Source organism: Eucyclogobius newberryi, unplaced genomic scaffold (assembly GCF_026437365.1).
Source record: "Eucyclogobius newberryi isolate DKJ021-1_F unplaced genomic scaffold, fEucNew1.0.hap1 SCAF_20, whole genome shotgun sequence".
Taxonomy (NCBI): Eukaryota; Metazoa; Chordata; class Actinopteri; order Gobiiformes; family Gobiidae; genus Eucyclogobius; species Eucyclogobius newberryi.
Genome location: NW_027315835.1, coordinates 6,563,317 through 6,628,361, shown reverse-complemented (window position 1 = coordinate 6,628,361; position 65,045 = coordinate 6,563,317). Strand labels below are relative to the sequence as shown.

The following is a 65,045-nucleotide window of genomic DNA, read 5'->3' as shown; positions in this document are numbered from 1 at the left end:
GTTAACTATGTGAGTGAATGGTGCTAACAAACTGTTCAGCACAGACTTTAGAAATCTGGTGGGTAACACATCAAGGCAGCATGTAGATGAAATCAGACTGGTGATGATCTCATGGACAGTTTTGTCAGTTACAGGTGCAAAGTGAGTTAGCTCTAAGTGTCTTGGTGGTTTTATAGTAATTTTTTGCATTGTGGGATTTATAGCATTTTTAATGCCCTGAACTTTGTCATTAAAGAATAATGCAAACTCATTACACTTGGATGTGGAAATGAGTTCTAACGGCAGCTGAGCTGGAGGGTTTGTTAATCTGTTTACTGTGTTGAACAGGACACGCGAGTTGTTACTGCAGCTTCCAATTATTTCAGAAAAATATCTTTCCCTAGTTCTACATAAGATTAGGTTGTACATGTTCAGCTTTTCTTTGTAAATCTCTTTTTGAACCTGGAGCTTTGACTTGCGCCATTTCCGTTCGGCCCTGCGGCACTCCCTTTTCTGTGCCCTGACCGAATCATCATTTCTCCACGGCGCCTTCTGCTTATTTTTAACCATTTTAGCCTTTATAGGGGCGATGGTGTCCAGAACATTCAAAACACTAGATGTAACAGAGTTCAACAAATCATTTACATTAGAACATGAGACATTTTCAAAGTGTATCATTTCCATAAACAGTGCACCTGTGCCATCACTTATGTGTCTCCTCTGAACAACTGCAGGACCAACCGGAGGTTGGGGAGAAACAGACAGGTCAAAGAAGACACAGAAATGATCAGACAGAGCAACATCGATCACATTAACATTTGAAATATTTACCCCCTTTGTAATTATGAGATCTAGAGTGTGTCCTTTGCTGTGGGTGGGGCCTCTCACATGCTGAGTAAGACTGAAGGTTTCAAGGACAGCATCAAGCTCTTTAGCGTTTCTGTCACAAATATTATCAACATGCACGTTGAAATCACCTGTAATGACCAAACCATCAAAGTCTGTGCATATGACTGAAAGCATCTCAGTAAAATCATCAATAAAACTTTGGCAGTGCTGGGGAGGCTTGTATAAAACAATGAAGAGAATGGATGGAGACCGTTTTAGCTCCATTTTAAAGGATACATACTCAAATGATGAAAACACCCCAAAAGACAACCTGCGGGTAATTATTTCATCTCTAAAGACAGCACAGACTCCACCCCCTTTTTTGTTTTCTCGTGTTTCAGATTCAAACTTAAAGTTGGGTGGAGCAGATTCTATCAGAACTACATTTCCTGTGTTTTTGTCAAGCCATGTTTCAGTTAAAAACATAAAATCAAGATTATAAGAAGAAATAAAATTATTAATTAAGAGAGATTTGTTACATAAGGATCTGACATTTAGCACAGCAAGTTTCAGACTAGTTTCAGTGGGACTGGGCTTTATCTTTTCACAGGGAATATGAATCACATTTCTCAGATTGGGCCTGGCTCACATTTTGTTTTTCCATCTGTGTGATGATGTGACTACAGAAATAGCACTAGGGGGGGCTCTTTTTACATAGGGCCCCGGGTTGGTTTGATTTTTAATGTGACAATAAGTCCCGGCAACGCTGAGACCCAGTGCATCCTAGCTATGGGAGATACCAGGTGAAAGGCGAGGTTGGATGGGTGGTGGGGCTTTTGTAGCCAAGGAGAGTTTGGGACCAGGTGAGAGGCGAGGGGGGATGGATGGTGGGGCTTTTGTTGGTGTAGTCGGCTTGTGCAGGGAAGAGTTGATAAGTCTTGACGTAGCCCTTGCTATATTGGGCGTGAGTGGAGCCATCTTAATGCCTGATTTGATCAGACTTTCAAAATGGCTGGGAAGGCCCATGGGTGAGAGTGGAGATGAGAAGGAGAATGATGAATCTTTAGTGGGAGTAATTGTTGCAGGGGGAACCCAGGGCTGGTGTGAAGGCAGGGGCGATGACAGGGATGTTGTTGGGCTTGTCACAGATGGGTCCAAGGCCTTTGAAGATTGTTCCTTTGCTGGAGGCGGTGGAGGTGAATGTGGAGCAGCTGGAGCTGAATCCTTTGCTGGTGGTGGTGGAGCAGCTGCTGATGAATCCTTTAGTGGAGGCTGAGGTTGTGGTGCTTTTGATGTTCAAATCAAATCAAATCAATTTATTTTTGTAAGGCCCAAAATCACAACAACAGTTGCCTCTGAGGGCCACAGGGAGAAATGAATCAACAATGTCTGTGGTGGCGATGGAGTCAGACAATGTCTGTGGTGGCGAGGGACGATGTCCCAGGGTCCTCTGTCCTTAGACTCTCCTTCTCGGCCAGGAAAAACTACAAAAAAAACCTCTTTGGGAAAAAAGCGTAGAAACCTGGAGGAGTTCCAGTGAAGGAGAGATCCCACTCTCACAGACGGACAGACGGACACGAGGAGACTGGAGCTGGACCCACTCTTCAGGCAGATGAGGGACCGTCTGAGTCGAGCTGGACCCACTCTTCAGGCAGATGAGGGACCGACTGAGGCGAACTGGACCCACTCTTCAGGCAGATGAGGGACCGACTGAGGCGAGCTGGACCCACTCTTCAGGCAGATGAGGGACCGTCTGAGGCGAGCTGGACCCACTCTTCAGGCAGATGAGGGACCGTCGGGGGCGAGCTGGACCCACTCCTCAGGCAGATGAGGGACCGTCCACACAGGGCAGGGACCACTTCACCAGGGGAGGGGCATCTGGGTCCACAGGTCCTCAGGAGTGAGAGAAAGAAAAGAAGGCGGTGAACAGTTTGCAAGTGGAATCAAAAAATAAATATTGTTTGATAGCATAAGTAGTCAGGAGAAGAAGAGGATAGTGCTCAAGCTGCCATACTTCCCCCAGCATAGTTACTCCTAGGGCAGCGTAGCTAAAGCTGTGGGTTTATGTTTCTGTTCCTAACTAGTCTGACCATAAGCGATTTCGAAGAGGAACGTTTTAAGCCTGGACTTAAATGAAGAGACTGTGTCAGCATATTTAACATGGGTCGGGAGCTGATTCCATAACACAGGGGCTTGGTAGCTAAACGCTCTACCTCCTACAGTACTTTTAGAGACTCTTGGCACCACCAGAAGGCCGGCATTCTGAGAGCGAAGAGCTCTGTTTGGATGATATGGTTCTATAGCATCTTTGAGGTAGGATGGGGCCATGTCATTTATGGCTTTGTAGGTCAAGAGTAGAATTTTGAATTTGATTCTAAACTCGACAGGGAGCCAGTGAAGAGACTTCAGCACCGGCGTAATGTGCTCTCTTCTTTTTGTTCCTGTTAGTAATCTTGCTGCTGCATTTTGAACCAGTTGAAAGCTTTTTATGGAGCTTTTAGGACACGCTGCAAACAGGGAGTTACAGTAGTCTAATCTAGTCGTTACAAATGCATGGATAAGTTTTTCGGCATCACTTTTAGGCAGAATTCTTCTGATTTTGGCTCTTGTTGCGCAAATGGAAATAGGCTGTTTTACAAGCTTGATTTATATGAGCTTTAAATGAGAGCTCCTGGTCAAATAAGACTCCAAGGTTTCTTACAGTAGAACTGGAGGCTACACTGACATTGTCCAGTGTGACTATCTGCTCAGATAGAGCATCTCGTAGATGCTTAGGGCCAAGCACAATGACCTCGGTTTTTTCAGGGTTAAGAAGCAGGTAGTTTAGTGTCATCCAGGTTTTTATCTCCTTCACACAAGCACTAAGTCTGTCTACTTGATCGCTCTGATCAGGTTTCATTGATAAATACAGCTGAGTGTCATCTGCATAGCAGTGGAAGTTAATGTCATGCTTTCTGATAATGTTGCCTAATGGCAGCATATAAAGAGTAAACAGAATTGGACCGAGTACCGAACCGAAGGGTTCGTTGAAACATTGGCTCGGTCTCTGGCTGATGGAGCAGGAATTCTTCTCTCATTCCTCTCTTCTCTAACTATCTGCTCAGGACCCTGTCCAGGCCCAGTCCAATGCCTCAGAGCGTGGAGCAGGTTCTCTGTCAGCACCCTCACTTCACCTCTGCATAGGTGGGGGCCATTTCTCTTAAACAGGTCCTCTCGTTTCCAGAATAGATAGAAGTTCTCAATGTAGTGTAGTCCTCTAGGGGTACACTCTTTGGACAGCCATGTGTTCAGCTGAAGAAGCAGGCTGAACTTGTTTATCCTCCTGTCGATGTTTGGAAGAGGTCCACTTATGAATGTTTTGATTTCCATTTTATCAAGCACGTCGAATAACTTCAAGAAGTCTTTTTTCAAAACTTCAGTCTGTTCCCGCCGCATGTCCACTGCACCCACGTGCACAATCAGCTGTTTAGCTCCTCCATGCTTAGCCATAATATTTGGAAGGAGTGACGTTATCTCAGAAACAGTGGCGCTTGGAAAAGAATGTGTGTTTATCTTTTCATGCGTCACGTGACTTATCGCGCCGTCCCCAACTAAAACAATCTGCCTGACCTTGGCTCCTGGCACAGATCCTCCTCGCTGTATTTTGGCCACGTCATCTTTCCTTTTTTCATTTAATTCCATCTCTGAAAGTGGTAAAATCTGTTGGTGAGCTGTATTTTAGGTGACTTCACGTTATCTTTGTATCGTTTAGGCTTTGCTCCAAGTTTGTTCCAAGAAACAGCCTGGTCTTTCTGGTTTTTAGACAGTTTTGGAAACGACACAGAGTCACTGCGGTTTAGGTTGAAAGTAGCAGTTTTTCTTGTAAAAAGTATGCTCTTCTTACCATCGGTTGACACAGGAATGGTATTGTGAATAACTTTTTCAGATTCCAAAACAAATATCCGTGTTTTCAGCTCATTAATTTCTTGTTGATATTTCCGACAGCGTTCACAGTCTTTCTCCCTTCTTCTCACGGACATGTCGCTGGCGTCAGATATGTCGTTAAAACTGGAAAAAAATTCTTAAAATCCTTGGTTTACTTGAAAAAGTCTAAAGCAAAAATGTTTGGAAGACAAAAACTGATTAAAAAGCAAAATAAATAAGGAAAGCAGCGATAGCAAGCGGAGCGAGCAAAAAAGTGTGTGCACTCTTCAGAAGCAGGAAGTAGGGAGAGAGAGAGGGAGGGAGAGAAAGGGAGAGGGAGAGAGAGAGAGGGAGAGAGAGAGAGGCAGGGAGATTGTAGGATTGTTGACGCATTTCCACTCTGTAGCCCGGGTCATTTTGTAGTCTCACTCCATTTTTGTAGTTCCTCCTCTTTATTTTCCTGCCTCTGGACATGCGGGAAGGCGGTCGCGCGGGAGGCGAGAGCCATCATCGCCGCTGCCGCAGCATCATCAGCATCATCTTCATCATCATCATAATATAACCCCAGGTGACAGACACTTCATACATGTCACACTCGTTAGCCCTAATGCCTTAAACCTCTTCCTCTTACAGCCCCTAGTGGTCACATGTGGACATTCTGATGCTGTGACTCGGTTGTCATGGTGAAAGTTCAGATATTTCAGTGCATTTGCATAAATCTAGGTTTGTCATGAGTCTGTACATGTTCAGTTCCCTTTTCATTCCCCTTAATTCTCCATTAAATCCTTTGTTTACTTATTTTTGGTGGGAAACCGGAGCCGAGGCAGACACGGGGAGAACATGAAAACATAAACCACATACACCACATCCAGACCCATTCTGCCCTCGTTATAAAGGACAGTGACCGTACAGTAAACGCAGTGGTTGTGATAGTTGCAGAAAGTTCCAGAGTGTGCTTCCTTTGCACATGCTTAATACATGAAGCAGGTGAACTCTGCTCGCCGCGAAACGCGACTCGTAAAAACCCGTGTTGGTCGCCGCAGGTCGTGTTCGGTGTTTGGAGACCGAGCGGTGCTGCAGAAACACAAACTCCATTATAAACGTATTGATTTGTGGACATCAGCCTTTCCGCCTGACGGGTTTCTATCTGCAGCTCATAATGAGGCGGGTGAAAGAGTCACAGAATGAGCCGCCGGTCGATTCAGACGTGATGGTGATTCTAAAGTGGGACAAAAGTCGTTTGGAGTCGTGACGATTGTGAGAAGAGATGGCACGATATTACCATTGCTCATGATTATTTTACCATTGCTCATAATTATTATTTTTACAATTGCTCATGATTATTTTTAGCATTGCACATTATTACCATTGCTCATGATTATCTTACCATTGCACATTATTACCATTGCTCATGATTATCTTACCATTACACATTATTACCATTGCTCATTATTATCTTACCATTGCACATATTACAATTGCTCATGATTGTTTTACCATTGCTCATTATCATATTACCACTGCTCATGATTGTTGTGTGAAGCACTTTGAATTGCCTTGTATATGAAATGTGCTCTACAAATAAACTTGCCTTGCCATTACCATTGCTTATAATTATTTTACCATTGCTTATAATTATTTTACCATTGCTTATGATTATTTTACCATTGCTTATGATTATTTTACCATTGCTTATGATTATTACCATTGCTCATGATTATTTTACCTTTGCACATGATTATTACCATTGCTGATGATTATTACCATTGCTCATGATTATTGACACGTGAACATTCAAACTTATCTTCTTCCTCTTCCGATTGGTACAAATTCAAACAAGCCATTTAATGTTGTTTACGGTGCGTCATTACGAAGTTTAAGTCATTGTTTAAGAGCTTTTTCTCAGTTATTCTCAGTTTATGTTGATAATAACCTCTGTAATCTGGACTATTTTTACTCTAACTAACGCATTTCCTTTTTTTTAATGAGGAGCAGGAATTGAACAATAAACAAATTTAACCCTTCAGCGCATGAAAATGAACCTGCCCAAACTGTAATGAATATATTCCACATTATAACTGTAACTGTAATTAACGTATTCCTCAAAACACAAACTTAAAATAAACGACTCTCTTTCCCGTCATCCGTGATATTTCCGTTGCACCATAATATTCTCCTCGACAGATTAATCCGGCGCTAATTCAATTTCACAGGCAAAATCCCCCGTCCGCTCGTCTTTATGGAAATCCTTAATTAAAAACACTAATTAGTCTTTCACCGCAGCAACTTAACGCGGCGGACCAGGATTGGGACAAAAGTCCATTAAATTCGCATCGACTTGACACGAGAAAAAGGAGATAACGTTCCATATTATTAACCCTGTGACTCTTTGGCGTTACTTTGCCCGGAATGTTCCGCAGGACGGCATTAAACATAGCCCTCTAGCAGTTATTAGGTGTTTTTATTTATTTATGTCAGCGTTTGTAAGCGGAACGGCTACGTGCTAAAGGCTGCTACCGCTCTGTACATTAGCGCTAATGCATTTTCAACGGGAGAGTTAGCGTTAGCGTTCAAGCACCGCAAACTATGACTGACGCGAGGAACGCCAGAGCGACCCGTTTTAGACCGGGTTTTGAAGTAAAGTGCCCGGACGACCTTTGAAAACTTGTAGCATAGTTTATCGATAGCGAGCTGCGCCAAAATTAGCATAAACGCTCACTATGCAATGAACGCTTCTTAGCTAACGTTGTGCGGCACAAAATTACACCCGAAAACAGGGTTTGTTTTGTTCCGAGAAGCGCCACAAAACCTACGTCGATTAGAAAACTTTGGCAAATTTAGCTGCAAATTATCGACTTTTAATAATAGTTAACGACAATAACAACGGCCGTTTGTCTTGCGCCGCCTACAAACGTCAAGATTCACGTTTTAATTTGCGCGTTAAAAATAATGGGATAGAAACATTCGAAACACGTCACTCCTGGGCGCGTCTAACAGCGGCTAGCTAGCCCAGTGTTAGCATCAGTACTTCCTGTTCGATCGCCATGGGGTTTTGGCTAAATACGTACTATCAGAGAGTTGTGCTTTATGCTTCTGACGACGTGCTAAAGACTTCACAAAACAGGTGAATACACGCGTGTTTGTAAAAGGGCGTGTTTGTAAAAGGGCGTGTTTGTAAAAGGGCGTGTTTGCGTCGCAATGCTAACGCTAAATACAGCCGTGGCATAGCAAACGCAACAAATTAATGTAACGAACTGAAACGATCTTTACATCAAAACAGCCGGACAAACTTTACGTTAAAATTTAGTCTGTTGTTCATTTCATATTTTACATTCTAATAAAAGTTAGCATTAGCTGTGTTGCAGATCTGACTCGTAAATTAGCCTGGTGGCACTGACTGTTTATCTCCGTGGAAACATATGACATTCTTTATCACCCAATAACAGAAATAAACAATGTATCTCCTCCTCTCCCTCTTCTTCCTCCTCCTCCTGCTCCTCCTCCTTCTTCCTTCTCCTCCTCTTCTTCCTCCTCCACCTGCTCTTCTTCCTCCTCCTCCTTCTTCCTTCTCCTCCTCCTCCTCTTCTTCCTCCTCCACCTGCTCTTCTTCCTCCTCCTACTGCTCCTCCTTCTCCTCTTCCTGATCTTTCTTCTCCTCCTCCTGCTCCTCCTCCTCTTCCTCCTCCTCCTCTTTCTTCTCCTCCTCCTGCTCCTCTTCCTCCTCCTCTTCTTCCTCCTCCTCCTCTTCCTCCTCTTCCTCCTCCTCCTGCTCCTCTTCCTCCTCCTCCTCCTCTTCCTGCTCCTCCTCCTCTTCCTCCGCCTTCTCCTCTTCCTTATCTTTCTTCTCCTCCTCCTGCTCCTCCTCCTCTTCCTCCTCCTCCTGCTCCTCCTCCTCTTCCTCCTCTTTCTTCTCCTCCTCCTGCTCCTCTTCTTCCTCCTCCTCCTCCTCATCTTCCTCCTCTTCCTCCTCCTCTTCTTCCTCCTCTTCTTCCTCCTCCTCTTCCTCCTCCTCTTCCTCCTCCTCTTCCTCCTCCTCCTCCTCCTCCTCCTCCTCTTCCTCCTCCTCCTCCTCTTCCTCTTCCTCCTCCTCCTCCTCCTCCTCCTCTTCCTCCTCCTCTTCCTCCTCTTCCTCCTCCTCCTCCTCCTCCTCCTCCTCACTTCCAGGACTCTTCATCTTTGAATCATCTTCACATTAGCTCGGATCATGTCTCATGTTTTAACAGGTGCGATGCTGCCTTCTGGTGGTCACTTGACGTCACTGCGGTTCCAGACCAGTTCAAAGTCGTGTATTTGCAGTGGTACTGGAAGTAGTACTACAAGTAATACTATATGGTGTCACTCAAATAAAAGTACAGATACAGGAGGCAAACATGTATTCAAGTACAAGTACCTCACATAACTTTCTGGAGGTGGAACGTCACCATGGAAACAAAGTCAAAACCATCCTTCACATAGAGAGATATAATGCCGTACTGTGGAGTATTATAGAGTATTATAGCCAAAGGAAAAACATTCCCATGGAAACAAGGAGGCTCCTCCTGGACAAGTACGAGTCAGGTTTGTGGAGATGCAAGCCCACTCACAGCAGGACAAAGGTTTCTTTAAATACATCTTCAGTGCAATAAAAACATCCAAAATGAAACATATATTTCTGTAAACAAGATATATCAATAAAATGTAAAATAAATAAATAATAATAATAATAATAAACCCTGCTCTCAGATGTTGTGAAGTAAAAGTAGAAAAGTATCCACCGTAAAATACAGAATTATGTTAGTTACTTTCCACTATTGTGTATTTAAACGGTGCGAGAGCTGTCAATCAAGCGCGGGTGAGCTGGTGTTTGGGCGTGGCATTCAAATGTTGACCGGATTACTTTTCAACATAGACCAAGGTTTGTTCAAATCAGATTACAGAGCGTTTTGTATCGAGCAGGAACAAATAGTGATGACAAATACTGGAAACGAGCCCATACTGTCAACAAGAGCCATATCCAGCAGGGGGCAGCGCAGGGCAGTGAAGCGTCTGAACCCAGGGCGGGAGTTAAAGGAGATCCATGTTTCCAGACACAGCTAACACGAGGTAAAAGCAAAGAGTGACATAAAGAGAGGTTCAAACGCGGCGTAGAGGCTTTGAGAGAAGTCAAAGAAATGAGTCAAAACTGTTCCTGTGCACGCTCGCTTTAGCCACGCCCCTCACATGCAGAGAAGTCAAAGAAATGAGTCAAAACTGTTCCTGTGCACGCTCGCTTTAGCCACGCCCCTCACATGCAGAGAAGTCAAAGAAATGAGGCAAAACTGTTCCTGTGCACGCTCGCTTTAGCCACGCCCCTCACATGCAGAGAAGTCAAAGAAATGAGTCAAAACTGTTCCTGTGCACGCTCGCTTTAGCCACGCCCCTCACATGCAGAGAAGTCGAAGAAATGAGGCAAAACTGTTCCTGGGCACGCTCGCTTTAGCCACGCCCCTCACATGCAGAGAAGTCGAAGAAATGAGGCAAAACTGTTCCTGGGCACGCTCGCTTTAGCCACGCCCCTCACATGCAGAGAAGTCGAAGAAATGAGGCAAAACTGTTCCTGGGCACGCTCGCTTTAGCCACGCCCCTCACATGCAGAGAAGTCGAAGAAATTAGGCAAAACTGTTCCTGTGCACGCTCGCTTTAGCCACGCCCCTCACATGCAGAGAAGTCGAAGAAATGAGGCAAAACTGTTCCTGGGCACGCTCGCTTTAGCCACGCCCCTCACATGCAGAGAAGTCGAAGAAATGAGGCAAAACTGTTCCTGTGCACGCTCGCTTTAGCCACGCCCCTCACACACACAAACACTGGAATTACTAGATGTGTTTTTGTGAATTACTGAGATCGAATTCATCATTAAAAAGTATAATTCTGTTGCGGTTTTAGTCAAGTTTTTGTCACTTTTAATCACATTTGTGTTGCTTTTTGTCAATATTAGTCATATTTTTGTAGCTTTTAGTCAAGTTTTTGTCATTTATGGTCACATTTGTAGCTTTTAGTCAGGATTTTGTTGCTTTTAATCACGTTTTTGTCACTTTTTATGACATTTTTGTCGCTATGGGCCAATTTTTTTTGTTTTTTAATCATGTTTTTGTTGCTTTCAAACACATTTTTGCCGTTTGAAGTCACATTGTTGTAGCTTTTAGGCACGTTTTTGTCAATATTAGGTTTGTGAACGTGAATGCGCCTTATGTAACGTGACTTCATTTTTAGTTTGTTTTTGTCTGGATTTGTAATTAAATGTATTGCTAGAAAAATACCTTGAGTAACATGTATTGTCTTTAGCGTGCGTGGGATCGCCTTAATGCCAAACCGTGGAATATTCCAGGCAAAGCGATGACTTTCGCCGGAAAAGGCCACGACGTTGCACATCTAAAACGTACATTATAGTGTCGTTTTTGTCCTTTATATATGTGTCCCATAAATTAATGTATTATGGAATATTATTGTATTTGTTTCTTTCATTATTATTGTTATTATTACATGTAATTCATAACTACAGCACATTTCAGTGGATCTTTATAAAACGTATTGCATGTGTGTTTATGTAATGCTATAACATATATATTCTGACATAAACCGCATCCTTAAACTCAACATTTACCTTTTTTATGATTTGATGATTTCAGACGTCTCACTAAGTCACATTAAACGAGTCCGTGATAATCGCCTGCTCCAGAAGATAATGTTCCACATTCATTACGCAAATTATGCACCATTTTTCTCCAAAACGACGTTTTCAATTTCCCCGTCTCTCGGGTAATCGAGTCTGGCGTTTGGAGAAGCGATGACCCGCCCCGCTTGCCCCGCCCCCCTTGCACCGTGCCCGCCCCGGTCGCCGCCCCGCATGCATGCTTTATATTCAAGTTTAATGCTTCACTATTGAACAAACAAACGATATCTCCATGGAGACCCATAAACCCTGTGGTTCCAGGTCAAACATGAGGGTTCAAAATGTCAACTGTACAAAACACATAATTGATTATGAAGAGGCGGAGCTGATCCCAATGAAGAGGCGGAGCTAATCACTATCAAGAGGCGGGACTTATCAGTTGAACAGGAAGTCAGTCATTGAACCTGTTTCTGAAGCCGTGTTAGATCAATGTTGCCGCTTACGATGAACAACATGTAAAATAATGTTCTGCTCGTGCGAAAGTTTAATTCTACAAACACAAAATTACGACATAATACGCCCATGGTCTGTTAGCTCGTGTTAGCTCGGTCTGTTATAGCTCGATCCGTTAGCTCGGCCCGTTAGCTCGGCCCGTTAGCTCGGCCCGTTAGCTCGGCCCGTTAGCTCGGTCTATTAACTCGGCCTGTTAGCTCGGCCTGTTATAGCTCGGTCCCTTAGCTCGGTCCCTTAGCTTGGTCTGTTAGCTCGTTAGCTCAGTCTGTTAGCTCGGTCCGTTAGCTCGGCCTGTTAGCTCGGCCTGTTAGCTCGGTCTGTTATAGCTCGGTCTGTTAGCTCGGTCCATTAGCTCGTCCTGTTAGCTCGGTCTGATATAGCTGGGTCCCTTAGCTCGGTCCCTTAGCTCGGTCCGTTAGCTCGGTCTGTTAGCTTGGTCTGTTATAGCTCAGTCTGTTAGCTTGGTCTGTTAGCTCGGTCTGTTATAGCTCGGTCTGTTAGCTCGGTCCGTTAGCTCGGTCTGTTAGCTCGTGTTAGCTCGTATTAGCGCTTGACTCCGCGCAGCACATTGGAACGGCGCGTCCCACACCGGCTGTAGTGTTTTGATCTCCCTGAACCTCCGTCAACAGAAGTTGTTTATTTCCTCATAACAGTTACGACTGTTTGTTCGCTCGCTCTTTAGCTCCTCGTCTCCTCGTCTCCTTCCTCGCCTCTTCCTCTCCTCGTCTCCTCTCTCCTCGTCCCTTTCCTAACACTAAAGTGCTCTCGTCGGTGTAATTGTGGGCCACTCGAGTCGGCGCCGCGCTCGGGACGGAGCGGCCCGCGGTAATGGTCCAATTAAACTTTAGCATGTAAATTAGCTCTTCATTCGCGGCAGTAATTATGGAGGCAGAGGAGGGGGTCAAAGGTCAGAGCGGGTTCTGTGTTCAGTTTGGAGGTTTAACTCTGCGGTTCATGTTCAAAGTCCCGTGTTATGCTAATTCACTCTCGTAATAAACAAGTTGTGCTTTTGTTTCATTCACAATCCTGTTTAGACGTGTGCATTTAATCACATTTGAATCGGTTTATTCATCTTTATTGATAAAAGAAGGACAAAACAAATCAAAAGAGCAAAAGAGAAGCAATAAAAGCAAAATAGAAATAAATATATACATAAAGAAATGCAGTTAAAAAAATAAAAACAATCAAATCAAAAGAGCAAAATAATAAAATAGTAATAAATAAATACATGAGTAAATGCAGTTTTAAAAAATCAAAAGAGCTAAATTTGAAAATATGAATAAATGAATACATAAATCAATGCTGTTAAAAAATCAAAAGAGCAAAATAATAAAATTGCAAAAAATAAATTCATAAATAAATGCAGTAAAATTAAAAATTAAAAAACCTGAATCACATAAAAAGGATATTTGGTGAACATTTTCTACAGCTTTATCAGATCAAAACCAAACTGCAGCTGGAGACTCTGTCCTCTGAGGCTAAATTAGGTAAAAATAACAAACTTTTAATGATTAACCGACATCAGATTTTAATACGAAGGATATTTTCTATACATACATATATACTAACAACAAAAAATAAGCAATCATTTTTGAATTTCCATGGTAGAAATGTCAGCTATTTTGCGTGTCTGTGACAAAAAATGGAAAAAGTTGTATTTTTCTAGCCTCAAAACTGCATTTAATCTTCACAAAAAGTATAATTTGTGGTCAAGTCTGTCATATATCTGTGGAAAACATGAACATCCACATTTCTGTCAATATCTGTCCAGTAAAATTTAAAAAAAACTGAATTTTTCTCTCATCAAAAATCTGTCATAATCTCCAAAACCTAAAAAAATCAGGTGAAATACAACATTAAATCGCTTTCACTTTGACTAAACCGCCTGGATTTGTCGTAGTCTGTGACATTCCGAGGTCAAATCCACAGTTTCCACTTCACTTTTTGCCTCTCTTCGTTCACAAACTTTTAAAATCTCCGTCGTCTAAAAACAAACACAACATTCCACACGAGCGCCGCGTTTATTTTCCCAATAAAACCCTGAAAAAGCCTCATAACATTTGCACGTTCCTCCGACGCCGACACCAGATAACCATGATTCGCACAAACTATGCAGAGATATTGCACGCGTCGTATATTACCGCCTTTTGTCGCATCACTCGAGTTTAATAATGGCGCGTTTGAGTCCATTGTTGACGCTTTATTGAGGTCACGCGCGCTATCGCCGCATCTGAACTCAAAGTGGAGGTCACGCCGCAGATATTGGCTTTCATTTGACGGGATTTGGCTATCGACGCCAGATATTAAACCTCTTTTTCTTTTTCCCGCCGTGTCGCGCCGCGCGGATATTGTAGCCGTTCCCCGTGTATTTACCGTCGTGTTAAATATGCGTCGCGGTCTTTTCTAATATCCTCTGCTTTGGGGCGAAAGTCGGCGTTATCTTCGGTTCTCGGATGGTGGTTTTTTTTTGCGCGCGGGCGTCGTGAAAAAGCGTCGTAAACTTGTCGTGTTATTTGACCCGACGCCGCGCGATAAACAGTTCGATGGCGGCGGCGTTTTGTCCTTTCGACCTTTTTAAAACGACGATGTTTTTAAAGGCGCGCGGTGGAACTTTGCGCGGCTCAAACGCCATCACTCGCTCCAGAGTTACGTCCGAACGGGTGTTCCGTCGCGTCAGAAAAAAGCTTCGTGGTCGTTTTCGGCGGACAAAAAGAAGAATTTGTAAACTTGGAGCGTTCTTCGTTGATAAATTGCAACTTTAAATGAAGTGAAACGGTTCAGAGTCACTTGTGATCACGCGCCGCGCGGACATTTACGACATAAGTTGCATTTTCTGGACTCGTCAGCTCGTTAGCGTACATGTAAAAAGCTCGGAGTAGAGCCGATGCTCCTCTGAATCAAGATAAGCTGAGGGACTTTGGCGTCTGCTCTGGAGCCTCGACGACGCCCTGGGGGTTTTCCACTGGGCGTTATCACCAGAGGCAGAAGAAACTAAATAAATACTATATAAACTTTTTTTTCTTACAATCCATGTTGCGTCATTGAAAGAGTGGGACGACGGGGGCTAAAACAAGATGATTAAACTTTTCCCAATCGCTCAAAGTTCACGCTTAAATCATCTTTGAAACATATTTGAACATTTGTCACACATTTGAACCTTAAACCACAGGAGACAGTTTGAGTGATTTAAGGTGACGTTTCGCTCACATTTAGCCTGAGTCTTGGCATAAACACGCGCGCGGGCCAAACGGTTAATATTAGCTTTATTTTCCGGTTTCAAATATCGCCGTGACCCTCACGTGTCGCGGGGCTCGCGCTGTTTTTGTTTTCTCTTACGCAAGGCGACGCACGTGCGTCAGTGAGCGCGCAATGTGACGCAGCAGCCGCGCGCACGTGGGCTGTTGTTTACTTCTCCCAGGAACGAGCCGCAGAAAGAGGAAAGAGCAGAGAAGAGGAAAGAGCAGAGAAGAGGAAAGAGCAGAGAAGAGGGAGAGAAGAGGAAAGAGCAGAGAAGAGGAAAGAGAAGAGAAGAGGGAGAGAAGAGGAAAGAGCAGAGAAGAGGAAAGAGAAGAGAAGAGAGAAGAGGAAAGAGCAGAGAAGAGGAAAGAGAAGAGAAGAGGAAAGAGCAGAGAAGAGGGAGAGAAGAGGAAAGAGCAGAGAAGAGGAAAGAGAAGAGAAGAGGAAAGAGCAGAGAAGAGGGAGAGAAGAGGAAAGAGCAGAGAAGAGGAAAGAGCAGAGAAGAGGAAAGAGCAGAGAAGAGGGAGAGAAGAGGAAAGAGCAGAGAAGAGGAAAGAGAAGAGAAGAGAGAAGAGAAGAGGAAAGAGCAGAGAAGAGGAAAGAGAAGAGAAGAGGAAAGAGCAGAGAAGAGGGAGAGAAGAGGAAAGAGCAGAGAAGAGGAAAGAGAAGAGAAGAGGGAGAGAAGAGGAAAGAGCAGAGAAGAGGAAAGAGCAGAGAAGAGGAAAGAGCAAAGAGGAAAGAGCAGAGAAGAGGAGAGGAAGGAGAAGAAGAGAGGGGGAAAGAGCAAGAGCAAAGCAGAGCAAAGAGGCGCACATGTTGACGTAGAGCGGGGGGTCTGCGCGTTCGGAGTTGTTGTTCGGAGCAAAGTAAGTACAGTTTGTCCTCTTGTCGTGTTTTTCCTCTTTGTTCTCGCTCGTTTCACGTTCACGCGTTAAACCTTCAAACTGCGTGAATGTCCCGCGTTTGTCGCGCGGTCGCGGCGTTTTGAAGCCGCTTAAACTTAAACGTGTTTGTTTGATCAGACGCAATCACGGCTCTGAAAGCGGAAGTGCTTTGTTTTGAACAGGATGTACGCGAAAAGCCTCGTGATCTAGAGTATGGATTTGATTATTTATGAATGATTATAAACCTTTAGTAGTTTTGTCAGTGCCAGTTCCAGGGAGGGCATCTGGTTTTAAAGTGTACGGCTTAATAAACATCAATGTTTCAATAAGGGCAGAAGAAGGAAGAGGATTTATTGTACGCGCCTGGAATTTCAAAACAAAAGCACAGCACGTTTGGATAACATTCTGCATCGTAAGTGACAAAAATCCGATTAAAAGTGACCAAAATGCCACTTAATGAGACTAAAGCATGACTATAAGTGACAAAAACAAGATTAAAGTGACCTAAATGTTACCAAAAGGACTATAGCACAGCCAAATGTGACTAAAGGTGAGCAAAACGCAACTTAATGAGACTAAAACATGCCTATAAGTGACAAAAATGTGACTTAAAGTAACAGATACATGACAAAAAGAGACAAACATGACTTTAAGTGACAAAGACGCAACCAAAAGTTAATATAAGTGACCAAAATTCCACTTAATGAGACTAAAGCATGACTACAAGTGACAAAAACGTGATTTAAAAATTACAAAAATGTGACTAAAAGTAACAAATACATGAAAAAAATAGACAAACATGACTATAAGTGACAAAGATGAGACAAACGGTGACCATAATGTGACCATATGTGACTATAAGTGATGGAAATGCCACTTAATGAGACTAAAACATGACTATAAGTGACTCAAAGCAACAAAAACGCAACCAAAAGTGACTAAACTGACTAAAAGTGACAGACACATGACAAAAGGAGACAAACATGACTATAAGTGACAAAGATGTGACAAAAAGCACAACTAAAAATGCAACTTATTGATACTAACGCATGACTATAAAGGACCAAAATGTGACTAAAAGTAAAATAATGCTGAAAATAATGCGACTGTAGGTGACGGATATGCCCCTTAACATTACTCTAAGTGCCAAAAACACAATTAAAAAGTGATTAAAAGTAACAAACACATGACTAAAGGAGAAAAACATGACTATAAGTGATAAAGATGTGACCAAAAGGACAAAAGCACAACTAAAAGTGAGAAAAACACAACTTAATGAGACTAACACATGACTATAATGGACCAAAATGTGACTAAAAGCAACAAAAACACAACCAAAAGAGACTAAACTGTGGCTAAAGGTGACAAAAACATTCTGAAACACGTGTAATTCTTTTATTAGTCCGTCAGTTCATATTTCAGTCTTTTTTATCAATCCTCCTGCATGAGTGTAAAACATGACCTTTGAACAGAACCCTTTATTTCAAACGGTGCAGCTCCAGTTTCTCTGTTTTGCTTCGTGTTCTTTAAATGGACTGTTTTATTGTGTTTTTACCGGTTCCTTCCGTGTGGTTCCGGCAGACCATGACGTCGGCGCTGCAGTTCGGGAGTCTGTTCGCTCACTTTCCTCTTGGCTTCAGAGCTTCGGACGGTTCCTCCTCCAAAGATGTGAAACGAGAAGAAACGGAGACGCCGGCCGAGTTCATCCAGAGGCTCAGGTTTGTGCCACGAGGAAGACGGAAGACGGAAGACTGAATACTGAATACTGAATACTGAATACTGAATACTGTAGACTGAATACTGAATACTGTGTGGATTTACTTTAACTTTAGACTGGCCAGCACTGTTTTATCCATGTTTTTACTGCCTATTTCTTCACCTTTTTGCCTGTAATTGCTGAATAATCCAACAGCAAGGCCCACAAATGGAGGATTGTACTGTTTACCATATTTTTGGAGTATAAGTCGCACCGGAGTACAAGTCGCACTGGAGTATAAGTCGCACCAGCCAAAAAATGCATAATAGAGAAGAAAAAACATATATAAGTTGCACTGGAGTATGAAATACAGTTGCAAGTGTGAAAATAACAAATAATATCACATATAAGTCGCTCCGGAGTATAAGTATATCAGTATAAATATAAGTATAAGTCGCGCCCCGGCCAAAACTAAGAAAAGGGGTGCGACTTATAGTCCGGAAAATACGGTACTCATTCGAAATGTTGCTGCGCCGATGACAAACTGGGAATGACACATGGACACACAGAGTTTCAGTGATAAAAAACATACATTACCTCAAGAAGCTCGGAACCAATATATTTATAATAGAGAGAAAACAACTGGATATTAAATTATATTAAGGTTAACGTTTGACCAAATAATGACATAAACGTGACTAAAAGGGACAAAAACTTGACTAAAAGTGACAAAAATTTAACTAAAAGTGACAAATACGTAACTAAAAGTGAGAAAAGCATAAAAATAAGTAATTAAAATGCAACATAAAGTGACAAAAAATTTACTAAAAGTGAAAAAAAAGACTAAAAGTGAAAAAATCCTGACTTAAAGTGAAAAAACTTGACTAAAAGTGACAAATATTTACTAAAGGAGCCCAAAGCATAACTGACAGTGACTAAATTGCAACTAAAAGTACAAAAAAAAATCTAAAAGTGACAAAAACATGTCTAAAAGTGACAAAAACATGAGTAAAAGTGACCCAAAAAAATTTGTCTTTATTTTTGTCCATTTTTAATTCGTCATCTGTTTTGTGGCGTCTTTTCCACAGGAGAGTGACGGGTTTGAAGAAAGAGGACGTGTTCTGTGACCTGCGAGTGCCAGAGCAGCTTCAACACGCCAAAGACGACATCAGCGTGGTTCTACTCACAGGTCGTTGCCACGGGAAACCATACATTCTGCATGAACTGCTGTGATGTCACTTCCTGTCATTTTTGTACAGATTTTTCAACATTTTCTCCACAAATACCTGCTCGATTGGTGTAAAACTATAATTTATATGTACAATAGGTACAAATACACCAAATAAAGTCAAAATTAGAACATTGTAAAAACATGTCATGGGCCCTTTAATTTCTTCCGGTAATTTTCAACTTTTTAAGAGGCAAAATGATCACAAATGAATAAGCGATGTCCTGGTTTGACTAAAGATGGCGTCCGCGTCCTCCCTCAGGTCACGGGATCTTCTGCATCGACGTGAAGACCTGGCGAGGAACGCTCTCGGTCCAAAACGCAAACTGGCAGATCCAAGTCAAGGAGGAGGAGTCGAGTTTCACCAACACCCGCATCGAGCAGACGGAGGACGCGCTGCGAGTCGTCACGGTAACAGCCTCCGCCTTTTCACATTTACACGGCCACAAACGGAAACCACACCGCAGAGTTTGAATTGTTTAAAGTGCCCCCTACAGGTCGGACGACTCATTGAACTAAAATTAATATATTTCTTTTATAAAACGGATTAAAAAATGATCTCAGAATAGCACATTTTTTAGGTTTATAATTTCACTTCCTGTTTGTAATTTATGACATCAAGCGGCCCCTACAGGTTGGACAACTCATTAAATTAAAAATCAGTTAAGATAAATTTTTAAAATGCAGTTACGAGAAATTAGTTTAAATTTTGCAAAAAAATTACAAAAATGTTATATCATCAATAGCTCATTTTTTTAGGTTTATAATTTCACTTCCTGTTTGTAATTGATGGCATCACAGTAGGAAATTACCCAGCAAACACTGGGCCAAAACTCATCTAATGTCACAGTTTTTTTTATTTGACAAATAAAAATATATGAGAGTGACTTTATTTAGTTGAATTCATGTTTAGAGTGATTAAAAAAGTTGTTCCTTTGTGTAAATTCTGCATAAACTGTCCCTGGTGTGATGTCACTTCCTGTCATTTTCTACAGATTTTTCAACGTTTTCTCCACAAATACCTGCTCGATTGATGTAAAACTATCATTTATATGTACGACAGGTAAAAATACACCAAATAAAGTAAAAATTAGAAAATCGTGAAATCCTGTCATAGGCACTTTAAAAGGAATAATAGAGGATTTTTGTCGCACAATCAGAGTCTCATTTCCTGGTGGCGTGGACAGCTCAGTAGTTCTCTCACATGTCAATCATCATTCCTTCAGTTACAGGACAAACATGACACAGAGAAAGACTCAGAGGGGACGAGAGATGATGCGATCGAGCTGATAAACAAACGCACGTGTAGAGGCGGAGCTGATGCGTGCTTTGTTTGATCATGTTAATGCGGGTTCTAGAGATAAAGTGGGGCTCTTCATTTGAAAAGGGGGCGTCGTGTCAAAGGGGGAGGAGCAGGTGCACAAACGCAGCTGTCGCCCTCAGAGGAAACTGAAAGTGTAGAACGGAAGAGTAATACAAGTCAAATATTGCAGTAAAATAAATCTAGACAATGAAAAAAAAAAAAAAAGTTGTTTTCTTCTTATTTTTTACGATTTTTAAAGTACTGTTATTTAGTTTTATTAAGCAAATGGTTCATAGACAATACAGGCTTCAATCAGTGCCATTTAAAACGACAAATAAAGCTCACTTTTATGTTTGATTTGAACAGTTGGGCCTCATTGCCTTTCATCAGCGCCACTATAGTATTAAAACTTTAAAACACGTATAGTTTACAGTCACCTTAAAGGGCCCGCGACCGTATCTGGTGTTGTACTAGTTATGACACGGTTTGTTTGCAAAGTCCCTGTGGTAAATAGTTATTGCAGTTTTTTGTCTCAGTTTGTGAAGAAAGTGTTAAAAATAAGAGGGGATAATTACAGGAAGTCCCCCTGTGATGTCATCAATGTGCGACAAAATGCGGGCGCAGTTTAACGGACACGCTTTTCTGATGGTTTAAACAATAAAACAACAAATAAAGGTGTCGTCAGGTATTGTCATCTATAAAATCATGACCATTGTGTGATTTATATGGATTTGTCGGACGTTGTTTACAGTACGGTTGCTAGGTAACAGTCGTGGTCGTCGCCGCCGTACGTCCAACCAGGAAGTAACATTAGGAACGTCGCCCAAATGGTCAAAACGGGGTGGAAAAAGGTTTGAAGTAAAATCTTACATATATTCATGCTGACGGAGTTTGTGTGAAATGTACTTGTCACATGTACTTTAACGATGAAATGTTCTGCGTTTTTACATCTGATTGTACTTCGGTGCTCGGCAATCCGTGTTTTTAGTGTCCCAGATAAATAACGGCGCCATTTAAAACCAAAATAGTCAAAATGTCCTCCTTTTGAACCCAAAAACCGCATGAGGATTGGCCCATGTGGTTTGAATCCTCTGTGTCGTTCCCCCGCAGGAAAAGACCCGGGCCCTGTGCGCTCACCTGAAGCGCGCCGGCGTTCCGGTTCGGGACCGCCTGTTCTTCCCCCGCGTCCTCTTCCTGTCGCCGGACCTGGACCTGGACCCGTCCCTGCGCGACCGGCCCGAGATCGTGCCCCAGCCCCGGCTCCAGGACTTCCTCGGCTCCTTCAGGGAGGGCTACGTGGGCTGGATCTCGGACGCGGTCACACCCGCCTGGATCTCCGGTACGACGCCCAACGCAAACCAAACCACGCGCCCGGTGCATCGTTAGACCCGCGACAGTCATCAATAATAATCTTGACATCTCCCCGGGGTCGCGACATGACTTGGAAGATGTCGATTTTATAATTATGACAATGTATTTCATGTGTGTTGAATTAAAAACTGTATATTTTAGTGAACGAAAGTCAAATTACTTAATAAGCTACTGAAATAAACCTGATTTTGAATGTTTTGCAACTCAAAATGATCACAGACGACGTTATTTTGGGGGTCCCGGGCCGAAATGTTTGAGAACCGCTGCTCTAGCTCTCAGCCGGGCTCTTTGGACCAGTGGAAACGTGGCTGTGGTGTAATGACACTGTTCCTCCTGTAGGTGGCCTGTCGTACTCTCAGCTGGGCTCCGTGCGCTCGCTCCTGGCCCGCGTGGGGACCTGGGACGTCCTGGAGCTGAGGAGCGGCGAGCGGCTGCGGGGCGACGTCCAGGACTGCCCCTTCATCGCCCTGGACCGCGCCCTGACCGAGACCCTGGAGTTCGGCCGGAGCAAGGCCCTGTCCGCCGATACTCTGTGGGCGCTGCTCGGGCACACGCCGCAGGTAAGGGGCGGAGACGGGGGCGGAGACGGGGAGGGGGGGAGGAGCAGAGACAGGGGGCGTGACCAGTCAAGTGCAAAAATCGATCGTGGTCGTATTTTCATCATCGCAATCGTTTTTTGGGACTAAACTGACTCTAAAACCTCAATGAAAAGATCGTTTATGACAAAGACGGTGGTATTTATTCTTTTTATTCTCATTTATTTGCGTGTTGATGTATTTTAAAAGCCTCAGTGGATCCGGCCTCGCTTGAAACGACCCGAATCCAGAACGTGGATCTCATTTTGACCCGTTTGAAATGCTCAGTTTGACGTTCAAACACGTCACTGGCTCCGAGCGAAATGAAGATTAAAATCCTAAATTCCAGTCAAACATTTAGAGTTTTGAGCTTCTCTGTTTCTGTTTCCCCGTCAGAGAACGTAGAGCTCGTTAGTCACAGTTTATTCCCTTTATATTCATTATATTCGTTCATACCACAAAAACCTCAGCTTTAAACAAACCGATCGAGCGCGATTAAACCTGGAGAAAGTAAAAACGCTTCATTTCTGAGCGCTTATTCATAATAAGTTTAAAAATGTAGTAAAAACAAACAACTAATCAATTTGTCGAGGGAATATTTGCCGGATTAATGGAATTGAAAAATAATGTTTGGTTTAGTTCTGAACGTGTTCTTCTGGCGGTGGCCAGCAGGAGGCGGTAGCAGGTCAATGTTATGCACAAAGACTCTTTAGTCTTTATTATCTTATTTTTATTGAGGTTTTTTTTTTACTAACATTTGTTTTAGTTTGTGTCCAGATTTATTCAATAACTCGTTTTAGTTTTTAGTTTGAAAAATATCATTTAGTCAATTAAATCAAGTTTTAGTCAAACTAAATGTTTTAACCCCTCGTGATTCCAGACGATTCATCCTCAAATAAAGATAAAATAATCATAATCATCATCATTATTTTATTATTATGATTATTACTATGAACTATTATTATTATTATGAATTATTAGTATTATATTTAATTATTATGAATTATTAACATTATTATCACTACTATTATTATTATTATTATTATTATAATTGTGTAACATTATTATCATTATTATTATTAACATAATTATTATGAATTATTAACATTATTATTATGAATTATTACCATTAGTATTAAGAGTGAATAAGTGATTTTGGTGGTTAAAGGAGTAAAGCTGTTGGACTTTTTTTGTGTTTTTGACTCTTTCAAAACTCAAGGTAAATTCACTAAAAATGTGTTTTATGGACTTGTAATAAAGTCATAAATCCACATAAAAGTCCTGTTGAGTTCTGAGTTCAGGATATTCTTTTTAGTAGTTTTTGGAGAACAAACTGAGCCCGACGAGCTTTTTTTTTATGCCTTTAACGTGCTTTTATCGGCCGTGGACAAAAGGGAATAAATGAAGAGAAAGTATGAACATAAACACACCTGATTCTTAGTCTGCACTCCTTTCTTTTATTCTGTTTAGTTTAGTTTTCATTATTTCACACTTTATTTGACAAAATAGCTCATTGTCTCATGTAATTTTAGTCATAGTTTTAGTTTGACTTTTAATTTTGTTTTTAGTCAGCCAAAATACGACATTGACAAAAACAAAACAAACACTCTGGACATTTCATGCTTACTTTAAATATTACTAAAATACAATCATTTATATCACTATATTTATATTTTCTGTTGCCCTTGTTTTTGGCTTAAATTCACATTTGTCGACAGGAAACGTCGAGTAAAACGTTACGTGATTCCAAAGACCCCAAAATGAGCAGTAATAATGATAATAAAGGACTCGTTGCCTCGGTAACGTTGGTCATTATCGCCAAAATGGCTCCTTCACTTCTTGTCCGAACATTTGTTTGTCTCGGCTGAAGCTCACCGTCGTGAAAACGGACTGAAGTAGACAGGAAGTGGAGCTGAATCCCTCTGTGATGTCATCAGTGTGCGACACAGAGACAGTTTAAACCATGGTTGGACTAAATAAAGGTGTTTTATGGTGTTATTGTGTCAGATCAGAACTGTTGTGTCATTTATGTGGAGTTTGGCTCTTGTTTACAGTCTGGTTGCTATGGTAACAGCTGTGGAATCACCTCTACCTGTGTCATATTTGTGCTCACGTCCAACCAGGAAGTACAATTATAAACTCAAACTAGGACAAACGGGCAAAATGTTGAGTCAAATCTGAAATATAATTGTCTTTTAGTGAAATGTGTCGTTTAAACTGTCGTATGGACTGTAGTATTTTTAAAGCAGAACTAATAAGTACCTGTGGGGATAGAGCTCCCCCTGCAGGTCCCATGTATAATAAATTCTTTCTTTCTTTATCATAATAAGTCAGTATAATCACTCACACATATTTCACGTTGCCAGATATGAAACAAAGAGCCAGGGTTTCTCAGGAGAGTTTGTTTTCAGGTTGGCAAACGTTACAAGGCTGGTTTTCCGCCCCGAGACAGCAGGGGGCGACGACAGACACCCGAAAATACAATCACAGGGACTTACTACGACGTTCAACAGGTCAATACTTAGTTCTGCTTTAATATTTATGACAGTCATATCTCTAATTCCACTGCTTTGGAAAGAGAATCCACTGAAATCAATAAATAAGTACGACTCAGTATCTAGTAAATATCCTGAAGTGTGAATCTAAACTTCAAACCCACATTAATATCCCGAATATCCGTGTCATTTTTACCTGAAGTGTGAAACTGGGAGTCGTTTTACTGCTTCATTAAACTATAACGATTATCTGAGCTCGGCGCGTCCTCGGCGTTCCACGCGTTCAATCGCATCGCGCGACCGCCAAAAGACGCAATTCCATCTCCCGGCGTCAGAAAAACACACACACTCGACGGGGAAGATATAATCGCTTTAAAGTTTCTGAACACAAATCTGTCTCTATGGGAGCCAAACTTTGCCTCCATTTCTATAATTGCAACGCGGCTCTCCAAAAAACGGCGAGCATTGCTAATCATTGTTCCGAGAGTTTGTGTAGGAAGGCGCTAACGGCGACGCTAACCATTCAATTATGAGCGACGCTGGAGTGCGCGCATTACGCTGGAGAAGACGGCCCGTCCTGCGCGCGCTGGCTTTGATTACATTTGCGCGACGCGTTTTCGTGGAGGACTCTTGCCGACGCGGGCGATGTGGCGAAGCGGCGGTTTTCCGAGGGCCCTTCACTTCCTCTTTTGTTAATTGAGTTAAACATCGGCCGACCGGGTTCACTCGGCGGCGAACGCGGCCCACCACATTTGAATATAGATAAAAGAACCTGGTGTGTTTTCAGCGGGAGTGAACTCGAGCGCGCGGCGGCGTTAGTGCGGATGAGATTCTGCTTTTCTTATGATGAAAACACCAGTAATAATTGAATACGTTCTTGAGTTTAAAGCCGCACTGTGTAACATTCAGTAGGTGTCGTATCTTTTATCAGAAAATACTTAATTTCTTCTGAAAATGGTTAAATATCAGTCTCATTCTGTGTAAAAGGTTCAGACCAATCACAGAGCGGCGTTACGATTCAGACCAATCACAGAGCGGCGTTACGATTCGACTAATCACAGAGCGGCGTTACGATTCAGACCAATCACAGAGCGGCGTTACGATTCAGACCAATCACAGAGCAGCGTTACGATTCAGACCAATCACAGAGCGGCGTTACGATTCAGACCAATCACAGAGCGGCGTTACGATTCGACTAATCACAGAGCGGCGTTACGATTCAGACCAATCATAGAGCGGCGTTACGATTCGACTAATCACAGAGCGGCGTTACGATTCAGACCAATCACAGAGCGGCGTTACGATTCGACTAATCACAGAGCGGCGTTACGATTCAGACCAATCACAGAGCGGCGTTACGATTCAGACCAATCACAGAGCGGCGTTACGATTCAGACCAATCACAGAGCGGCGTTACGATTCGACTAATCATAGAGCGGCGTTACGATTCGACTAATCACAGAGCGGCGTTACGATTCAGACCAATCACAGAGCGGCGTTACGATTCGACTAATCACAGAGCGGCGTTACGATTCAGACCAATCACAGAGCGGCGTTACGATTCGACTAATCACAGAGCGGCGTTACGATTCGACTAATCACAGAGCGGCGTTACGATTCAGACCAATCACAGAGCGGCGTTACGATTCGACTAATCATAGAGCGGCGTTACGATTCGACTAATCACAGAGCGGCGTTACGATTCAGACCAATCACAGAGCGGCGTTACGATTCGACTAATCACAGAGCGGCGTTACGATTCAGACCAATCACAGAGCGGCGTTACGATTCGACTAATCACAGAGCGGCGTTACGATTCGACTAATCACAGAGCGGCGTTACGATTCAGACCAATCACAGAGCGGCGTTACGATTCAAACCAATCACAGAGCGGCGTTACGATTCAGACCAATCACAGAGCGGCTTTACGATTCAAACCAATCACAGAGCGGCGTTACGATTCAGACCAATCACAGAGCGGCGTTACGATTCGACTAATCACAGAGCGGCGTTACGATTCAGACCAATCACAGAGCGGCGTTACGATTCAGACCAATCACAGAGCGGCGTTACGATTCAGACCAATCACAGAGCGGCGTTACGATTCAGACCAATCACAGAGCGGCGTTACGATTCGACTAATCACAGAGCGGCGTTACGATTCAGACCAATCACAGAGCGGCGTTACGATTCGACTAATCACAGAGCGGCGTTACGATTCAGACCAATCACAGAGCGGCGTTACGATTCGACTAATCACAGAGCGGCGTTACGATTCAGACCAATCACAGAGCGGCGTTACGATTCAGACCAATCACAGAGCGGCGTTACGATTCAGACCAATCACAGAGCGGCGTTACGATTCGACTAATCATAGAGCGGCGTTACGATTCGACTAATCACAGAGCGGCGTTACGATTCAGACCAATCACAGAGCGGCGTTACGATTCGACTAATCACAGAGCGGCGTTACGATTCAGACCAATCACAGAGCGGCGTTACGATTCGACTAATCACAGAGCGGCGTTACCATTCGACTAATCACAGAGCGGCGTTACGATTCAGACCAATCACAGAGCGGCGTTACGATTTAGACCAATCACAGAGCGGCGTTACAATTCGACTAATCACAGAGCGGCGTTACGATTCAGACCAATCACAGAGCGGCTTTACGATTCAAACCAATCACAGAGCGGCTTTACGATTCAGACCAATCGCAGAGCGGCGTTACGATTCAGACCAATCACAGAGGGGCGTTACGATTCAGACCAATCGCAGAGCGGCGTTACGATTCAGACCAATCGCAGAGCGGCGTTACGATTTGACTAATCACAGAGCGGCGTTACGATTCGACTAATCACAGAGCGGCGTTACCATTCAGACCAATCACAGAGCGGCGTTACGATTCAGACCAATCACAGAGCGGCGTTACGGTTCGACTAATCACAGAGCGGCGTTACGATTCAGACCAATCACAGAGCGGCGTTACGGTTCAGACCAATCACAGAGCGGCGTTACGATTCAGACCAATCACAGAGCGGCGTTACGATTCGACTAATCACAGAGCGGCGTTACGATTGAGACCAATCACAGAGCGGCGTTACGATTGAGACCAATCACAGAGCGGCGTTACGATTCAGACCAATCACAGAGCGGCGTTACGATTCAGACCAATCACAGAGCGGCGTTACCATTGAGACCAATCACAGAGCGGCGTTACGATTCAGACCAATCACAGAGCGGCGTTACGATTGAGACCAATCACAGAGCGGCGTTACGATTCAGACCAATCACAGAGCGGCGTTACGATTCAGACCAATCACAGAGCGGCGTTACGATTCAGACCAATCACAGAGCGGCGTTACGATTCAGACCAATCACAGAGCGGCGTTACGATTCAGACCAATCACAGAGCGGCGTTACGATTCAGACCAATCACAGAGCGGCGTTACGATTCAGACCAATCACAGAGCGGCGTTACGGTTCAGACCAATCACAGAGCGGCGTTACGGTTCAGACCAATCACAGAGCGGCGTTACGATTCGACTAATCACAGAGCGGCGTTACGATTCGACTTATCACAGAGCGGCGTTACCATTCAGACCAATCACAGAGCGGCGTTACGATTCAGACCAATCACAGAGCGGCGTTACGATTCAGACCAATCACAGAGCGGCGTTACGATTCGACTAATCACTGAGCGGCGTTACGATTCAGACCAATCACAGAGCGGCGTTACGATTGAGACCAATCACAGAGCGGCGTTACGATTGAGACCAATCACAGAGCGGCGTTACGATTCAGACCAATCACAGAGCGGCGTTACGATTGAGACCAATCACAGAGCGGCGTTACGATTCAGACCAATCACAGAGCGGCGTTACGGTTCAGACCAATCACAGAGCGGCGTTACGATTCGACTAATCACAGAGCGGCGTTACGATTCGACTTATCACAGAGCGGCGTTACCATTCAGACCAATCACAGAGCGGCGTTACGATTCAGACCAATCACAGAGCGGCGTTACGATTCAGACCAATCACAGAGCGGCGTTACGATTCAGACCAATCACAGAGCGGCGTTACGATTCGACTAATCACAGAGCGGCGTTACGATTCAGACCAATCACAGAGCGGCGTTACGGTTCGACTAATCACAGAGCGGCGTTACGGTTCAGACCAATCACAGAGCGGCGTTACGATTCGACTAATCACAGAGCGGCGTTAAGGATAAATGATAGTTTTACACCGATCGAGCTGGTATTTGTGGAGAAACCGTCGAACAATCTGTAGAAAACGATCACAGCGGTTGTAAAGCCGAAAACGCCGCTTTGTGAGAGCGAGCAGGACGGATTCAAACGCCCACGTCAGCGCTCTCTCTGCGCGAAAGTGACGCACTGCGGCTTTAACGTGGCCCAAACCTCAACACGCGCCCTTTATTTCGGCTCATTTCTTGTATAAAAAAACCCTCTTGACTCTCCGTCCGTCTGTTAAACATCCCGTAAACTGGTTATCACACACTTGTGCCATTGTCCCGCCGCCGTCTGCTCCATTAACGACCTCCGTAATGCACCCGCCCCCCCCCCCCCCGTAATGTGCCCGCCCCCCCGGTAATGTGCCCGCCCCCCGTAATGCGCCCGCCCCGGGGTCGCTCTGCGTGCGCCGCGGGCCTGTTGCGGTTAAACATGTTTGAAAAATGGAATCAGGCGAAGATCGTAACCTTTTAAGACGCGACGACCAGACGACCAGAGCCAATGAGAAGGAAGGACACGCCTCTGTGTTTTTAAAGCCGCTTTATCAGGCTTTATGGAGAGGCCGGTTTCCTGTCGGCTCGAGTTTACGGTGGTTTAATGAACAGATTAGATGCAGATAATACGTCAACGATAGACGATACCGTAGTTTCCGGAGTATAAGTCGCACCAGCCAAAAAATGCATAATAGAGAAGAAAGTGCAAGTTGCAAGTGTAAAAATAACAAATAATATCACATATAAGTCGCTCCGGAGTATAGTATATAAGTATAAATATAAGTATAAGTCGCACCCCGGCCAAAACTATAAAAAAAAAAGTTCGACTTATAGTCCGGAAAATACGGTACATATTGTGCACTGTTTGTATCGTTCTTGGCCTTTAAACTCGTGTTTTAGAACTTAAAATAATAACGTTTGTACTGAAAACTACATGTGACCTTCTCAGTCCGACGTTCCCACTTCAGGATTTGTATTTGCACTCTATCTACAGGCAACAGAGGGAATTACCATGGGGAAATAAACAAAAGCTAGCTCGCTATGCTAATGCTAATGCAATGAGTACAAGGCTGAATTAGGATCAAGTCTAAACTTCATGAATATTAAATGTCAATGTCACAGCATTTTTATTATTTTAATTTGATTTATTGATTTATATTTTTATTTTTTATTGATTTGATTGATTTGATTTGATATTGGACGAACCTTCAAGTGCTCATTTTCAAACACCTTTTAGAACAATTCCATTCAAATAAAACATTATAAACTGTCTCAGTGGCTGTGAGTGGAGCATAAGAACATCAGACGTCCACCAGGTTCAGCTCAGTCTGATGTTTTACACAAACTGGACCGTCCAAAACAGGTTCGACCAATCACAGAGTGGCGTTACAGTTCGACCAATCACAGAGCGGCATTACGATTCAGACCAATCACAGAGCGGCGTTACAGTTCGACCAATCACAGAGCGGCGTTACGATTCAGACCAATCACAGAGCGGCGTTACGATTCAGACCAATCACAGAGCGGCGTTACGGTTCGACTAATCACAGAGCGGCGTTACGGTTCGACCAATCACAGAGCGGCGTTACGGTTCGACCAATCACAGAGCGGCGTTACGATTCAGACCAATCACAGAGCGGCGTTACGGTTCGACTAATCACAGAGCGGCGTTACGGTTCGACCAATCACAGAGCGGCGTTACGGTTCGACCAATCACAGAGCGGCGTTACGGTTTGACTAATCACAGAGCGGCGTTACGGTTCGACCAATCACAGAGCGGCGTTACGGTTCGACTAATCACAGAGCGGCGTTACGGTTCGACCAATCACAGAGCGGCGTTACGGTTTGACTAATCACAGAGCGGCGTTACGGTTCGACTAATCACAGAGCGTCGTTACGGTTCGACCAATCACAGAGCGTCGTTACGATTCGACCAATCACAGAGCGGCGTTGCGATTCGACCAATCACAGAGCGGCGTTACGATTCGACCAATCACAGAGCGGCGTTACGATTCGACCAATCACAGAGCAGCGTTACGATTCAGACCAATCACAGAGCGGCGTTACGATTCAGACCAATCACAGAGCGGCGTTACGATTCTGGACGTTGGACCTCCACAGTTGGACTTTTAATGTGCTAAAATGTGCTAAATGTTCAGAGGAGCAGCTTTAATTCTGATCAAACCGAAGCAAATCGTGTGCGAGGAAAAGAAAGAAACTATAATAGACGTATTTGAGCCGTGGATGTGACGTTTGGCCATAAATGACTCACATTATTGTTGAAGTCTCAAGTTTTCTCACGATCTCGACAATAACGGGCGAAGAAGCAGCTGTAAAGGACAAAAGAAAAGGCTCTAAGTTTCATTCTCCCGTTTGTGACGAGCCGTTTTATGAACGATCTGTTGAGTTTTGGGGCCAAAAGGTGAAGTGGGGCCCCGAGGCGAGTGAAGCTGAAACCCAAACCACCGAGGCATTTACAGAGTTTTCACCTGAAAGTGGAGGAGGAGATGAGGAGGAGGAGATGAGGAGGAGGAGATGAGGAGGAGGAGGAGATGAGGAGGAGATGAGGAGGAGATGAGGAGGAGATGAGGAGATAAGGATGAGATGAGGAGGAGGAGATGAGGAGGAGGAGATGAGGAGGAGATGAGGAGGAGATGAGGAGGAGATGAGGAGATAAGGATGAGATGAGGAGGAGGAGATGAGAAGATGATGATGAGGAGAAGATGGGGAAAATATGAGGAGGAGATGAGGAGGAGACGAGGAGGAGATGAGGAGGAGATGAGGAGGAGATGAGGAGGAGATGAGGAGAACGCTCTGACACTGAGACTCAAGAACTGAGTTTGACTCGGGTTCATCGCCTCAGGCTTTGTTCATGTTCAGCCAAGACTGAAAATCTATCTACGGACGTCAAGCTCTTTAAGAGGACTAAACCAGGGCTAAACCAGGACTAAACGGGGACTAAACGGGGACTAAACCGGGGCTAAACCGGGGCTAAACCGGGGCTAAACCGGGGCTAAACCGGGGCTAAACCGGGACTAAACCGGGGCTAAACCGGGACTAAACCGGGGCTAAACCGGGGCTAAACCGGGACTAAACCAGGTCTAAACCAGGTCTAAACCAGGACTAAACCAGGACTAAACCAGGTCTAGAGGAGCGCATGAGCCGGTGGAAAAGTAAAATGGGTCAAATGGAGGTTTAATGACGTTCTCAAATGGCACAGAAGCCGTCGTGTCTTGTTGGAGGTTAAAAAAGCACTCATTTCATCTGAACAGACACTTTAGAGATTAATCTGACATTCTTCTTTCATCTAAACTTGTTTTAAAGGTCATGACCTCAGATTGACTCACACACGGCAAAAAAATAATAATTGAGGTTTATTTTACTGAACTCTGAGCTGGAGGCCTGGGGCCACGTGGAAATACTACAGCACAAACCACATTTAAACCACTTTTAAGAAGAGAAAAGAAAATGTGCAGATTTTTAATACGAGTATGATTTATGCAGCAAAATGGACAAGAGAATAGGCTGCAAAATGAACCGCAAATAAGTAAAAAATGGACCGCAGAGTTCTCTGAGTACTCACGTGAACTCTGAATACTCACGTGAACTCTGAGTACTCACGTGAACTCTGAGTACTCACGTGAACTCTGAGTACTCACGTGAACTCTGAGTACTCGCGTGAACTCTGAATACTCACGTGAACTCTGAGTACTCACGTGAACTCTGAGTACTCACGTGAACTCTGAATACTTACCTGAACTCTGAGTACTTACGTGAACTCTGAGTACTCACGTGAACTCTGAGTACACGCGTGAACTCTGAGTACTCACGTGAACTCTGAATACTTACGTGAACTCTGAGTACTCACGTGAACTCTGAATACTCACGTGAACTCTGAGTACTCACGTGAACTCTGAATACTTACGTGAACTCTGAGTACTCACGTGAACTCTGAACACTCACGTGAACTCTGAGTACTCACGTGAACTCTGAGTACTCACGTGAACTCTGAGTACTCACGTGAACTCTGAGTACTCACGTGAACTCTGAGTACTCACGTGAACTCTGAATACTCACGTGAACTCTGAATACTCACGTGAACTCTGAATACTCACGTGAACTCTGAGTACTCGCATGAACTCTGAATACTCACGTGAACTCTGAGTACTCACGTGAACTCTGAGTACTCACGTGAACTCTGAGTACTCACGTGAACTCTGAATACTTACGTGAACTCTGAGTACACGCGTGAACTCTGAATACTTACGTGAACTCTGAATACTTACGTGAACTCTGAATACTCACGTGAACTCTGAGTACTCACGTGAACTCTGAATACTTACGTGAACTCTGAGTACTCACGTGAACTCTGAATACTCACGTGAACTCTGAGTACTCACGTGAACTCTGAGTACTCACGTGAACTCTGAATACTCACGTGAACTCTGAACACACGCGTGAACTCTGAGTACTCGCCAGACGCAGCTTCCTTCCTGATCCGATCATTTGAAGGTTGTAATGACGAGTCTTTGATGATCCGGGTTCACATCTGTCAGACTGAACGTCCCTGTGACTCGGGCTTAATTTAATGTGAAACGCAGCCGTTCAAAGGAAACGAGATATTTATGATATTTAGAGGAACGACACGAGACGTTTATGGTTTCTCCTTCAGCACGTCGCTCCAACCGCTCAGGCATTATAGTATTATGTCTGCAATATGGCCTCAAGCAGGTCTGAACCAGACTAAAACCAGACTAAACCAGGTCTAAACCAGGTCTGAACCAGACTAAACCAGGTCTAAACCAGGTCTGAACCAGACTAAACCAGGTCTAAACCAGGTCTGAACCAGACTAAACCAGGTCTTAACCAGGTCTAAAACCAGACTAAACCAGGTCTAAATCAGGTCTGAACCAGACTAAACCAGGTCTAAACCAGGTCTGAACCAGACTAAACCAGGTCAAAACCAGGTCTGAACCAGACTAAACCAGGTCTTAAACCAGACTAAACCAGGTCTAAATCAGGTCTAAGCCAGGTCTAAACCAGGTCTAAAACCAGACTAAACCAGGTCTGAACCAGACTAAACCAGGTCTTAAACCAGACTAAACCAGGTCTAAATCAGGTCTAAGCCAGGTCTAAACCAGGTCTAAAACCAGACTAAACCAGGTCTAAACCAGACTAAACCAGACTAAACCAGGTCTAAACCAGGTCTAAGACCAGGTCCAAACCAGGTCTTAAACAGGTCTTAAACCAGACTAAACTAGGCCTTAAACGGGGCGAATACCAGACTAAATGTTGAAAAATAAGCTTTTAAAATGACAGGAAGTGGAGCTGAATCCCTCTGTGATGTCATCAGTGTGCGACACAGAGACAGTTTAAACCAAGGTTGGACTAAATAAAGGTGTTTTATGGTGTTATTGTGTCAGATCAGAACTGTTGTGTCATTTATGTGGAGTTTGGCTCTTGTTTACAGTCTGGTTGCTATGGTAACAGCTGTGGAATCACCTCTACCTGTGTCATATCTGTGCTCACGTCCAACCAGGAAGTACAATTATGAACTTTACTGTGGACAAACGGGGGAAATGTTGAGTCAAATCTGAAATATAATCGTGTTCAGTGCGTCTCAGTCTAAACCGTCCCGTGTGACTCGTCCTTTTTGCCCCGCCCCCTGTCGCCCAGGTGACGGTGAGGATGTACAAACGCGGCGCTCGCGGTTGGCTGGGCCGCACCCTCAGCGCCACGGCAACGATCCCGTCCAGCTCGTGCGTGGTCTTCGTGGTCAGCGGAGACGAGGCGGCGTCCAGAGTCCCGGTCAGCGCGGTCCACAGCATCAGCCTGAGCGTGTGACCGCTACGAGCTGAAGACACGCCCACGAGCTGACCTTTAAGTGGAAACGTGTAGAAAATGGTCAAAACTGCGTCTCCGAATGATGTAGATTTACAAAAGAAAATTCTCTCTTAATTTCAACGTTTGGATTATTCATTTTATTATTTTATTTCCCAGAATTGTGTTTTGTGCTAAAGAGAATCAAAATAATTGTTTATAGAGTGAATTTTTTATAGTGATTTTTCATTTAAAAGACGTGTTTTTTTTGTTTGTTTCTTTGGTTCAATCCAAACACTACAAATATTTAAACTTGTTTTTTCACCTCAAGTGCCTTTTTACGCAAGTTCGTTTTGTGTGTACTTTTTGAACGTGTAAAGAGAACATACTTATAAGCTATGTCCTTATTTTTTTCTGTTTTCAATGGGAATTTGTCAAAAATGTGATTCGGTTAAACAAAAAAACACAAACGACAAACTTTACAAAACCTGCAAAAATATTTCATTTTCCGTGTGTGTTTTTTTTTACATTTACGACGACTTTCCCGTTTATTTGTCTTTTCTTTGTTGTGAAACGTGTAAAAAAAAGTGTAAAAAGACTTTTGAACAGGATTCAAACTGTAAACAGCTTTATTAACACCTCCGACACACACAAAGACTGCGACGTACTCAAATTAGCACAGCTGCAGCGCTAACCGGCACGCACGCTAGCCCGCGCCCCCGTCCGTTAGCAAGCGGCTGCGGCTACGCTAACAGCTAGCAATCGCGTTTACGGCGTCTGGCGGCGTCCGAAACGAGGTTACTCCACTCTGGATCGGCCAGTGCTTTCCGCTAATGCAATACAAGAAGCTACGCGCGCAGATGCTATCCGCTCCAGATAGCATTATGTCGTACTCAAGCTAGCCGTGTTTTTAGCGACGTTACCTGGAGCTAAACGGCTCTGTCTCCAGTCCGTTTCCCGGGGTTTTCAAAGCCGATAAACGCTCATTCACTGCAAAATGGAAAAGGGAAAATGACAGAATGACTTAAATTGAGAAGCGTTAGCTATCGTCGCGTTTTGGCTAACATATTATGGCTAACATATTTGACATAATTTCACTATAGAAACAAGTTTGTGTGTGAAATTCAAAAGGAAAACAGTTTGTATTTGTATTTTAATAAGAAAGTTTATAGTGAAATCAATTATTTTTAGGCTATTTCTTAATAAATAAATAATTAAAAAGCAGCTAAAAGTGTCTTGCCAAAGGACACAAAAGCCGTCTTGTTCCTCAATGAATTAGTAAATTAATTTGAATTCGATAAATGACTTAATTCTACTTAAAATTGTTAATTAAAGTCGTTTTAGTTGCGTCGTTATTAGTTTTGCAGTGATCAAATGTAGTACTCAGGAACGTTTCACTGCACGACATGTCAGGAAATGTCGCCGCAGACGACGTTTTTTACTTTACGAGCCGGGTCAAGTGCAGAGGAGCCGGGTCAAGTGCAGAGGAGCCGGGTCAAGTGCAGAGGAGCCGGGTCAAGTGCAGAGGAGCCGGGTCACGAGCCGGGTCAAGTGCAGAGGAGCCGGGTCGCGCGTCTGATGCTTCCAGAATGTTCTGTCGCATCTTTATGAGTGTTTTTAACTGTAAAAATCTGGTGTTGAAATAAAAATCTGCTTGAATAAATGCAATGGATTTATTTTCTGCTTCTGTAAAAAAACGTCTCAGTCGTGATTTTGTTTCTTCTGTTTAACTATAATGACATAAAACACTAAATGTATCAAAGAAACGGGTAAAAAAAGAGTTTGGAATCAAAAACAACTTATTAAAAACATAGCTAGCTTGAACTTATTTTTATTTTAAGTATAAATATGCAGATAAACGTAACTCTTAGTGTTTTTCCAAAAACTTAAACATTTGAAAAAAAATTGATAAATTTTTTAAATTATATTTTCAGTAAAGTATATTTACTTCAAATCACATAGAACTAGAAAAATCACTTGTTTTGGCCATAAATGTCTGTGAAAAGTGAAGATTTATTTAAATAAGTGCATTTATCTCATGTTTATCAAAAATGTCTTAAAACAAAATAAGTCGGACATTTTGTCCAGATTTAAGTGAATAAATGTCATTTGCAGCAGCGGCTCATTCAAGACATGTTCAGCCCTGTTCCCCTCCTCCTCTTCTCTTCTCCTCATCCTCTTCTCCTCCTCCCCTCATCCTCTTCTCCTCTTCTTCATTTTAACTGCTTTAGTTTCTTGGACCTTTACATTTTAATCAGATAAATGGAAGAGGAAAGCGACTGAGCCCGGCCCTGACCAGAGGAGGAGCAGGTATCCGTGGTAACCGTGGTAACCGAGTTAACGAGGTGAAGCGCTCGATCAGTGCAGATGAAACCAGGCAGGAGAAACAGAAACGACTCAATTAAAGTCGTTTCAATCAAAGGGGCTCGTGGTCAAAGGGGCTCGTGGTCAAAGGGGCTCGTGGTCAAAGGGGCCCGTGGTCAAAGGGGCTCATGGTCAAAGGGGCTCGTGGTCAAAGGGGCTCGTGGTCAAAGGGGCCCATGGTCAAAGGGGCCCGTGGTCAAAGGGGCTCATGGTCAAAGGGGCCCATGGTCAAAGGGGCCCGTGGTCAAAGGGGCTCATGGTCAAAGGGGCTCGTGGTCAAAGGGGCTCGTGGTCAAAGGGGCCCATGGTCAAAGGGGCCCGTGGTCAAAGGGGCTCATGGTCAAAGGGGCCCGTGGTCAAAGGGGCTCATGGTCAAAGGGGCCCGTGGTCAAAGGGGCCCGTGGTCAAAGGGGCCCGTGGTCAAAGGGGCCCGTGGTTAAAGGGGCTCGTGGTCAAAGGGGCCCGTGGTCAAAGGGGCCCGTGGTCAAAGGGGCCCGTGGTCAAAGGGGCTCGTTGTCAAAGGGGCTCGTGGTCAAAGGGGCCCGTGGTCAAAGGGGCCCGTGGTCAAAGGGGCTCGTGGTCAAAGGGGCCCGTGGTCAAAGGGGCTCATGGTCAAAGGGGCCCGTGGTCTAAGGGGCCCATGGTCAAAGGGGCCCATGGTCAAAGGGGCCCGTGGTCAAAGGGGCCCATGGTCAAAGGGGCCCATGGTCAAAGGGGCCCGTGGTGACTCAGTCTCAGTCTCAGTCATGTCGTCTCCCGGCAACCGTCGTCTTTTTGTGTCTGGTTGTTGATAATGCGATATCCCGGCGATCCCCGTCACGGCCTCGTAAACACGCCGTTTCCAGGACGAAGACGCCGCGTCGGGAAAAGTCGAGAGATAATCCACAAAACGGGCGAAAATCACGTTACGCTCGGATCAGTTCTGAGTGTTTTTGATTCCGTGGATCGTGTCCAAATCTGTCAACGACGTATCAATTACTGAGCGCGTAACGTTATTTACTCGAGCCTGTTTTCTATCGCTCATGAGGCAGCGAAGACGGGACGAGAAGAGGCTAAAAACACAAAAATATACGATTCTTAGAAGATTTAACGTTCAATTATGAGACAAAATTGATAAAATAGTCATTCAAAAATGCGCTTTAATGAGCTTTTAACCGTGCGTTTCCTCAGCATTAGTTGTCGTTAATCCCGTTTTGTCCAGCAGCTGAGGCTCGAGCGCACGCAAAAGTCCTGTTTGCACCTTCCCCTTAGCCCCGCCCACATCCCTGCACGCGTGTGGCACGTGTTTGAAAATGTCACGTAGTCTCTTTAAGGATAAAAACGTGTAAAGCCTCGTACAGATAGCGGCGGCCGAATCGCGCCCGACGCAGAAGTTGAGCGCCTGTACATTAGAAAGACAAACGCCCCGGACTCATGACCGTAAAATACACTCAGCAGCAGACGTGTGTCTGAGTCGTCCTGCACATGCTCAGTGGAGTCGAGGCGTCCTGCACATGCTCAGTGGAGTCGAGTCGTCCTGCACATGCTCAGTGGAGTCGAGTCGTCCTGCACATGCTCAGTGGAGTCGAGTCGTCTGCACATGCTCAGTGGAGTAGAGTCGTCTGCATATGCTCAGTGGAGTCGAGTCGTCCTGCACATGCTCAGTGGAGTCGAGTCGTCTGCACATGCTCAGTGGAGTCGAGTCGTCCTGCACATGCTCAGTGGAGTCGAGTCGTCTGCACATGCTCAGTGGAATAGAGTTGTCTGCATATGCTCAGTGGAGTCGAGTCGTCTGCACATGCTCAGTGGAGTCGAGTCGTCCTGCACATGCTCAGTGGAGTCGAGTTGTCCTGCACATGCTCAGTGGAGTCGAGTCGTCCTGCACATGCTCAGTGGAGTCGAGTCGTCTGCACATGCTCAGTGGAGTCGAGTCGTCTGCACATGCTCAGTGGAGTCGAGCCGTCCTGCACATGCTCAGTGGAGTCGAGTCGTCCTGCACATGCTCAGTGGAGTCGAGTCGTCCTGCACATGCTCAGTGGAGTCGAGTCATCCTGCACATGCTCAGTGGAGGAGTTGTGCTGTGTTGCTTTTCTCGTGGTGTAAATGGAGTTTAATGTTGGACCATGGCTTTGGTTTATTAACTTTACAAAGCCCAAAAGCGGAGGTGATGGGCCCCGGGGCCCGTCTGGGACCCGCATATACTTCAGAGCTGAGCAGAGTTTAGTCAATATCATTATTTGCTCCAAGAGCTGCGTCTAAAGATTTTTTTTTCTCTTGCGGGTTTGTTTTGGGTCTTTTTCCGGCTCGTCATCTCTGATTGGCTGCTGCGGCGCATCTGCTGCAGAAAGCTGAACAAAACTGAACATGTCGCGCCGGCCGCTTCGGGCGCTTCGGGCGCCTCACACGCGCTCAAAGCATCGAGAGCGTGAGAAAACGCACCAATCGCGCCGCAAAAACAAAGGGGGGTGGAGAGGGGGGATAATGACGCGTGCTTGCCCTTATGACGCGGTCTTGCCCCACCGCCCGTCAGTTTGGAGATTGGAGGAAAGGAGATAGTCTGTAATATAGCTAAACACTGCGAGAATCAAACAAAAAAACACTCTGGACATATATGAAGCACAAATAGCAATGTAAGAAGGTTAAAAGCTCTGAAAAGTCGATTTTGCATGTTATGGGACCTTTAAATCTGCTGCTCGTGACGAAGACGCATGACTGTGAAGAGGCGGGGCTTATCGCTGTGAAGAGGGGCGGGGCTTATCAGGTTTGAACAGGAAGTCAAAGGTCCAAGTTTCATTACTCAGATGTTTTTGTTCTTTTGTGAATGACAAATGACAAAATGTAAAATAATTTATTTGTGTTTTATTTCAACACCAAAAACCTGCAATAAATAAAAAAGAATGATAAGAATAAATAATATATATGATAATAGGAATAAGATAAATAATAAGATTAAATAAGAATGAGCAGAATAAAGAAGAATTAGAAGAATAAAGGAATAAATAATAAATGTTGGTAATCGTCATGGTTTTCTGCACTGTAAAAACTCAAACACACAAGACTTTCATCACAACTTTATGGAATCAAAATGTCAAAAGAGAATAAACCATTTTGAGTTTTTATTAATAACACACTTCACTCAAACATTCTCTAGAAAACATTCAGTCGCCGTCGTTCAATCTTTACCTGGTGAAAAGTGTTTAAAAGTCTCGACGTTTTTCGATGTTTAATGAATAAATCCTTGAATAAAGATAATTAGTTTCACACTTGTTTATTACTTCAACATAAGTCGTTATCACAGCTTTTCGTAGATAAACTATTGAAATGGTCAAATGAATAAATGTTTTTGTGGCTGTTGTTTTAACGTTTGACAGGTTTTGAAGTGATTTATTAGCCTTGGTTTAGTTTCTTTTCAAGCCTTTGAAAGAGGTCGATTAATCTTCCTGTAACTCTGCGTCTTCTTTTCATCACTCTGAAGTCGTGAAGTGTTTCCTCCAAAATAAGAGCCTGTATCGCCTTTTGGGATCAGCCCTGCGGCGAGGTCAGAGGTCAGAGGTCACCGGCCGGCGGCAAGTGCAAACACGTCAACGTCACTTTCCGTTTCCGCGCCGCGTCGTAGCTCCGGCTCGTCCGCTCGGGGAAAACGTGCAAATTTTATGCTTTAAAACGCGTAAAAAACAGAGCGCAACACAAAGTAAACTAAAAAAAACACTAAATAAAACTTAAATTATTGCACGACAAATGAGTTTCATCGAGTCCAGAATCGGTCAAAACGTTCATATTTTTAATTTTAGTCAGAACGTGTCATTTTTTTCCAGTTTTCAAACGTCAGTTATAAGTTGGGTCCAGTTTGTGTCGTCCATTTCTTTGTGCTGACCTTTATCCAAGTATCCAAGTATCCAAGTATATCCACTTACTGTGTCTGTGGGAGGAGTTTTGAGGCCCGAACAAGAGAAAATAATAAGACACAAAATAACAAAACATGTATAAAATTACAGCTTAAATCCAAAGTCTGTAAAATGTGTCATTTTTTCCCCCATTTGCCTGATGTCAGTCCAGTCCTTGATTGTTGGTGTCGTTTGTCATCCATTATTTTAGTTTTATCTTTTTTATTAACGATAAAATATTACAAAAATTCACAATACAGTCACAAAAAATGTCAGAATTTTTTTGTGATGACCTTTTTTTCCTGCCGCCAAAAGTACGTGTTCCAAAAGTATTTTCCAAAAGTATCCATTTACTGTGTCCGCTGCAGGAGTTTTGAGGACCAAATACTGTCTTTCCCATTTGTTTTAAATACATTTGTTTTGTATTTGTCCAGATTAATACATTTACACATTCTCTCCTTCCAATACCTTAAAAGTTGATTATAATTCAGACTGGGAGTACTTTAAGGACACCAGAGCGTTGATACTTCATTTTTATTTTATTATTTATTTTATTTTATTTATGAAAAAGGAGAAAAAAATAACTATTGCTTTTTACCGACCTCTAAATAAATACGGTCAATAAAAATATAAAAATGCTATCTGGCTTTTCTTTACGTCGATGAGGAAAAAACAAAACTCGAGACGGATTTTTCAAAATAAAAGTTTTATTTAAAGCAGTTTATTTAAGAACAGTATAAACAACGACACACGTAAGAAACAGGAAAAGTATAAAGTATAAAGAGAGGAAACTGGAGACGAGGTTCAAGTGGATCTGAAAGACAAAATCATACTTATGTTTACTGTTCTGACACTTCAGGGGAAGAAGTCATTTTATCTGAGTTTAAGCAGCACAAAAGTCAAATATGGCCTTTTATTTCTAAAGATCTTAAAAAAAAATAATAATCAGAAAGTTGGATTTTTAAGGCCGGTGCCGAGATAAAGAAATGTCATGATTATTGAGACGCGACAAAAGAACGATCGCTAGGCTAAAGTCTGTAGGCTAACGTCTGTAGGCTAACACAGGTGGTGCTACGCTAACGTCTACGGTGATAGTGCAGCGCTCCGTGGTCGTCGGTTACCGCGGCGATTTGTAAAAAACGTGAGAAAAACGGCGAAAGCTCCGATTTGTTTCCGGCTTCTTTGGTCAGTGAACGGTCAGTGTGGAGTGGACACGATAATACAAGAAAGCAGAAGGAAGCGCCCCCTGCAGGTCAGACATCAGGTGTGATGTCACTTCCTGTCATTTTCTACAGATTCTTCAGCATTTTCTCTACAAAAACCTGCTCGATTGGTGTAAAACTATACTTTATATGTACGACAGGTATAAACACACCAGATAAAGTCAAAATTGTTGTTGAAATATGAAAATAAAGCCACTAAAAGGAGTAATGGAAATGGAAAAACCTGAAAAAGGCATTTAATCCACACTGACCGTTCTACTCAAGTGCAGCGGTCGCGTCTTTCCCCTCGCCGGACGGTGCTTTTCATAATGTCCTGCTCTATCTCTGAAGTGTGGGATATTGAACACAGATATGATCGGTATATTCCTCCCGCCCCCTTTGACTCTCACATTCTCATTGTGAGCGCGGTTCAGAGGCGCTTCTCACGGTCTGACCATTATTCAACGTTTACGGGCATCAATCTGCACACGGTCTCGCCCAACGGACCCCCCCCCCCCGGTCTCGCCCAACGGACCCCCCCCCGGTCTCGCCCAACGGACCCCCCCGGTCTCGCCCAACGGACACCCCCGGTCTCGCCCGACGGACCCCCCCCCCGGTCTCGCCCGACGGACCCCCCCCCCGGTCTCGCCCGACGGACCCCCCCCCCGGTCTCGCCCGACGGACCCCCCCGGTCTCGCCCGACGGACCCCCCCGGTCTCGCCCGACGGACACAATCTTGCCTGACGGACCCGAAACAGACCAAACAGACCTGACCTCGCCAAACAGACCTTGTGGTTGCCGGGGACTCACTTGGGCTTGGTCTCGGCGTCGGTGACTTGCCGGATGAAGATGGCCTCCTCGGGGTGGCCGATGTCGCCCTTCTCGTACATGTAGGAGGCGGCGATGGCGAGCAGCGTGCCGTCGTTGTTGAAGGCCAGCGATGCGATGCTCGTGGGGTAACGGTGGAACTGGCACAGGCGCTTCTTGTTGAACGGGTCCCAGATGTTCACGAAGCCGTCCGAGCCGCCTGCAGGGGGCGTTACAGGGGGGGCGTTGAGTAGAGACTCAAACAGACACTAAACACAGATCAGAAAAGGACTAAACGCGGCCTAAAGGCTCCATTGTCGTACCCGTGGCGAAGGTGTTGTGTGTGTTGTGGAAGGAGATGGCGTTCACTGGATACACGTTCTCGATGCCCTCCTCCTTCAGTCTGTGACATTTAAACGCGTACTTCTTCTTCTGCACCTCTAGACTCGGGTCCAGGTACTCGACCGCCACTCGGCCCTCGATGGAGCTCAGCACGTAACCCTGGAAACGGGGCAAGGTTAAAGGTTTAGGGATGCCTGGCCTACTATTGGACACTGTAGCTTGGTTCATTTATGGTCAACAGGTCAAGGTCATTCTTAAGATAAAAGCACTATTGTTGTCAGCAAAAGGCTATTATTTTAAGCCTCATTTAAACTGGACCAGTAAACTCGGCCTCTGACCTGTTTGTTGGGGAAGGCCCTGATGGAGCGGGTCTGGTACTTGAGGCTGGACTCTCGTCTCTGTTGGACGTAGCCCATGTTCCTCAGGTCCCAGACCAGGACTCTCCTCCCGGCCGTGCCAACGATGAGCCTGTCGCCCGCCACCGACAGAGTGTACACCTGGAACAGGAAACGTTTGTATGAAAGACAAAAGAGCGTACAACTATCACTTCATCTAAGTATTATTCATCTTTTTACCTTCTCCGGCTGTGCAAAGTGTCGTGTTTTTACCTTCTCCGGCTGTGCAAAGTGTCGTGTTTTTACCTTCTCCGGCTGGGTAAAGTATCGTGTTTTTTACCTTCTCTGGCTGTGTAAAGTATCGTGTTTTTACCTTCTCTGGCTGTGTAAAGTATCGTGTTTTTTACCTTATCTGGCTGTGTAAAGTATCGTGTTTTTACCTTCTCTGGCTGTGTAAAGTATCGTGTTTTTACCTTCTCTGGCTGTGTAAAGTATTGTGTTTTTACCTTCTCTGGCTGTGTAAAGTATCGTGTTTTTACCTTCTCTGGCTGTGTAAAGAAAGTATCGTGTTTTTACCTTCTCTGGCTGTGTAAAGTATCGTGTTTTTACCTTCTCTGGCTGTGTAAAGTATCGTCTTTTAACTTCTCTGGCTGTGTAAAGTATCGTGTTTTTACCTTCTCTGGCTGTGTAAAGTATCGTGTTTTTACCTTCTCTGGCTGTGTAAAGTATTGTGTTTTTACCTTCTCTGGCTGTGTAAAGTATCGTGTTTTTTACCTTCTCTGGCTGTGTAAAGTATCGTGTTTTTTACCTTCTCTGGCTGTGTAAAGTATTGTGTTTTTAACCTTCTCTGGCTGTGTAAAGTATCGTGTTTTTTACCTTCTCTGGCTGTGTAAAGTATCGTGTTTTTATCTTCTCCGGCTGTGTAAAGTATCGTGTTTTTACCTTCTCTGGCTGTGTAAAGTATCGTGTTTTTATCTTCTCCGGCTGTGTAAAGTATCGTGTTTTTACCTTCTCTGGCTGTGTAAAGTATCGTGTTTTTTACCTTCTCTGGCTGTGTAAAGTATCGTGTTTTTATCTTCTCCGGCTGTGTAAAGTATCGTGTTTTTACCTTCTCTGGCTGTGTAAAGTATCGTGTTTTTAACCTTCTCTGGCTGTGTAAAGTATCGTGTTTTTTACCTTCTCTGGCTGTGTAAAGTATCGTGTTTTTATCTTCTCCGGCTGTGTAAAGTATCGTGTTTTTACCTTCTCTGGCTGTGTAAAGTATCGTGTTTTTACCTTCTCTGGCTGTGTGAACGTCCCGGCGTTGCAGGGCGTCCTCGGGTCCCACAGCCGGACAGATCGGTCCCAGCTCCCGGTTACCATGACGTTGACCTCGGGACAGTGCTCCACGGCGCGGATGGCGGCGTCGTGGCTCCCGACGATGGTGTCTGAGAAGAGGGAAGGCGTGTGCGTTTACGGCGTGGCTCCTCTGCGTTTTTTTAAAAAAGCGTGGGTTTGAAGGCGCTTTACCTTGGTCTGTGTTCAGGTCGTGCATCTTTAACTGTGCGTCCAAACCGCCGCTCCACGAGTGTGTGGGGTCCTGCGAACGCCAGCACACTTTAGCATCCACAAAAATGAATCTGGCCATATATTTTTGGAGCGTCACGGTAACAAACGCCCAACGACCGGACGTCCATCGAGCAGAAATGTGTTCAAACAGGTCTCTGTATGGATTAGTTGACGTTTAATTATCAATTATTTACAAAAGTGCTGAAATATCACTGTATTGTTTTTACGCAACATATATTTTTCCATTTTATTTGTATTGATTTGTTCTTTTTCAGTTAAATTTCATAAAGTCGGTGACAGACTAGAGCAGGCATGTCCAAACTAGGGCCCGGGGGCCAAATGCAGCCCTCATTTTTGTTGGCCCTCCAGCTTCCTGCTATGTTGGCCCAAACAACAAAAACTAGTACTTTTTACTGTGAAATTGGGAAAATTCAGGCATATTGATGTTATACCAACCTAATATTAATGTTGCAGGTATAATTCAAGGTGTGGAGGCTCATTGCAATTACGTCAAATGCAAAATTTCGAATGATTCACTTTGTCATTCAACAAATTTGACATTGTCAAGTCGTTTGTGGCCCTCTGCCCCGTTTAAGTTTCAAAATGCGGCCCTTGGTGAAAAAAGTTTGGACACCACTGGACTAGAGGAACAGTCTCAGTAATCGCGAATAATTGTTAAATCGTGATGTTTTTTTCCTCACAATAATCATAACGCTGACATCTAACATTGTGACGTCCCCAAACTACCACTTCATCAAAAGAGTTTGCACTTTAAATGACCACTAAAGCCATCTGAGAGTGGGCGTGGGCGACCTACGTAGAAGGCGCAGTCCAGCACCGGCGCCGAGTGCTGGTACTTCATCCGGATCGTGTTCCCGGTGACGTCGTAGAGCCGCACGGAGCAGTCCCAGGACGACACCAGGAGGAACTGCGCCGCGCTCGGGCTGAACTTCACCGCCGACACGCCGTCCTCGGGCGCCTGGTTCAGCTTGTACTCGTTTGAGCCGGTCATCTGCGGGCGAGATACAGCCAAAAGGGTCATAGTTCAGCTTCTGTCGTCGCCATGGCAACAATACTACGGAATAAACTGAATAATAAAGCTGGGACACTGCCGTTTTGCATCTGATTTTTCACGGCTAAAGTGAGACGATTAAATACTGCAAATACTGTAAAACGATTAAATACGGCAAACACGATTAAATACTGCAAATACTGTAAAAACTATTAAATACTGTAAATACTGAAAACAAGATTAAATATTGCAAACGCGATTAAATACTGCGAACACGATTAAATACTGCATACAATTAGTTAATAGTTTACAATATCAACAAGTCTCCAATCTGAGCCTGAATATGTTAAATTGATTCATTTAATATGAAATTTAACTTGGACTGAAGACTTAAACAGATCACACACAAGAACTGGTTGATATGTCATTCTAATCATTATTTACATGATCTGCCAATATTGTATCTCAAAGAAATTACGGGAAATTTTTTGCACCAACTTTCAGTCAGATTTTAGTTTATTCAATGACTAAAGAAGATATAAAAACAACTTTACAGAGGGTTTTGGACATTAAAATGAACACGAAATAAAGCAAAGAATTCAAATCTGGCTCAACAAAGTAAAAACTTAATTACTTTCAGGTAAATAAATGATAACACTAAACTGGCAGTGACTTAAATCAACAGCTAACATGATGCTAGCAGTTCTGGGATGCTATAAACACAAACGAACGGTCCGTCTGCTGCTTAAAACAACTCCATTTTAAACTTATCACAGCAAAATATTGAAGTACGTTTAATGCGTACCTATAAAACTGTAAATACAAGAGTAAATACTGTAAATACTGGAATGAACGCGCTGGAGTTTAGCGTTAGCTCCATGCTCGCACCGGGGCTGCATGTTGTTAGCCGGGGAGAGCTAACTGACGCTAACACGCGCTTCAACGCACAAAATCACGCATGTTTCACGGTTCTTACATCGTCTGATGGATGTCGAGGTCTCGGCTCACTCCACAGAAGACGTTAATCCTCCGATCGCGCTGATAATCCAGGAAAAAAGGCCAAAAAACCCGTCAAAACCAGCGCTGTTTTAGCCTTTAGCCGCCGGCGTGAAGCTAACCCGGCTGTAGCTCTGCGTGCGCGCGCTCTGATTGGTCCAGAGGAAAGTTTGAACTCGCGCCTGCGCTCTGATTGCGCTGTGGAGGAAAGGGGAGGGGCTTCTCAGAGCGAATGGGTTTATGGAATAAGAGAATGAATGAATAAGAGATTGAATAAATAAATTAATAAATAAGAGAATGAATAAGAGAATATATGAATGAATAAATAAGAGAATAAATAAATAAATGAATAAGGGAATAAATAAATGAATAAATAAGAGAATAAATAAATGAATAAATAAATGAATGAATAAGAGAATAAATAAATGAATAAATAAATAAATGAATGAATAAGAGAATGAATAAATTAATAAATAAATAAATGAATGAATAAGAGAATAAATAAATACATTAATTAATTAATGAATAAGAGAATAAATAAATGAATAAGAGAATAAATGAAAGAATGAATAAGATGATTAATTAATTAATACATAAATTAATAAATAAATTAATAAATGGATGGATTGCCATGTTTTGACCTCAGACTTTCACGTGTTTGTGGCAGATTTTAACACAATATTAAAATAACATAGTACTTATATTTGTATTGGTACAATGGAATAAAGAATGAAGAAATTGTAGTAGTTCACCATTGATTTATTTTGATACGTTTTGCTCGTTATGATCATATTGTAACGTGTGAGCTTCTGTGTTATTTTACTTATTTAACACGTTTACACCGTCTTTGTTTGAGGCTCGTCTTATTTTCTTTTACAGTTTACTCTGTCCTGGCCATAAACTGATAAATTAATCTTCTTTTTGATGCTGCGAAGACGTTTAAAATCACATAAAGTCTGTTCCGTGTCCGATATTCACACATTTTGAGGACTTTGGATCATTGAAAAGATATAATATTCCGAATTGATTTGTAAATATTGTAGAAATTGTTCTTAGGCCTGTGGCAAATCCAGAAACAAATGTATTTAAAGATGATAATGAATTCAAACATTGTGTGACTAAAACTTACACAGACTGAACTTGGAAAAGGAAAAATTGGACGTAAAACGGACAAAATGGGACTCAAATAATGGACCTTGTGTGCCTTAACCTTTATGTTTTATTATATTTTTAAATGTTCTTGGATGTATTACTTTTCCTAAATTTGCCCTTTCAAGATGTATTTATTTTTTATATATTTGTTTATTTTGTACAAATTGTGTTTTTCTTGAATCATTCTTTATTTTTAAATACTCGCTGTGTTCATCGGTTCAAACGGTTTATATTTGTAAAACTTGGGCAAATTTTAGTTTGAATTCTTTCACTTTTGCCATCGTGACTAAACCGGCGAAAAAGTGTTTAACCAATTTAAACTAAAAATATTGAGTGGTGTCGGGATGTGACGCGACAAAGTGACAAAAGCTCAAGTTCATAGTTCAAATTCAAAGTCTGTATTTATATCAAAATACAATGAAACAATTTAGAAACAAATACAAAGATATAAAGTGTGATATTTGTTTTCATGCTCATGTGGTTTCCTTTGGAATGTCCAGCACTACGGCATTACACACCGATTACCCATCTCCAAGGAAACGGGCCGGGCTGAGCTACGAGTCAGATCTGTGGAGCGCCCGCCAATGTTGGCTAACGCCAATGTTCCGTTAGCCAATGTTCCGTTAGCCAATGTTCCGTTAGCCAATGTTCCATTAGCGAATGTTCCGTTAGCCAATGTTCCGTTAGCCAATGTTCCGTTAGCCAATGTTCCGTTAGCGAGTGTTACATTAGCGAATGTTCCGTTAGCCAATGTTCCGTTAGCGAGTGTTACATTAGCGAATGTTCCGTTAGCCAATGTTCCGTTAGCCAATGTTCCGTTAGCCAATGTTCCATTAGCGAATGTTCCGTTAGCCAATGTTCCGTTAGACAATGTTCCGTTAGCCAATGTTCCGCGGTGACCTTTAAAGCTCGGGCGGGGTCAGAGATAAACGACTGAACGAGCACAAACATCACACCGACAACACAAACTTTCCCGTTCCCATAAATATTAAATCTGTACAAACACGTTCAGAACAGACTCGACGTGATGTACGAGCGACGTCTATGACAGGCGAGTCCAGAAGCAAGAAAACATCTGCGATTCTGTCGCTTCGGTGACGAAAAGAACACGAATACGAGGATTTCTGAGACACAAAGAAACAAGCCGTGGATTAAAGTGACGTGTGACGGGTTTTTAACCATTGTCAAATTCAGACTTTATTTGGTGTGTTTATACCTGTCGTACATATAAATGATAGTTTTACACCGATCGAGCAGGTATTAGCGAAGAAAACGTGGAAAAATCTGTAGGAAATGACAGGAAGTGACATCACACCAGGGACACTCATACAGGAAGTGACATCACACCAGGGACACTCATACAGGAAGTGACATCACACCAGGGACACTCATACAGGAAGTGACATCACACCAGGGACACTCATACAGGAAGTGACATCACACCAGGGACACTCATACAGGAAGTGACATCACACCAGGGACACTCATTCCAGTCAAAGTTTATGCAGAATTTACGCAAAGAAACAACTTTTTTGACTCTAAACATTAATTTAACAAAATAAAGTCGCTCTAATATATTTTTATGTAAAATTAAAAAAACTTTGACGTTATATGAGTTTTGGCCCAGTGTTTGCTGGGTAATTTCCTTGTGTGATGTAATCAATTAGAAACAGGAAGTGGAATTATAAACTGTGTATTTTTAACGTTGTATTTGTTTGGGCCTTAAAACTCCTGGATACCTTTGGAATGTACTTTCAGGAAAAAGGTCGTCACAAAGAAATGAGCGAGACAGACATCAGGCAAATAGAAAAAATGACATTCAGACTTCATTTGGAAAAGGACAAATTTGACTGACTTTGCGCCAAATGGGACTTTGAATGTTTTTGTGACGTTTACGTGTGTTTTATTCATAAGATCTGTTGTGTTTATTCTTCTTTTAAATAAAATAAATAAACCGGCCTCACTGACGCGTTATAAACACGTTAATTACACTTCCGTCCCATTCGCGCTGGTCTAAACCGGTCTGAGCAGCGGCACGTGGGAATAATACAGGTGAGGCGTAAACCCCAGCAGGCCCTGCGCCCCCGCGGTCCCCCCGCCGGGCCCCCCCGCCCCGCCGTCCCGCTCTCCGCCCTCGTGGTACAGGACGGGCACCCGCACGATCCTCCGGGCGGCGGCGTGGCTCAGGTTGGCCGCCTCCAGCTCCGCCGCCAGCTGCCGCTTCCACTTGTTCCTCCGGTTCTGAAACCAGATCTTCACCTGCGTCTCGGTCAGACGCAGCGACGCCGCCAGCCCCGCCCGCTCCGAGCTGCTCAGGTAGCGCTTCACGTCGAAGGTGGACTCCAGCTGGAAGACCTGGCCGCGCGAGAACACCGTGCGCGTCTTCTTCTTGCGGCACGGCGCGTTCCCGTCCGGCCCGGAATCCTCCCGGGTTTTGTCGGCGTTCCAAGAGTCGGGATCCAAGTGCTGCGGGTTCGAGTCCGGGTCGGGGTCCGGGTCCTTCTTGAGCTCGTCCGGTTCGCTGTCGTCGTCCAGGGTGATGTCGTCGTCCAGGGTGATGTCGTGGTCGTCGTGGTCGGGGTCCGGGGTGAGTTTGGGGGAGTCCGCGGCGCGATGGACGGAAGCGGGCGACAAACCTGGACCTTTATCTGAACCTGTGAAGCAACAGAAAAAGCCATGAATAACACATGAATAACACATGAATAACACATGGATAACACATGGATAACACATGGATAACACATGGATAACACATGAATAACACATGGATAACACATGAATAACACATGGATAACACATGAATAACACATGGATAACACATGGATAACACATGAATAACACATGGATAACACATGGATAACACATGGATAACACATGAATAACAAGTCAATAACACGTCAATACATCAATAACACGTCTACAACACGTTAACACATCAATAACACATCAATAACACGTCAATAACACGTCAACACATCAATAACACATCAATAACACATCAATAACACATCAATAACACGTCAATAACACATCAACACATCAATAACACGTCAATAACACGTCTATAACATGTCTACACATCAATAACACATCAATAACACATCAATACCACGTCTATAACACGTCTATAACACGTCAATAACACGTCAATACCACGTCTATAACACGTCTATAACACGTCAATAACACATCAATACCACGTCTATAACACGTCTATAACACGTCAATAACACGTCAACGCATAATAACACGTCAATAACACGTCAATAACATGTCTATAACACGTCAATAACACATAAATAACAGGTCAAAAACACGCCAATAACACGTCTATAACACGTCAACACGTCAATAACACGTCAATAACACGTCTATTACACGTCAATAACACGTCTATAACACGTCTATAACACGTCAACAACACGTCAATAACACGTCTATTACACGTCAATAACACGTCTATAACACGTCTATAACACGTCAACAACACGTCAATAACACGTCAATAACACGTCTATTACACGTCAATAACACGTCTATAACACGTCAATAACACATGAATAACACGTCAATAACACGTCTATAACACGTCAATAACACATCAATAACATGTCAATAGTTAATAACAGATCAATTACATATCAATAATAATAACACATGAAAAACACATGCATAACACATGAACAACACATGAACAACACATGAATAACACATGAACAACACATAAGGAAAAGGAAGGAAAAATAAGGCTTCCTTTGTGTCCTGCAGAGGTATTCATCCATTGTGTCCTCCGGAGGTATCCATCCTTTGTGTCCTCCGGAGGTATCCATCCTTTGTGTCCTGCAGAGATATCCATCCTTTGTGTCCTCCGGAGGTATCCATCCTTTGTGTCCTCCGGAGGTATCCATCCTTTGTGTCCTGCAGAGGTATTCATCCTTTGTGTCCTTCGGAGGTATCCATCCATTGTGTCCTCCAGAGGATCCATCAATTGTGTCCTCCAGAGATATCCATCCATTGTGTCCTCCACAGGTATCCATCCTTTGTGTCCTCCAGTCCATCTATTGTGTCCTCCAGAGGTATCCATCCTTTGTGTCCTCCGGAGGTATCCATCCATTGTGTCCTCCAGAGGTATCCATCCATTATGTCCTCCGGAGGTATCCATCCATTGTGTCCTCCAGAGGTATCCATCCATTATGTTCTCCGGAGGTATCCATCCTTTGTGTCCTCCACAGGTATCCATCCATTATGTCCTCCGGAGGTATTCGTCCATTGTGTCCTCCACAGGTATCCATCCATTGTGTCCTCCGGAGGTATCCATCCTTTGTGTCCTCCAGAGGTATCCATCCATTGTGTCCTCCAGAGGTATCCATCCATTGTGTCCTCCAGAGGTATCCATCCATTGTGTCCTCCAGAGGTATCCATCCATTGTGTCCTCCGGAGGTATCCATCCATTGTGTCCTCCAGAGGTATCCATCCATTATGTCCTCCGGAGGTATCCATCCATTGTGTCCTCCAGAGGTATCCATCCTTTGTGTCCTCCACAGGTATCCATCCATTGTGTCCTCCAGAGGTATCCATCCATTATTTCCACGGCAGGAAGAAAACGTGACCATTTCTTTTGATCAAAACATAAAACGACAAAAACAAACAAATAGTGAACGCCTGCTTAGCGGTCAAAAGCAGCGCTACAAGTGTTAAAGATGCAAAACCGCACAAGAGTCGATGACATTTTCTACCGTAAAACATGACAACGACGTGACGGAGCTGCTTCAGTTCCACGACAAACGTAAACGTCGACGACTCTGCCAGACATTTAGTTTGTACTCGTCGGAAAACAGAAAATGGAGTTGTAGAAAAGCAGAAAAACAACGGGAACTCTGCAGCTGCATCGCACACGGCTGAACGTTCACTTTTCTCTCCTTAAATAACACGTTTCTGAGTCCGAGCGTGAAGGAAATGAAACGTTGTGTTGAGTGGAAGTGTCCTTTATCTCCCCCTGACGTCAGAAAACAGCAGAAAAACCACTTCCACAAAAAAAAAATAAAAAAAGCCAATGTGACACATTTTATCAGTCGTACTTGTTTTGTCTCCAGTTTAGGCCAAAGGAAAAACACAACGCTTTAGTTTGTGATGCAATTAAAGCTTCTCTTAAACCGTAGATTCCTTTTCTCCTCATAAAACTGAAATAAATCAAGTATAAATAGTTGGTGGTCATTTTATCATCGTATATTTTGGGGGGAAATTATCAAAATCAGCCCAGAAAATGTAGGTAGAGCTTGATTTATTTATCGCACATTAGTTTCTCTGTCCAAAAAAACATGTTGATTTCTTGCCAAAGCCGAGTTCGATGTAGAAAATATATGTGTCAGAAAAAGGAACTTCGCCGACGTTAAAGACTGGACCGACTTTATCGTTTACAAAAACAAAAAAATCACATTTGGAGTTTGAAAATGGACAAAATTGACCGACTTTGCACAAAACGGAAAGGTTTTTTGGCATTAATTGTCTTCAGACGTCTTTCTTTTTGATCTTTTGTGTCCGTTTTGGTCTCGTTCTGTTTCTTGTCTTTGTTATTAAGTGTTTTTAGTCTGAAAACTGCAGAAAAATAAAGATACTTAAGCAGAGCAGCGTGAACTCTCAAACGTCTGCGATAAAGAAGCACTAAAACCTTCTGTCGTGTTTTAACGACCTGGAGATAAAGGTTGAAACACTTTATTTTAGAGTGCACTTATTACAATCTAACAAGCTGCTAATTACCACAAAATAAGTGGTTAATCACTTGCTTAGTCTGGCCTTATTCATGTCGCATTCTGCTGATACTCGACATTTACTCATCACTTTAAATGAATAAACTCCTCATTAATGTGATTTTAAGACATTTTTTAACAGGAATTAAAGCGTTACCAAAGTATTTTATCTCTTTATTATTATTATAATGTAACTATTTATTTCTATCATATTGTAAAATAAAATAAAATGGACAAAAGGACATAATTTATTTTATTGAATTTAATTTATTTTAATTGAATTTAATTATTTTTTAGAACTGTTTATCCAGAGCAAACATGTAACAAAAAAGAGACAAAATTATGAATTAATATTAAATTACCAAACTATTTTTATAATGTAGTTAAGGTCAAAGGTCAAAGGTGACTCTGTTTGTTTCAGGTTAAATAAAACGCATCACATTATAATTTACATATTATTATATTACAGTAGAACCAGTTTTACAGCGATTCATCATTTTAAACATTTAGGACACATTTTTATTGTGTCACAAGATCTGAAACTGCACCTTATGTATTTATGTATGTTGTTATGTATGTTATTTATGTAATGCTGTTTATGTCTGTCCTTTGTATTTTTATTAGTTTTTGTGAAAAGGGCTTTTTATTTATTTTCTACTTCAAGATGGGAGAAATTAAACTGTTCTAATTAAACACACATTTTAAAAAGTCTTTACATAATAATTGTTTTTTCCTCCCCATTAATCTTTACAAATAAGAAATAAAATTAAAAACACGACAGAGTGAAACACGACGACTGAAATATGTGGTTTTGTCGGTTTGTTTTCAGTCGAATCAGACTTTGAACGTGAAGCCGGATGTAAAAATGTAAAAACAAAAGAAACAAGTCAAAGTACAATATTCTTTTGAGACTTAAAGGTTTTACACTTCCACACGTGAAGTTAAAAGGACAGAATCGAGTTTTTTATTAGCTCTATCTTTAAATAAAACAGCTTTTCAATGTTGTCCTGTTTTAATCTGTCCATGTTTGTCTTATTAAGAAATAAAGATGAAACCCTCTTATTTTCAGTCAAATCAAACATTCTAGAATGAATCAGTTTAAAATATAAAATTATAAAAAGACAATACAATTCTAAAAACATTTGTCAAAACCAAACAAATGTCAAAAACCAGCTTCACTCTTATTTTTATGATACTTGTATTTACCAAAGAAAATCTGGACAGGATCAAAACAATCTTATTTTCCTCTGAGCAGAGATTTTATCCATTTATAATCAGAGTCAAAGAGTTTAAAAAGTTCTGGCTTATTATTTTTTAACAAAACAGAAGTGAATTTGATAAAGTGCAGAGTGAGACGGGCCTTCAGTTTTTACAATAGTTTTTATTACGAAATGAATAAATAAATGTACTTTTTACGTCGTTTTCAATGTTTTCTTTCCATAAAGCTCTGCACACTCTGCCCCTGTGAAATAAACTGACTTAAATAGACCAAAATGAGCTTTATTTGACTCCAAAGCTTCATAAACAGCTTCAGTTTGAGTCTGAGCTCCAGAAGCGCGCGCGCGGCCTCCTCCGCCTCAGGCCCCAAAACAAACCTCACCGGTGTTTCTGCCGTAATGTCCCGGCGCGCACGGGAACCACCAGGCCGGGGCTCTGTCCAGACACTGCCCGGGGACCGAGAGCCTGCGCCCGGGCAGCTCCAGCCGGGAGAAGAACGCGCCGTCGAACCAGGGTTTGGACGCGGCCAGAAGCGTCCTCTGCGGCGGCTGCGGCGGCTGCGGCGGCTGCGGCGGCCGCTCCACCGCCGCGGGCCCGTCGTCGATGTTCAGCAGGTTTTTGATAGAAAAAGGCGAGTCTTTGGCGGAGGAGGGGGTCGTCTGGGGCTCCCGATCTGACATCATCACGGGGGCCACATCCACGGGAGCGCGGGGAGAGCCGGGCCCGAGTCCGGACGGAACCCTGCGGCAAAGTGGGAAAGAAACCGTGAAGATGCGCGTGAGGCCCCGCGTGAGGCTGCGGGGACAAGACGGGGTGTTTGGGACTAAAAGTGCTCAAAGAGTCACAAAAAAAGACTAAATGAGAGTTTTGAGACAGAACACTCAAAATATAAACGAATTTCCCGCGCCAGGAAAAAAAAAAATCTAACAAATGAAACTAAAGCCTTGACCCAAAAGATGAAATATTAAACTGTGGGTGAAGTCTCAAAGTAACGCGCGCTGCAGAAGTCTGTGAATCCAGCGCGTGCGTTTGCGTCAAATGTCACAGACACAAAAGTGGTGGAAAACAATGAATTGTCCTGTAATTTCCGGGTAAAAAGTGCGTTTAAAATCACAAAAAATAACCTAAAATGTGCCTAAAATGGTCCAAAGCGCGACAGGAGCTCGTGAAGGACGCGGCGAGCGCGCGTGATATGCCACAGCGCGCGTGCCGCTCGGGATCAGACCGCGAGGCTCGTGAGCGCGGAACTGAGTCCGTGTGTTTCCCGGTTCAGAGCGCGCGTGGGGACGACGTGGAGCCGCCGTGCGCACGTGCGGGCGCGGGAGGATGGAGAGTGTTGGAGATGTGAGCGCGCGCGGGAGGAAAAGAAGCACTCACCGACCAATCAGGAGGCAGAGGAGGCGAGAAGAGGGAGGGGAGACTCAGAGAGAGGAGAGACTCTGAGGGAGGAAAGACCCTGAGGGAGGAGAGAGGAGAGACTCAGAGAGAGGAGAGACTCTGAGGGAGGAAAGACCCTGAGGGAGGGAGGAGAGACTCTGAGGGAGGAGAGACTTTGAGAGAGGAGAGACTCTGAGGGAGGAGAGACTCTGAGAGAGGAGAGACTCTGAGGGAGGAGAGACTCTGAGAGAGGAGAGACTTTGAGGGAGGAGAGACTCTGAGAGAGGGGAGACTCTGAGGGAGGAAGGAGAGACTCTGAGGGAGGGAGGAGAGACTATGAGAGAGGAGAGACTCTGAGGGAGGAGAGACTCTGAGAGAGGAGAGACTCTGAGGGAGGGAGGGGAGACTATGAGAGAGGAGAGACTCTGAGGGAGGAGAGACTCTGAGGGAGGAGAGACTCTGAGGGAGGAGAGACTGTGAGGGAGGAGAGACTCTGAGAGAGGAGAGACTGTGAGGGAGGAGAGACTCTGAGGGGGAGAGACTCTGAGGGAGGAGAGACTCTGAGGGAGGAGAGACTCTGAGGGGGAGAGACTGTGAGAGAGGAGAGACTCTGAGGGAGGAAAGACCCAGAGGGAGGGAGGAGAGACTCTGAGGGGGGGAGACTGTGAGGGAGGAGAGACTCTGAGGGAGGAGAGACTCTGAGGGAGGAGAGACTCTGAGGGAGGGAGGAGAGACTCTGAGGGAGGGAGGAGAGACTATGAGAGAGGAGAGACTCTGAGGGAGGAGAGACTCTGAGAGAGGAGAGACTGTGAGGGAGGAGAGACTCTGAGGGGGAGAGACTCTGAGGGAGGAGAGACTCTGAGGGAGGAGAGATTCTGAGGGGGAGAGACTGTGAGAAAGGAGAGACTCTGAGAAAGGAAAGACCCTGAGGGAGGGAGGAGAGACTCTGAGGGAGGAAAGACCCTGAGGGAGGAGAGAGGAGAGACTCAGAGAGAGGAGAGACTCTGAGGGAGGAAAGACCCTGAGGGAGGGAGGAGAGACTCTGAGGGAGGAGAGACTTTGAGAGAGGAGAGACTCTGAGGGAGGAGAGACTCTGAGAGAGGAGAGACTCTGAGGGAGGAGAGACTCTGAGAGAGGAGAGACTTTGAGGGAGGAGAGACTCTGAGAGAGGGGAGACTCTGAGGGAGGAAGGAGAGACTCTGAGGGAGGGAGGAGAGACTATGAGAGAGGAGAGACTCTGAGGGAGGAGAGACTCTGAGAGAGGAGAGACTCTGAGGGAGGGAGGGGAGACTATGAGAGAGGAGAGACTCTGAGGGAGGAGAGACTCTGAGGGAGGGAGGAAAGACTCTGAGGGAGGGAGGAGAGACTATGAGAGAGGAGAGACTCTGAGGGAGGAGAGACTCTGAGGGAGGAGAGACTGTGAGGGAGGAGAGACTCTGAGAGAGGAGAGACTGTGAGGGAGGAGAGACTCTGAGGGGGAGAGACTCTGAGGGAGGAGAGACTCTGAGGGAGGAGAGACTCTGAGGGGGAGAGACTGTGAGAGAGGAGAGACTCTGAGGGAGGAAAGACCCCGAGGGAGGGAGGAGAGACTCTGAGGGGGGAGACTGTGAGGGAGGAGAGACTCTGAGGGAGGAGAGACTCTGAGGGAGGAGAGACTCTGAGGGAGGGAGGAGAGACTCTGAGGGAGGGAGGAGAGACTATGAGAGAGGAGAGACTCTGAGGGAGGAGAGACTCTGAGAGAGGAGAGACTGTGAGGGAGGAGAGACTCTGAGGGGGAGAGACTCTGAGGGAGGAGAGACTCTGAGGGAGGAGAGATTCTGAGGGGGAGAGACTGTGAGAAAGGAGAGACTCTGAGAAAGGAAAGACCCTGAGGGAGGGAGGAGAGACTCTGAGGGAGGAAAGACCCTGAGGGAGGGAGGAGAGACTCTGAGGGAGGAGACTCTGAGAGAGGAGAGACTCTGAGAGAGGAGAGACTCTGAGAGAGGAGAGACTCTGAGGGAGGAGAGACTGAGAAAGGAGAGACTCTGAGAGAGGAGAGACTCTGAGAGAGGAGAGACTCTGATGGAGGAGAGACTCTGAGGGAGGAGAGACTCTGAGAGAGGAGAGACTCTGAGGGAGGAGACTCTGAGAGAGGAGAGACTCTGAGAGAGGAGAGACTCTAAGGGAGGAGAGACTCTGAGGGAAGAGTGACTCTGAGAGAGGAGAGACTCTGAGAGAGGAGAGACTCTGAGAAAGGAGAGACTCTGAGAGAGGAGAGACTCTGATGGAGGAGAGACTCTGAGGGAGGAGAGACTCTGAGAGAGGAGAGACTCTGAGGGAGGAGAGACTCTGAGAAAGGAGAGACTCTGAGAGAGGAGAGACTCTGAGAGAGGAGAGACTCTGATGGAGGAGAGACTCTGAGGGAGGAGAGACTATGAGAGAGGAGAGACTCTGAGGGAGGAGAGACTCTGAGGGAGGAGAGACTTTGAGGTGGAGAGACTTTGAGGGGGTGAGACTCTGAGGGAGGACAAACTCTGAGGGAGGAAAGAACCTGAGGGAGGGAGGAGAGACTCAGAGAGAGGAGAGACTCTGAGAGAGGAGAGACTCTGAGGGAGGAGAGACTCTGAGAGAGGAGAGACTCTGAGGGAGGAGAGACTCTGAGAGAGGAGAGACTTTGAGGGAGGAGAGACTCTGAGAGAGGGGAGACTCTGAGGGAGGAAGGAGAGACTCTGAGGGAGGGAGGAGAGACTATGAGAGAGGAGAGACTCTGAGGGAGGAGAGACTCTGAGAGAGGAGAGACTCTGAGGGAGGGAGGGGAGACTATGAGAGAGGAGAGACTCTGAGGGAGGAGAGACTCTGAGGGAGGGAGGAGAGACTCTGAGGGAGGGAGGAGAGACTATGAGAGAGGAGAGACTCTGAGGGAGGAGAGACTCTGAGGGAGGAGAGACTGTGAGGGAGGAGAGACTCTGAGAGAGGAGAGACTGTGAGGGAGGAGAGACTCTGAGGGGGAGAGACTCTGAGGGAGGAGAGACTCTGAGGGAGGAGAGACTCTGAGGGGGAGAGACTGTGAGAGAGGAGAGACTCTGAGGGAGGAAAGACCCCCAGCGAGGGAGGAGAGACTCTGAGGGGGGGAGACTGTGAGGGAGGAGAGACTCTGAGGGAGGAGAGACTCTGAGGGAGGAGAGACTCTGAGGGAGGAGAGACTCTGAGGGAGGGAGGAGAGACTCTGAGGGAGGGAGGAGAGACTATGAGAGAGGAGAGACTCTGAGGGAGGAGAGACTCTGAGGGAGGAGAGACTGTGAGGGAGGAGAGACTCTGAGGGAGGAGAGACTCTGAGAGAGGAGAGACTGTGAGGGAGGAGAGACTCTGAGGGGGAGAGACTCTGAGGGAGGAGAGACTCTGAGGGAGGAGAGATTCTGAGGGGGAGAGACTGTGAGAGAGGAGAGACTCTGAGGGAGGAAAGACCCTGAGGGAGGGAGGAGAGACTCTGAGGGAGGAGACTCAGAGAGAGGAGAGACTCTGAGAGAGGAGAGACTCTGAGGGAGGAGAGACTGAGAAAGGAGAGACTCTGAGAGAGGAGAGACTCTGAGAGAGGAGAGACTCTGAGGGAGGAGAGACTCTGAGAGAGGAGAGACTCTGAGGGAGGAGACTCTGAGAGAGGAGAGACTCTGAGAGAGGAGAGACTCTAAGGGAGGAGAGACTCTGAGGGAAGAGTGACTCTGAGAGAGGAGAGACTCTGAGAGAGGAGAGACTCTGAGAAAGGAGAGACTCTGAGAGAGGAGAGACGCTGATGGAGGAGAGACTCTGAGGGAGGAGAGACTCTGATGGAGGAGAGACTCTGAGGGAGGAGAGACTCTGAGAGAGGAAAGACTCTGAGGGAGGAGAGACTCTGAGAAAGGAGAGACTCTGAGAGAGGAGAGACTCTGAGAGAGGAGAGACTCTGATGGAGGAGAGACTCTGAGGGAGGAGAGACTATGAGAGAGGAGAGACTCTGAGGGAGGAGAGACTCTGAGGGAGGAGAGACTGTGAGGTGGAGAGACTTTGAGGGGGTGAGACTGTGAGGGAGGACAAACTCTGAGGGAGGAAAGAACCTGAGGGAGGGAGGAGAGACTCTGAGAGAGGAGAGACTCTGAGAGAGGAGAGACTCTGAGGGAGGAGAGACTCTGAGAGAGGAGAGACTCTGAGGGAGGAGAGACTCTGAGAGAGGAGAGACTTTGAGGGAGGAGAGACTCTGAGAGAGGGGAGACTCTGAGGGAGGAAGGAGAGACTCTGAGGGAGGGAGGAGAGACTGTGAGAGAGGAGAGACTCTGAGGGAGGAGAGACTCTGAGAGAGGAGAGACTCTGAGGGAGGGAGGGGAGACTATGAGAGAGGAGAGACTCTGAGGGAGGAGAGACTCTGAGGGAGGAGAGACTCTGAGGGAGGGAGGAGAGACTCTGAGGGAGGGAGGAGAGACTATGAGAGAGGAGAGACTCTGAGGGAGGAGAGACTCTGAGGGAAGAGAGACTGTGAGGGAGGAGAGACTCTGAGAGAGGAGAGACTGTGAGGGAGGAGAGACTCTAAGGGGGAGAGACTCTGAGGGAGGAGAGACTCTGAGGGAGGAGAGACTCTGAGGGGGAAGACTGTGAGAGAGGAGAGACTCTGAGGGAGGAAAGACCCCGAGGGAGGGAGGAGAGACTCTGAGGGGGGGAGACTCTGTGAGAGGAGAGACTGTGAGGGAGGAGAGACTCTGAGGGGGAGAGACTCTGAGGGAGGAGAGACTCTGAGGGAGGAGAGACTCTGAGGGAGGAGAGATTCTGAGGGGGAGAGACTGTGAGAGAGGAGAGACTCTGAGGGAGGAAAGACCCTGAGGGAGGGAGGAGAGACTCTGAGGGAGGAAAGACCCTGAGGGAGGGAGGAGAGGCTCTGAGGGAGGAGACTCTGAGAGAGGAGAGACTCTGAGAGAGGAGAGACTCTGAGAGAGGAGATACTCTGAGGGAGGAGAGACTGAGAAAGGAGAGACTCTGAGAGAGGAGAGACTCTGAGAGAGGAGAGACTCTGATGGAGGAGAGACTCAGAGGGAGGAGAGACTCTGAGAGAGGAGAGACTCTGAGGGAGGAGACTCTGAGAGAGGAGAGACTCTGAGAGAGGAGAGACTCTAAGGGAGGAGAGACTCTGAGGGAAGAGTGACTCTGAGAGAGGAGAGACTCTGAGAGAGGAGAGACTCTGAGAGAGGAGAGACTCTGAGAGAGGAGAGACTCTGATGGAGGAGAGACTCTGAGGGAGGAGAGACTCTGAGAGAGGAGAGACTCTGAGGGAGGAGAGACTCTGAGAAAGGAGAGACTCTGAGAGAGGAGAGACTCTGAGAGAGGAGAGACTCTGATGGAGGAGAGACTCTGAGGGAGGAGAGACTATGAGAGAGGAGAGACTCTGAGGGAGGAGAGACTATGAGGGAGGAGAGACTCTGAGAGAGGAGAGACTCTGAGGGAGGAGACTCTGAGAGAGGAGAGACTCTGAGAGAGGAGAGACTCTGAGGGAGGAGAGACTCTGAGGGAAGAGTGACTCTGAGAGAGGAGAGACTCTGAGAGATGAGAGACTCTGAGAAAGGAGAGACTCTGAGAGAGGAGAGACTCTGATGGAGGAGAGACTCTGAGGGAGGAGAGACTATGAGAGAGGAGAGACTCTGAGAGAGGAGAGACTCTGAGGGAGGAGAGACTAAGATGAAAGACTCTGAGAGAGGAGAGACTCTGAGAGGAGAGACTCTGAGAGAGGAGAGACTCTGAGGGAGGAGAGACTCTGAGGGAGGATAGACTGTGAGGGAGGAGAGACTGTGAGAGAGGTGAGACTCTGAGGGAGGAAAGACCCCGAGGGAGGGAGGAGAGACTCTGAGGGGGGGAGACTGTGAGGGAGGAGAGACTGTGAGGGAGGAGAGACTCTGAGAGAGGAGAGACTGTGAGGGAGGAGAGACTCTGAGGGGGAGAGACTCTGAGGGAGGAGAGACTCTGAGGGAGGAGAGACTCTGAGGGGGAGAGATTGTTAGAGAGGTGAGACTCTGAGGAAGGAAAGACCCCGAGGGAGGGAGGAGAGACTCTGAGGGGGGGAGACTGTGAGGGAGGAGAGACTCTGAGGGAGGAAAGACCCTGATGGAGGGAGGAGAGACTCTGAGGGAGGAGAGACTGTGAGGGAGGAGAGACTCTGAGAGAGGAGAGACTGTGAGGGAGGAGAGCCTCTGAGGGGGAGAGACTCTGAGGGAGGAGAGACTCTGAGGGAGGAGAGACTCTGAGGGGGAGAGACTGTGAGAGAGGTGAGACTCTGAGGGAGGAAAGACCCCGATGGAGGGAGGAAAGACTCTGAGGGGGGGAGACTGTGAGGGAGGAGAGACTCTGAGGGAGGAAAGACCCTGATGGAGGGAGGAGAGACTCTGAGGGAGGAAAGACCCTGAGGGAGGGAGGAGAGACTCTGAGGGAGGAGAGACTCTGAGGGAGGGAGGAGAGACTCTGAGGGAGGAGAGACTCTGAGAGAGGAGAGACTCTGAGAGAGGAGAGACTCCGAGGAGAGACTCTGAGAGAGGAGAGACTATGAGAGAGGAGAGACTCTGAGAGAGGAGAGACTCTGAGGGAGGAGAGACTCCGAGAGAAGAGAGACTCTGAGGGAGGAGAGACTCTGAGAGAGGAGAGACTCTGAGAAAGGAGAGACTCTGAGAGAGGAGAGACTCTGAGAGAGGAGAGACTCTGATGGATGAGAGACTCTGAGGGAGGAGAGACTATGAGAGAGGAAAGACTCTGAGGGAGGAGAGACTCTGAGGGAGGAGAGACTGTGAGGTGGAGAGACTTTGAGGGGGTGAGACTGTGAGGGAGGACTAACTCTGAGGGAGGAAAGAACCTGAGGGAGGGAGGAGAGACTCAGAGAGAGGAGAGACTCTGAGAGAGGAGAGACTCTGAGGGAGGAGAGACTCTGAGAGAGGAGAGACTCTGAGGGAGGAGAGACTCTGAGAGAGGAGAGACTTTGAGGGAGGAGAGACTCTGAGAGAGGGGAGACTCTGAGGGAGGAAGGAGAGACTCTGAGGGAGGGAGGAGAGACTATGAGAGAGGAGAGACTCTGAGGGAGGAGAGACTCTGAGAGAGGAGAGACTCTGAGGGAGGGAGGGGAGACTATGAGAGAGGAGAGACTCTGAGGGAGGAGAGACTCTGAGGGAGGGAGGAGAGACTCTGAGGGAGGGAGGAGAGACTATGAGAGAGGAGAGACTCTGAGGGAGGAGAGACTCTGAGGGAGGAGAGACTGTGAGGGAGGAGAGACTCTGAGAGAGGAGAGACTGTGAGGGAGGAGAGACTCTGAGGGGGAGAGACTCTGAGGGAGGAGAGACTCTGAGGGAGGAGAGACTCTGAGGGGGAGAGACTGTGAGAGAGGAGAGACTCTGAGGGAGGAAAGACCCCCAGCGAGGGAGGAGAGACTCTGAGGGGGGGAGACTGTGAGGGAGGAGAGACTCTGAGGGAGGAGAGACTCTGAGGGAGGAGAGACTCTGAGGGAGGAGAGACTCTGAGGGAGGGAGGAGAGACTCTGAGGGAGGGAGGAGAGACTATGAGAGAGGAGAGACTCTGAGGGAGGAGAGACTCTGAGGGAGGAGAGACTGTGAGGGAGGAGAGACTCTGAGGGAGGAGAGACTCTGAGAGAGGAGAGACTGTGAGGGAGGAGAGACTCTGAGGGGGAGAGACTCTGAGGGAGGAGAGACTCTGAGGGAGGAGAGATTCTGAGGGGGAGAGACTGTGAGAGAGGAGAGACTCTGAGGGAGGAAAGACCCTGAGGGAGGGAGGAGAGACTCTGAGGGAGGAGACTCAGAGAGAGGAGAGACTCTGAGAGAGGAGAGACTCTGAGGGAGGAGAGACTGAGAAAGGAGAGACTCTGAGAGAGGAGAGACTCTGAGAGAGGAGAGACTCTGAGGGAGGAGAGACTCTGAGAGAGGAGAGACTCTGAGGGAGGAGACTCTGAGAGAGGAGAGACTCTGAGAGAGGAGAGACTCTAAGGGAGGAGAGACTCTGAGGGAAGAGTGACTCTGAGAGAGGAGAGACTCTGAGAGAGGAGAGACTCTGAGAAAGGAGAGACTCTGAGAGAGGAGAGACGCTGATGGAGGAGAGACTCTGAGGGAGGAGAGACTCTGATGGAGGAGAGACTCTGAGGGAGGAGAGACTCTGAGAGAGGAAAGACTCTGAGGGAGGAGAGACTCTGAGAAAGGAGAGACTCTGAGAGAGGAGAGACTCTGAGAGAGGAGAGACTCTGATGGAGGAGAGACTCTGAGGGAGGAGAGACTATGAGAGAGGAGAGACTCTGAGGGAGGAGAGACTCTGAGGGAGGAGAGACTGTGAGGTGGAGAGACTTTGAGGGGGTGAGACTGTGAGGGAGGACAAACTCTGAGGGAGGAAAGAA

At 45.1% G+C, this 65,045-nt stretch overlaps 3 protein-coding genes across 3 annotated transcripts; 1 reads left to right on the top strand and 2 right to left on the bottom strand.

Moving 5' to 3' along the window:
* Positions 1-14,394: 14,394 nt before the first annotated feature.
* LOC140369468 (uncharacterized) lies at positions 14,395-36,373 on the top strand. The gene is made up of 8 exons (XM_072456814.1): positions 14,395-14,523; positions 15,232-15,954; positions 17,554-17,690; positions 18,757-18,857; positions 19,159-19,307; positions 21,310-21,538; positions 21,910-22,130; positions 34,562-36,373. Exons 1-8 carry the CDS (start codon positions 14,395-14,397, stop codon positions 34,727-34,729), a joined length of 1,857 nt encoding a protein of 618 aa, XP_072312915.1. The 3' UTR covers positions 34,730-36,373.
* A 6,555-nt stretch (positions 36,374-42,928) lies between these two features.
* On the bottom strand, positions 42,929-46,178 carry bub3 (BUB3 mitotic checkpoint protein). The gene is made up of 6 exons (XM_072456516.1): positions 45,984-46,178; positions 45,128-45,197; positions 44,894-45,045; positions 43,622-43,780; positions 43,265-43,442; positions 42,929-43,161 (listed from the first exon to the last, which is right to left on the bottom strand). The coding sequence occupies exons 1-6, from the start codon at positions 46,176-46,178 to the stop codon at positions 42,941-42,943; spliced, it is 975 nt and encodes a 324-aa protein (XP_072312617.1). The 3' UTR covers positions 42,929-42,940.
* A 4,161-nt stretch (positions 46,179-50,339) lies between these two features.
* LOC140369230 (homeobox protein HMX3-B-like) lies at positions 50,340-55,971 on the bottom strand. Its single transcript, XM_072456506.1, has 3 exons — positions 55,879-55,971; positions 55,674-55,839; positions 50,340-50,980 (listed from the first exon to the last, which is right to left on the bottom strand). The coding sequence occupies exons 1-3, from the start codon at positions 55,969-55,971 to the stop codon at positions 50,340-50,342; spliced, it is 900 nt and encodes a 299-aa protein (XP_072312607.1).
* Between the last annotated feature and the right edge of the window lie 9,074 nt (positions 55,972-65,045).

Bases quoted from the DNA above. Each gene is read 5' to 3' on its own strand.
- LOC140369468 (XM_072456814.1), top strand. From the start codon at position 14,395: ATGGCGGCGGCGTTTTGTCCTTTCGACCTTTTTAAAACGACGATGTTT. The intron at 19,308-21,309 runs GTAACAGCCTCC...GTTCCCCCGCAG, and splicing joins ACGCGCTGCGAGTCGTCACG to GAAAAGACCCGGGCCCTGTG. The intron at 21,539-21,909 runs GTACGACGCCCA...TTCCTCCTGTAG, and splicing joins CACACCCGCCTGGATCTCCG to GTGGCCTGTCGTACTCTCAG.
- bub3 (XM_072456516.1), bottom strand. From the start codon at position 46,178: ATGACCGGCTCAAACGAGTACAAGCTGAACCAGGCGCCCGAGGACGGC. The intron at 43,781-44,893 runs GTAAAAACACGA...TTCCTGTTCCAG, and splicing joins CGTTCACACAGCCAGAGAAG to GTGTACACTCTGTCGGTGGC. The intron at 43,162-43,264 runs GTACGACAATGG...CGCCCCCTGCAG, and splicing joins ACACAACACCTTCGCCACGG to GCGGCTCGGACGGCTTCGTG.
- LOC140369230 (XM_072456506.1), bottom strand. From the start codon at position 55,971: ATGTCAGATCGGGAGCCCCAGACGACCCCCTCCTCCGCCAAAGACTCG. The intron at 55,840-55,878 runs GCGGTGGAGCGG...CAGCCGCCGCAG, and splicing joins ACATCGACGACGGGCCCGCG to CCGCCGCAGAGGACGCTTCT. The intron at 50,981-55,673 runs GTGAGGTTTGTT...GTTGCTTCACAG, and splicing joins ACATTACGGCAGAAACACCG to GTTCAGATAAAGGTCCAGGT.